This window comes from Pyrgilauda ruficollis, unplaced genomic scaffold (assembly GCF_017590135.1).
Source record: "Pyrgilauda ruficollis isolate IOZ18807 unplaced genomic scaffold, ASM1759013v1 scaffold79, whole genome shotgun sequence".
In the NCBI taxonomy this organism is placed as follows: domain Eukaryota; kingdom Metazoa; phylum Chordata; class Aves; order Passeriformes; family Passeridae; genus Pyrgilauda; species Pyrgilauda ruficollis.
In genome coordinates, this window is record NW_024529821.1 from 4,144,555 (window position 1) to 4,211,042 (window position 66,488).

At 53.8% G+C, this 66,488-nt stretch overlaps 5 protein-coding genes across 9 annotated transcripts in view; 3 read left to right on the forward strand and 2 right to left on the reverse strand.

Annotated features, from left to right (window-relative positions):
* The window catches only part of LOC121364103 (PTTG1 interacting protein), a 9,241-nt gene extending 5,162 nt beyond the window's left edge, over positions 1-4,079 (forward strand). The window contains exons 4-7 of the mRNA XM_041487093.1: positions 1,137-1,242; positions 1,346-1,411; positions 1,793-1,839; positions 3,310-4,079. Of these exons, the coding sequence (XP_041343027.1) occupies positions 1,137-1,242; positions 1,346-1,411; positions 1,793-1,839; positions 3,310-3,353 (263 nt within the window). The 3' untranslated portion in view covers positions 3,354-4,079. The remainder of the gene's footprint in view (positions 1-1,136; positions 1,243-1,345; positions 1,412-1,792; positions 1,840-3,309) is intronic.
* Positions 4,080-15,606: 11,527 nt separating this feature from the next.
* Positions 15,607-34,348, forward strand: UBE2G2 (ubiquitin conjugating enzyme E2 G2). Of its 3 annotated transcripts, none has more exons than XM_041486909.1 (6): positions 15,607-15,723; positions 21,350-21,385; positions 21,472-21,517; positions 26,769-26,887; positions 30,452-30,592; positions 32,416-34,348. In XM_041486909.1, the coding sequence occupies exons 1-6, from the start codon at positions 15,681-15,683 to the stop codon at positions 32,526-32,528; spliced, it is 498 nt and encodes a 165-aa protein (XP_041342843.1). In that variant the 5' UTR covers positions 15,607-15,680; the 3' UTR covers positions 32,529-34,348. The 3 variants fall into 3 exon arrangements, with proteins under 3 accessions (XP_041342843.1, XP_041342845.1, XP_041342844.1); XM_041486910.1 differs by lacking the exon at positions 15,607-15,723 and adding an exon at positions 16,151-16,166; XM_041486911.1 differs by lacking the exons at positions 21,350-21,385; positions 21,472-21,517 and having other exon boundaries at positions 15,619-15,723.
* Positions 34,349-44,541: 10,193 nt separating this feature from the next.
* On the forward strand, positions 44,542-56,067 carry TSPEAR (thrombospondin type laminin G domain and EAR repeats). The gene is made up of 12 exons (XM_041486978.1): positions 44,542-44,810; positions 47,106-47,326; positions 47,806-48,044; positions 48,178-48,268; positions 48,667-48,823; positions 49,199-49,330; positions 50,604-50,836; positions 52,094-52,280; positions 53,784-54,013; positions 54,101-54,288; positions 54,808-54,909; positions 55,152-56,067. Exons 1-12 carry the CDS (start codon positions 44,717-44,719, stop codon positions 55,303-55,305), a joined length of 2,028 nt encoding a protein of 675 aa, XP_041342912.1. The 5' UTR covers positions 44,542-44,716; the 3' UTR covers positions 55,306-56,067.
* An 855-nt stretch (positions 56,068-56,922) lies between these two features.
* On the reverse strand, positions 56,923-59,652 carry LRRC3 (leucine rich repeat containing 3). Of its 2 annotated transcripts, none has more exons than XM_041486994.1 (2): positions 59,568-59,652; positions 56,923-58,253 (listed from the first exon to the last, which is right to left on the reverse strand). In XM_041486994.1, exon 2 carries the CDS (start codon positions 58,238-58,240, stop codon positions 57,368-57,370), a length of 873 nt encoding a protein of 290 aa, XP_041342928.1. In that variant the 5' UTR covers positions 58,241-58,253; positions 59,568-59,652; the 3' UTR covers positions 56,923-57,367. The 2 variants fall into 2 exon arrangements, with proteins under 2 accessions (XP_041342928.1, XP_041342929.1); XM_041486995.1 differs by lacking the exon at positions 59,568-59,652 and adding an exon at positions 59,226-59,308.
* A 1,721-nt stretch (positions 59,653-61,373) lies between these two features.
* The window catches only part of TRPM2 (transient receptor potential cation channel subfamily M member 2), a 15,202-nt gene continuing 10,087 nt past the window's right edge, over positions 61,374-66,488 (reverse strand). For both annotated transcript variants that reach the window (XM_041486946.1, XM_041486945.1), the window contains exons 20-32: positions 66,354-66,488; positions 65,996-66,174; positions 65,716-65,848; positions 65,510-65,597; positions 64,850-64,937; positions 64,354-64,505; positions 63,778-63,854; positions 63,587-63,688; positions 63,262-63,348; positions 63,004-63,109; positions 62,361-62,462; positions 61,770-61,886; positions 61,374-61,532 (exon numbers count right to left, since the gene is read on the reverse strand). The exon at positions 66,354-66,488 is cut by the window's right edge and continues 49 nt beyond it. In XM_041486946.1, coding sequence (XP_041342880.1) covers positions 61,407-61,532; positions 61,770-61,886; positions 62,361-62,462; positions 63,004-63,109; positions 63,262-63,348; positions 63,587-63,688; positions 63,778-63,854; positions 64,354-64,505; positions 64,850-64,937; positions 65,510-65,597; positions 65,716-65,848; positions 65,996-66,174; positions 66,354-66,488 — 1,492 coding nt within the window. In that variant the 3' untranslated portion in view covers positions 61,374-61,406. The remainder of the gene's footprint in view (positions 61,533-61,769; positions 61,887-62,360; positions 62,463-63,003; positions 63,110-63,261; positions 63,349-63,586; positions 63,689-63,777; positions 63,855-64,353; positions 64,506-64,849; positions 64,938-65,509; positions 65,598-65,715; positions 65,849-65,995; positions 66,175-66,353) is intronic.

Consider the following 66,488-nt stretch of genomic DNA (forward strand, 5'->3'; position numbering starts at 1 on the left):
GTGTGCAAAGTGGCTCCTAAACAAATATTTCCACAGGCACAATTCTCTGAACAGCCTGAACCACACTTGGAAGAAACTCCTCTTTGTTGTTGCCTGAAATCCTTGGCATGTAGATGTGTCAGTTTTGGCTGGTGTCTCTGCTGCCATTACTGCAGGAGCTGAGTAGGATGAGCAGGGACCAGGGCTCACGGCTGCTGCCTCACCATGTTCCAGCAGGCTTTGTTCTGTGTGTGGGCAAGCAGAGCCCCCCAGCCCTGGGGAGACATGGCAGTCAGGTGCAGGAAGCAGGACCTGGCCCTCACCTGCCTGAGCAGCACTGCTGGCCCCAACCTGGCAGATTTTTTTTTCAGTTTATCTCTTGCCCAAGGACTTCAGATGCTGCTAAGTGCTCATCTCATCAGAGATGACTTCTGAGGCTGGCTCCCATGGACAGTAATTCCTCCCTGTCGAGGAGAAGAGATCGTTCCTTAGCCCTGAAGCCTTCGGTTGCTGGGTTTTTTTCCCTTGATGGTTACTTTTTACCTGGATTAGTGATTAAGATATCGTTGCTCCTGTTTCTGCCAGAGGAGTTTGACCTGAGTGTGTTTCTCCTTGCCAGTAACTGAGCATTCCTGTTAGCAGGGACATGTGCTCAGCTGTATTTATTTGTGGGTACCAACACTTGCTATGTCTGCATAGGTATATCTACATTGTTATCCACAGCTAACAATGTCCATTTGCTTTCCCAGGTGGTTTCACATCTCCAGCCAGTGACTGAAGCTGCTGGTGACAGTAGCTGTATGTTCATAAACAAGATAAGAGAAAGTGGCTGTAGGATAAGAGGAAATGGCCTCAAATTGCACCAGAGGAGGTTTAGGTTGGATAGTAAGAAAAAGATTCTTCACTCAGAGGGTGGTCAGACAGTGGAACAGGCTGCCCAGGGCAGTGGTAGACTCACCATCCCTGGAAGCATTCAAAAAACACAGAGCTGTTGCATCTGGGGACATGGTTTACTGGAAGACCTGGCAGTGCTGGGGTAACAGTTGGACTTGATGGTCCTTGAGTGCTTTCCCAACATTAATGATCCTGTGATCCTATATTGTAATTCCAGGCAGCTGTGTCTGTATTGCTAAACACGTTTTTGTCAAATCCTTCAGTGAACTTTGAAGCCCTGATCATTGCAATGTCTGTGGTGGGAGGAACACTTCTGATCATGTTGGGGGTCTGCTGCTGCTGCTGCTGTTGTAAGAAAAAGAGCAAAAAGTAAGTATGGGGGGGTGCCCTGATTGTGGAGCAGCTCAGATGCAGCCATGTGCTGCTGCAGAACTGAGCGCTGAGTGCACTAAGGGGTTTTTCTGTCTACCAGGCCAGACAAGGATGACGAGAGAGCAGCCAGGGAGCGGGAGAAGCGGCGGGTGCGGCAGGAGGAGAGGTGAGTTTGGATCACAGGCCCTGAGGCTGCAAAATGATTTGGCTGCTGTCTGTGCCATCAAATGTGATGCCAGGAGGCACATGGGGCTCAACACATGCAGTCAGCGGCTGCTTCAGCCCTAGCTCACACACAAGCCTCATTAGGAGTGTCATGCCGGGGTGACTCGTGGATGTAGCATCACAAGTATTGTGTATGCAGCTCCCCGAGGGCTGCTGATGTGTGGGCTCTGGTGGTCCCCAGAGCCTCCCTGAAGTGGCAGGCTGAGCAAACCTGCCAGCCTGGAGCTCCCTTGTTTGGGAATAAGCAAGGAGCTCTGGCTCTTCTTGTTCCCTTTTGTATCCCCAGTTACTGACTCATGGCTTTTTTGTTTGCCTCTTGCAGGAGAGCAGAGATGAAATCACGGCATGATGAAATCCGAAGAAAATACGGTACAGTGCTGACATGAGTGATTCAAACTAAGCCTTAGATGAAGCAGTTTCTGTAAGTGTGCTCCTTGCCATGGTTACAGCTGTAGATGAGACCTGGCCAGCAGGGAAAACATGGTCCCTGCTTCTCTTGGCTCAGAGTAAGTGTAGAGATGCTGGGGTCATGGTATGTGAGCCCATGCAAGGGCTATTTTTCCTGGGCAGGGAAAAGGAAGTGTATGATGTTCCCCAGAATGTGTCCTCCAAGCTTACCATGTGGGAGAAGCTGATGGCGCTTGACTAGAAGGTAGAAGCAGAAGCTGGCAGGCACAGCACCATTATAATCCTGTACCCTTCAGACACAGCCCTCCAGTAGTCCTGTGGTGGGCCAGCAGACTGGGGTGTGGGGCCAGGTAGGGATCAGAATGCCCACAGCTGCAGGAGCACAGAGCAGGCACCAATCCCACCCCAATCCCTCTGGTCCTCTGTGCCAGCAGTGGTGTCTCAGTCCCCTGAGGATGGGAGTGCACAGCCTCCCTCCTGGGGCTGAACTGTCCCTCAGGTGAGTCCCACGGACCTGGCCAGATCTGGACCTACCTGAGGGGAACATCAACTTGGGAGTTGCTCTGTGCAGGGGAGGGTCCCTCCAGCCTGCCCACTGGAGCTGCTCGGGGCTCTGCCAGTGGAGCTGGCTGTGGAGCACTTGGGCTCATGCATGCTGCACTTGGTGGTCTCTGGCTTTGGGGGGGCTGTAGGGAAAACTAGAGACCTTTCCTCTGCCTGCAGCTGCTGCCCACTGCAGGTCCAGGTTAGGCAGGAGATTCCCGGGCCTCTGGATGGGCTGGCTCCTTTAGGAAAGAAAGAGCAGGCAGAGCTGTGTCTGAGGAGCTCTTGGTATGGGAAGCATCTGCCTGTATAAGAGCTGTGCTCTGGGCCTGTCTTGCCATGTCAGGGCTGTCTTGCTGCAGCCTGACCCCAGAGTTTGCAATCTTGTCCTTTGTGGCTCTTCTTCAAAAGTGTTGAGCTGGGAAGGCATCAAACAGCATGGCACATGGCTTGTTGCTAGCCCAAAAGTCAGCCCCATACCCTGCCTTTGCTGTTTCCCAGTCTTGATGCAGGAGGAGGGAAGCAAGTCTAAGAACAGTTTTAATTGAATTTGGGTCTGGGCTCTTTGCTTGTAATCCAGTCTGACAGAAAGATTGTGTAGAGGGAGAGCTCTGGAAGATTAGTCAGGCTGCTTTACCTGGACTGTACATGGACTGCCTGGGAGAGGAGTTTGCCATCAGGTCAAGCTTCTCAGTGGATGTCTCCTCTTGTGCAGAAGGGGAGAGTGAAACAGTGCTGAGTGTGGGCACTGCTCAAGTAAGAGCCGGGAGAACTGCAGCTGGAGGCTTGAGGATGCTTAAATGACAGAGTTGTTTCCCAGGACTGGTTTTCTTGCTGGCTGTGACCACTGTGGGAGCTGCTGTCTGAACAAATCTCTTCTCTCTCTAGGTCTGTTCAAGGAAGAGAACCCTTATGCAAAATTTGAGAATTAGCATCTCCAGACACACCCACCCATCCTGGTGAACAGTGCCTTCTGCAGAGCCAAAAGTCTCCAGGCTTCCCCCCACCACCATGGTGCCACTTCAACTGCCACAGAAGATGACCCAAATCCTTGGTGACACCATTGTCCCCACTCCAGGTGCTTGGTCTGGCCAGACTTTGCTCTTGCCCTGCTGGTGCAAGAAACTGTGGTGACAATACTGGAGGATGGAGCATTTCTTCTCACTCACCCCTGGGTGGTTGTGGTGTCCAAAGCAATGCACATAACAGTCCTTGTCCCAGCCAAGGGCAAAAGCAGTGTCACACATCTCCCTCACTCCTGCCTCACCAAGAACACTTCATGCACACAGAGCTAGCCTCTTCTGCTCTTCTCCCCCCTTTTTTTTTTTCCTTTTAGTATATGCAAAAGCCAGCAAGAGTTTCCTGACATAAGGGTTAGCAGGAGGCTTTGGCTGTCACTCCAGGTGCATGCACTTATCCCAGCACATTAGCAGTCCTCTCAAAGAGCACAAGTTTCTGGTGATCTGGTGCTTCCAGGAGGAAGGTCTTCTGTGCACCTTCTCACTTGCAACTAATCTGGGGAAATGCCCCAACTCTCCTACCTCTCTGTGCCTTTCTAGAAAGGTGGTCTTGGGCTCAATGGCCACATCTGTTAGCAATACTGTAAGTTTCAAGTGCATTTACAATATGCTGACTGTATATTAAACTGATTCAATTACTGTTCTGGTCTGAAAGAGTTCAATTCTCCTTCCACAGCAGGCACAGGTTGGGAGTCGTGGCTGATGGAGTTGTCACTGCTATGTGGCTCTGACTCATTGGGGGTAGCTGGGGGAGGCAGAAGCAAGGGACGGAGCCCGAGAACGACCCGAACTTAGGAAGAGTCTGTTCCCAGAGATGTTCAGGTGTTAGGAAGAGCTTGGGATGGAAGTAAGGCTGCTCCCCAAGGAAGGAGCTGGCTCTTCTGGCAAGAGTTGGGCCTTTTGTCCCCTGGCATCTCTAGGAGAGAGCTCCTGTGTACGTGGGGTGGCCTGGGGGCTCAGACTGCAGCCCGAGCAGTGTAAGGGGCTGGGGTGGGAAGGGGGATGGAGCTGCCTGCTCTGGAGCCTGGCCGGGACTGGCCATGCAGCAGCTGCAGCCCCGTGTGCAGGCTGGGCAGGGCCGGGAGAGCCTGGGCTGAGGAAAGCTGCCCGTGGCCTCCTGCAGGGGGAGACTCCCATGGGCTGGGATAAAACTCTCCCTCTGCATGGCCGGGCTTGTGGAGCTCGGCACAGCTGCTCCAGCTGAGCTCGGGGAGCTGCTGCCAGGGCTCCCCAAGGGCAGGACTTGCGGGTGACTTTGAATCCACCGATTGTCACTGGCTACTGCCAGAAGAGGCTCGGGCGGGAGGAACAAAGGGACTGACTCTGCCGAGCTCTCGTGGTGGCTGCTCTCCCACCTTCTCTCCGGGCAGGGGCTGCGCGCTGGTGCTGCCAGGCAGGAGCCGAGGGCGGTGCCGAGAGCGGCGTGTCCGGGTGTGCACGGCAGGGAGGTGATGATTCAAAGAGATCCCGGTTTGGCTGGAATCCCCTTGTGCATGGAGGATGAACTGTGGAGCCCAGTAATCTCTTCCCTTTCACGACTATCCCCACCTTCATGTGCTGGCCCAAAGGGCCCGTGGCGCCTCTACCTACCAAAGGTACAGGGAAAACTGTGGGGGCTTTGTTTGAGAGCCAGCAAGGTCCAGGGACAGCTGGTGCTAAAGCCTTTAGAGCTGCCTTTCCCCTGCTGGGCTGCACCAGGCTCCAGTCCCCCTCCTGCCCTGGAACTGGGACCAGTAAATTCATATTGGGTACCCTGCATGCTCCCACTGGCCCTGCTCCTAGAGCTAAGGAGTGATGTCTCCAAACCTATCAGGGAACCGCAATCAAGTTCCTCTTCCTGAAACCCCACTTGTGACTGGCTCTGTCCTCCTCGGCTGAGCCAGGGCAGCAGAGAGACCTGCTGGGAGCCAGGATGGATGGTGGATGGGATGTGGCCATGCCCTGGGGACAAGCAGAGGCCATGCCATGCTGCCAGGGCAGCACCAAGTATCCCTGGACAGAGGCACTGTGTCCTCTGCTCTCATCCTGAGCTCGTCCTGGGCTCCAGCATCCTCATCCCAGGGGCTGCCTCCCATAGCCTGGGCTGGAGCTACTCCTGCTGTTTCTAATTCCTCCTGTGAAGGTTGCTGTGTGCAGGGATCATGTGGCTGATGCTCTGAAAAGCTGGTGAACCCTTTGGCTTGGCTGGACCATGGTGGGGAAGTGAAGCTGTGCTCTTGGGTGGCCAAGGTATCTGCTCAGGTCTAGGAAGAAGCATCTGCAGTGTAACTGAGAGTGGAGCCCGGCAGCTAAAAAGACATTTCATGAGGATTATCTGATCCTTTGCAAGGCTGCCACGATGGAAAGCTGTCCTGACTGGGATGGGGAAGCAGATAGTGATGGGGACACCACAGCTGAGGAGTGAGACAGTACCCCACCACCTGCAGTGGGTACTAGGAGGATGCACAAGGGAACTTGGAAAGAAGGGGTTAATGAGATGTAACAGGGAGCTTGGCTTTGAGCCGAAGGAGAGTTCTACAGCCCTGCACATAAAGGCCACAAAAAACTGGCACTAGGCCAATTCCAACCATATGATAGGAAAGGTGGGACAAACAGCCAACAGTCTGAGAGGTGAAATCCCAGGGACAGATTGAGCTGTGACCACAGGCTGCCCAGCTGCAGGTGGATAACTGTGCTGGGGTGGCCTGCTGTCACCACAGCCTCTTCCATTCCATTCACAGCAGGGCTATGGTGGCAGCAGCAGCTGGGCCCTGGAAGTGCCTGGTGCTGGAGACTCTCTGCCAAACAATCTCAGCCTCTTTGCAAAGGTCACAAAATGATTCCAAGGGGTGATGTCAGTGTGTAGTGCTACAATGGTATTTTCAGGAAAATACCAGGTATATTTCAGGAGAAGTGGTGGAAGAAGCAAACAATTCAACAGATCCTATGCTGTATTCCAGAGCTGCTGTATTTCAAGGGGGAAATGCTCACTGGGGCTGATAAATGATCAGGCAGACATTTCTCATGAGTTTGGAGAAAGCAGGAGGCTTGGGGGAGGCAGAACTTTGCAAATAAGCTCTGCCCTATGAGGCGGTGATTTTAACTGTTGATACTGGTTTTTAAGTAGAGGGTGTTGTTCAGCAGCATGAAGCTGAGATAGAGGCTGATCATCAGCAGTGTAGCCCAGCATCAGTACTGGGACCGGTCCTCTTCCTTCTTGATAGTGGCCTGAATAATGGGGCCCAGAGCACCCTCAGCAAGTTTGCTGAATTTCCTCCAGTGGGAAGAGCTGCTGAGACACCAGCGGGTGACTCTGCACCCACAAGGACCTCAACAAGCTGGAGAAATGGGCTGATGGAACCTCCTGAAGTTCAACCAAGGGCCGAGCAGAGTGCTCCTGCTGAGGAGGTGCAGCCCCAGCACACGCCATGGAAAGCAGCTCTGCAGAGCAGGTTCTCTGCAGGTCCTGGTGGGTATGACTGGCAGGGAGTGCCTGGAAGGGATCTGGGCAAACACTGAGGTGTGCAGCCCACTGCCAGGTGGGTTTTGTGCCACAGGATCTGTGGATGGGGGAGCTCCTGGGTGTGTCCCTCAGAGCCCTGTGATGTCACCACTCATGATCATTATGACACCACTTGCGTAACTATAACCACCAGCGTTGGGTAGTGCCAGAGCACTCAGGTTGTGACCCATAGCAGCTGAGGAGCTTCCGAGTGCTGCCAGCGTCTGAGGAGCCTCTGTGCTACCAGCGTCTGAGGACCTTCCGAGTGCTGTCAGTGACCGAGGAACCTGAGTGCTGCCAGTGACTGAGGAGCCTCCAAGTCCTGCCAGTGAGTGTGGAACCTCCAAGTCCTGCCAGTGACTGAGGAGGAACCTCCAAGTGCTGCCAGGGACCAAGGAGCCTCCGAGTCCTGCCAGTGACCGAGGAACCTCCGAGTTACTCCAGTGAGTGAGGAGCTTCCGAGTCCTTCCAGTGACCAAGGAACCTCCGAGGTACTCCAGTGAGTGAGAAACCTCTGAGTCCTGCAAGTGACTGAGGAACCTCTGAGTTACTCCAGTGAGTGAGGAGCCTCCGAGTCCTTCCAGTGACCGAGGAACCTCTGAGTTACTCCAGTGAGTGAGGACCCTCTGAGTCTTTGCAGTGACCGAGGAACCTCTGAGTTACTCCAGTGAGTGAGGAGCCTCTGAGTCCTGCCAGTGACCGAGGAACCTCTGAGTGACTCCAGTGAGTGAAGACAACCCTCTGAGTTCTGCCAGTGAGTGAAGAGGAACCTCCGAGTCCTTCCAGTGACTGAGGAACCTCTGAGTGCTGTCAGTGACCAAGGACCCTGAGTGCTGCCAGTGACTGAGGAGTCTACAAGTACTGCCAGTGACTGAGGAGCCTCTGAGTCCCACGAGAGGTTGAGGAACCACTGAGTTGCACAAGTGGAAGCCAAGCCTTCGAGTCCTGCCAGCGGCTGAGAGCAGTCAAGTCCGGGAGCAGCAATGGCCGAGGTCAGGCAGGAGGCACCAGCGCCACGAGTCGTGCGGGTCTGCCGCATCTGCGTGGATTTCCTGCAAAGCCCCGCTGCTGCCGTGGAGCCCTGCGGACACGTGTTCTGCCACGCCTGCATCCAGCCCCAGGCTGCCCCCGACGCCGCTGCCACCTGCCCGACCTGCCAAGGGCCCATCGGGAGCATCCGCCTGCTGCAGGGCCAGGACAACCGTGCCCCGGTGGCCCCGCGTCGCCCCCGCCGCCGCCTCCATCCCTTCGTGGCGCGGTGGCGCCAGCGGCAGCAGCAGGAGGCACAGGAGGATGCAGCTCCTGGAGGTGGCCGGCGCCGAAGACTTGCTGATGGGGACAGGGCACCGAGCCCTGTGCCCCGCCAGCGTCCCCGGAGAGAGCTGGATGACCTGCGAAGAAATGGGCTGGGACAGCGGCCACCAAGGGGAATTGAAGCATTGGCTGCAGGGGACAACCAGCACCGCCCCCCTGTGATCTGATTTGATGTGGATCCTCCACGGCCCGTCTGAACTGAAAACCAGGATGCAGAGAAGGGCCTCGTCTAGTTTCTTCTGCCCGTTTGCACATTACTTCAAGACTGGGGGAGTGGGAGCTGTTGAAGGGAAAGCATATAGTTGTAGAAACTTGGGGAGAGGGTAGGATATTGTTATTAGGATATTAGGACATTAGGACATTAGGACATTAGGACATTAGGACATAAGGATATTAGGATATTAGCTGTGAAATAAAGTTTTTTTTATTCCGTTTGAAGCATTGGAAAGCAGGCATTCTTTATCCGCGTTGGACACATGGAAGAGTATCTCCTTTAATGTGATGTATGTGGTGAGAGTTCACAACAGGGCATTTATTCCATGCTGATCATACATATTCATTACAATGTACCTCCTAGCTAATACACAAACACCACTTTCCTAGAACTAATTTGCATGCATTTGCCTTTTACTGGAATTCCTTTTTTGGTCCTGGAGGGCATCTAAAGGGGTGCCTGGTGGTCATATTCACTGAAGGCTTCAATATTACTGGTGACCTTACTTTGAACTTTTTCTTTGGGTATGCACTGTTGGTTTTTGTTACGTAACTTGCAAAAAACCCTCTGTAGTCCTCTATCTGTTTCTCCACTGGTTCCAGCTACATTTATCCTCCTTTGTGCATAACTTTACATCCTTTTATCATTTTTCTAGTTAGTCCTAAAGCTTTATTCAACAGCTTCAGGAGAACTGAAAATTTCTAGACTCTGTGTTATTTTTCAAGTCTCCCCTTTTCTTGAGACTTTTAGACAATCTCAATACTTCATTTTCCAGCACAAAGTGCTGCAACAACTGTAACAGCTACTACAAGCAAGTACACACAATGATTAGGGTGACTGCCACGAATGCATAACAAGGCAAACAAACACCAATAAGTACGGCAGCAGCAACGAACAGAACCACAAAGCCAGGGTCAGCCTTCTCTGGGCTGCAGTTCCGGGCACAGCCGGCAGGGGCGCTGCTGGCTCCCGGCGGGCAGGGCAGGTGCGGTGATTCCCCCGCGGCTGCAGGGGGCGCTCCGGGGCGAACTCGGGGACTACGCGGTAATGGTGTCTTTACCGGGACGGGCAGGCATGGAAGAAAGGCTTGCTTTACAATCCCGGTTGGTAAACGAGATGTATCAAACTGCACAGCTGTAGCAGGAACCACGGGAGGTCTCGCAGGCAGGGAACGAAGAGTTATAGTGCAGGGAATGCTCGGAGCAGTGCCGCAGAAGCAGCGGGGGTGGGGCAGCGGCAGGGCAGGGCAGGGAAAGGCGGGCTCGGGATCCCAGGGTTTCCCCCTGAGGCAGCCGAGCAGATGGTAAAAAGTCACTCTTTTAGTGAGGTGGGGTGTTAATAAGGTCCCGGTGCAACACCCGCTCTTACGAGCAGAGCTCCACTCACGGTAAAAGAAAGGCAGCAGAAGGCAGAGCCCCGCAGTGGTGACGAATTCTCCACACAGCGACTGCAGCCTCTCTCCCCTGCGAATGTCCAGAGCACTAAAGACAGAGGCTGGAGCCAGTGCTGCTTTCCCAGTCCAAATCTCGGAAAGGCGGGCTCAGGATCCCAGGGTTTCCCCCTGAGGCAGCCGAGCAGATGGTAAAAAGTCACTCTTTTAGTGAGGTAGGGTGTTAACAAGGTCCCAGTGCAACACCTGCTCTTACAAGCAGAGCTCCACTCACGGTAAAAGAAAGGCAGCAGAAGGCAGAGCCCCGCAGTGGTGACGAATTCTCCACACAGCGACTGCAGCCTCTCTCCCCTGCGAATGTCCAGAGCACTAAAGACAGAGGCTGGAGCCAGTGCTGCTTTCCCAGTCCAAATCTCGAGGTATCTCTGCCCTCCAGGGGAAACATCAGGTAAAGAGAGAGTAGCCAGCTGTAACCCTCCCCTGAGCTGACAACTTCTTTCTTCTCTCTAAAGTATCCAGTCATTACTGTATCCTAGCAACACATATTGGGGAAAATTCCTTTAGAGAAAAACAAAAATCCAGCTCCTAAGACCCCAACAGGGGCCATTCCTGCTTGTTTCTGTATCACTTTCCTCATCTCTGAGGGAGCACAGCCGGGAGAGTGAATGGAAAAGGGAAAATCCTTTCAGACTCTGAGAATATTCCGAAGGGACCAGTATCTGCTTTCCTCACGGCCAGGGTGGGGACAGAGGCTGAGATGGAGGTTTGGGACAGAACCTCCTCCTCTCTCCTGGCCTCACAACACCCCTAGGGCTGGAGGAGGTAGCCTTGGCCACTGGCTCAAGGGCACTGCCTGTGGGAGAAGTGGACTCAGCAGGATGGGTCTCATATTTAGGGGGTTTCCTCTGAAGAAGCACGGAGCCCTTTCTGCCCCTCTGTGCAGGGGCAGCTCTGTCAGCACCAACTTCCCACCCTGCTCTCACCTGGCCCTGTATAGTGAACGAGTAAAATGAAGAAAAATGTTTTTCTTTTTGATACATCAGGCAAACCTCGGCTGAATTCCAACGACCAGCCAATGAACTTTAAGGGAGCAAACATGAATCTGACCACGGGCGTGCTGTTGCCTTGAGGTGGACATGACATTGCCACTTTCAAAACCCTCTATAAGCAAGTGCCACAGAAGCTGCAGCTTCTAAATCTACAAAGTGTGGGAGCCTTTGCTGCCTGCTCGTGCCCTCCCACAGTGCTGGTCCAGCTGCCTGGCTCTGCTCCTCCACTGGCAGCTGTTGGATGGAATTCGGCTGTGAAAGGCCCATCGCGCTCTGTGAGGCAGCGCTGGACCCATGGTGGTGGTAACACCTTCCCTGTGCTTCAAGTAATTATTCTTGGCTACCCCCACTTTTCTACCTTCTTTCTTTTATGAAAAAATAAAGGTTGAAATATCTGTTTGGATCTCAACATTTAACCTCGTTTGTGTTTTAATCTCACTTTCGGGTATGTTTAGAATCTAATTCTTTCCTCAGTTGTGGATCGAGGCAAACTCGCTTCTCCTCGGCTTAAGGGGGATCCAAACACCCCAGCACTGGGCTGGACTGGGCTGGAGACACTGGATTCTTGATGGAAGGCTTCTCGTCCCCTATTTTCCCGCACTCAGGAGCTGCCGTGCGACCGGCAACGTGCGGTCCCGAGGGTGTCCAGGGGCTGTTTCGGGGCGTCCCGGGGGTGTCCAGGGGCTGTTTCGGGGCATTCCGGGGTGTCCCGGGGGTGTCCCGGGCGCTCCCCTCACGCCGGTCCCCGCGCCGGAGCACAGCGCCCCCGCGCGGCTCAGAGGAGACGCGCCTGCACGCGGTCCCGCCACGCCCCTTGGCCGTTGGCCACGCCCCCCACGCGAACCCCCTGCTACCCCCCCGCCATGTCGAAGGAGAAGCTCCGGGTGAGGCGGGGAGAGGAGCGGGAGGGGCCGGCGGGAGCGGAGAGGCTGGAAGGCGGGAGGGGAGGAGCCGGCGGGAGGGGAGGAGCGGGCAGCTGGGCGGGAGCGAAGAGCGGCCGCCACTCCTCCTCCCGGGGTACGGCTTCGGTGCGGCTCCGCCTCCCCTGTGGCGCGAGGCCGCCGAGGTGTCCCGGCCGCGGGGAGCAGGAGCGGGGCCGGCCGAGGTGTCCCGGCCGGGGGGAGCAGGAGCGGGGCCGGCCGAGGTGTCCCGGCCGCGGGGAGCAGGAGCGGGGCCGGCCGAGGTGCCGCAGGATGTGGCTGGTGGTGTCCGGCCCGAGCGGGGCTCACCCGGCAAAGCTCTGAGCCCGCCGCATCCTGCAGTTTTCCGTCCAGGAATGCGTGAAAACGGAGATCGAGCACATCGACCTGAAAGTTGTCGGGCAGGACGGCTCCTTGGTGCAGTTCAGAATAAAGCGGCACACTCCGCTGAGCAAGCTCATGAAGGCGTACTGCTGCCGACAGGTAGGCGCGGGCACGGCCCGGGGGCTCCGGGGGGACCCGCACGGACCCAAGGGGCTCTGCCACTCCGGCCGAGCATCCCCTGCTGGTGCAACCCTCGCTGCTTCTCTGCCCGGATCGTGGCACATGCTTGTGGGCAGAGTGAGGGTGTCCAGGTGTGTGGGAGAATGAGGAGCTGGGATGCTGGCAGCTTCTCGGTGCGGGGCTCTTATGGGTGAATGGAAGCTGCCTCTTCCTCTTCAGGTGCTCCCTAATGTCCCATGACGGAGTTACAAAAATTCCTCCAGTTCCGATCCTGACTTTGAGACAATTCACTAACCCTCAGTCCTGTCATCTTGAAAAACTTCGTCAGCTTTGAGTGCATTTTCTATTTGGAAAACGGCACAAAATAAATTCTTCTATACCACGGCTTCCTCATGGGTTGTTTCCTTCTCCCTTCCCGTGTCTCCTGCTGCCTATTGCACAGTTGTGACCTGTGTTCCACAGGTGTCACAGGCTGTTCTTCAGTGCATCCTGAACTGAAGGATTCATCCCCACAGCTCAGTTCCTGAGCCTGGAGCTCCCAGTTTTACGCAGAGCAGAGGGTGGGCATGTGAATGGCTTTGGAAACAGATTTTGTTTGCCCTTGTCTGTTACTTGTAGGATCCTTTCTTTGCTTATTCAAACTTCACACTCTGCCCTGCTCTGTGCCTGCTGCACCCTGACACCTCTCTGGGTTTTTGGAGAGGTACAGGAGTTCTAGCATTCCTGTGTGTGACAGAAGTGTGAATCACATGGATTTTAGAGGGCAGAGCAAGGTCCTCAATCCGTAATGCAGGGAATAAAGACTTCCTCATGTGATTAAACGCTGTCAGAACAGTAGTGTGGTAACTCAGGTTTTAAGGGCCATGTAAAGTTACCAGCATTTGACCTTCCTCAGTGTAGACAGCAAGACAAATATGCTCAGTGTCCTGGTGGTTAAATCTGAGAATCACAGAATGGTTTGGGGTTAGAAGGGAATTTAAAGCCCATCCAGTCCCATGCCCTGCCATGAGGACACCTTCCACTAGCCCAGGTTGCTCCAAGCCCCATCCAACCTGGCCTTGGACACTTCCAGGGATCCAGGGGCAGCCACAGCTTCTCTGGGCACCCTGTGCCAGGGCCTCACCACCCTCACAGGGAAGAATTCCCTCCTAATACCTGATCTAAATCTATCTTGTGTCATCCCCCTTGTCTTTTGAGTGTTAATTTTGTTACCATGTGTTCTGACAGTAAATCTGTGAATACTTAGTTTGGATTCAGAAATCAGGTGTGGTTTCTCATATATAACTTTGAACTTGCAGGGCTTGTCAATGAGGCACATTATGTTCCTGTTTGATGGACAGCCAATTAAAGAAGCAGACACACCTGCACAGGTATGAAAAACACTCTTACTGCAAATTGCTACACTGATATTCGGGTGTCTGAGAGGTGATCAAAGGGGCTGGAAATCAAAATGATCCTGAAATAGTTGCTGTGAGTTTAGCATGTTCCAACAAATTTGTGCAGGGTGACTGATGGAAAGTGTTTCATGTCTTAGTTAATTGAAGTTATTCCTGAAGTGCTGAGTAGGAGCAGAGAGCCACGTGCTTTTGTGACCACATATTTCTCAAGTTTTCTCTATTACTTACAATTTCTATGTTTTTAAAATGTTAAAATAATTCCTGTGTTACTCCCTCAGCTGGAGATGGAACACAACGACACGATCGAAGTGTACCAGCAGCAGACAGGTGGAGGGTGCTCAGACACAGCCTCTTTGGGAGAACAGTTTGAGGATCCTCATCACACCTCACTCTCTCATCTGTCCTTGGATTTGTTGTTTTATTAAGGAACAAATGAACATGCCAGTCACACAGGGTTCTCTGAAACTTCACAGGATATTTACCAAAGTTGCTTGTTGTCTTTGACATTCTGAGTGCACAAGTCAAAGTAGTACCTGCAGGGATTGAGCTGTGTCTGAATTTCACCATTTTAAAGTCAGATTAAGTAATGTGTGTTGTCTCTATGTTGTTAGCCTTTTGTAAAAATGTATTGTTTGTATTCTCTTTTTTCTTTCTCTAAACTTGTGGCCTAAGCATTCATCTATGTTTTGGGACACTAAGTGTTCTTTCCTGGCTCTGGTTGGTCTTGTCCCTCTGTTTTAACTCAGATTATATAAATAGTTCAATGTATTTTCATGTCAAATGTGAGTGTAAAAGCTTCCTTTTAAGATGTGCCTGAAAGAAGGACCACAGATACAGGTTTTAAGTTTTTAGCTGGTGTTACAAATTCAGTCAGTCCCTGGGGCAGCATCATGCCCTTGACTGGGGCTAGAACACAATACTATGCTTAGGAAAGGGTTTAAGTACTTCAGGTTTACAGGTGTTTTTTCATATTATGATAAAGTAGGCCAAAATGTACTTTTTTAGTGCAGAAATGGGATTTTTATTTTTTTTTTTGTCCTGCACTATTGCAGAACTGGAGGTAGCAGGGCAGCTGGTCCAAAAAACTAATGCTTGTGATAGAGTAGGCTGTGGGGGTTTTCTTGGTTGTGAAATCTTATAAAACTCCCATCACTGAAATTCTAGCTGTTTGCTGAGGGCTGGACAGCATCTGTCTCTTTGCCCTGCTCCCTTAACTTTGACTCTTTCTCTGTGGGCACTGGAAGTCTGAGGCCTCAGGTTTCTTTTTAATACCTCTTTTTGGTAGATAAACTTGGTAAATTGGGGGGGAAGAAATGCCTTTTAATGTCACCTAATTGTGCAGAAGAGCTAGTGAGGAGAGACATTGAGGTGTCTTCAAAATAATAATAATAATAATAAACTGCTGTCCTGCCCCTCCAACCTTGCTGAGGTTTAATTATTTGTGTGGTGGTTTGGACTCCATGAAGCCCGTTCCAGAGGAATTTTAACTCAGGCTGTCCTGCTGCTCCATGGAATCACACCCGGCCTTTTCTCTTTCCATTTGTTCGCCCTAGCTATGCTCCTGCTTGCTGAAATCTCGCCGGACAAGCCCTCATTCCCTTCTCCACGGCGGTGGGGAGCTGGGGTGGGGTATCCCGCGGATCCACGGCGGGGCTCGGGCCGCTGCCCCCGCTCTCTGTGGCCATCCCGGCAGGAAGGGCCGCGGGGGGGCTGCTCCGGGCAATCCGAAGGCTGTGCGCAGCTACAACCCCGCGCTACCCCCGCTCCGTGGGGCATTTTGCGGATTCTCCTGTGTCCTCCCTCCCTGTCGTTTCCCACAGGGAACTCCCGGGGCGTTCCCGCTCCGCCTGGTGCCGGTGGGAGGACTGGGCGCTACCATAGAGGCGAAGCTGGAGGATAGAGCGCCGCCCGCACCCCGCCCGGCCGCGGCCGCTCTGGCCGCGCACCCGGAAGCGGCGGCGGGGCCGCGCCATGGCGGGGACGGCGCTGAAGCGGCTCATGGCCGAGTACAAGCGTGAGTGGCGCTCCCCGGGCCCCTCGCGCTGCCCTCCTGCCGGGATCGCTCCCAAAGCCCGGGAGAGCCGGCGGGCCGGGCGGGGCCGTGACGGCCGCCGGGCAGGCCAGGCCGTGGGCCTCCCTCTCGGCGCCCCGTGCCCCGCCGGCCGCTCTTTCACCCCCGCCGGCTGCAGGCTCCTCTCTGCCTCCCTGCAGAGCTCCCGGGGCGGGGTGAGGGTCACCGGCTGGGTACGGGGCACTGCCGGCTTTGAGGCGGCTGTGGGAAGGGGGTCCTGCCCCTGTCCCGCTGGGACACCGAGGGGACAGCTCGGTGTGCGGGTGACACCTCTGGAATCCCGTGGTTCCAGGACCTTAGTCACGGGGAGGCTGGGAACCCTGGGCAAGTGGCCAGTTATTTTGATGTTTTTCCCTGTTAAATTTTCCAGATGGAACAGAATACAGGTATGGAAATCTCTGTTGCAGAGCTCTGTTATTATGTCAAAAGTAATTAGAGATGTTTGTCAGGGCAGATGGCCTCTGGTTGTGGCTGCCCCATCCTTGGAAGTGTCCAGGGCCAGGTGGGACAGGGCTTGGAGTGAGCTGGGCTAGTGGAACGTGTCCCTGCCCATGTGGAATGAGCTGGCTTTAAGTTCTCTTCCAACCTGAACAATTCTGTAATTCTGTGAAGTCCTCAGTGGAAGCAGAATGGCCAGTAAAAGGATTTAAACTCAAATTTAGTAATGAAAGGCATAGACTTGTTTGTTTAAAAACCACTGTGGGATGTGGCTGCAGTGATGCTCACCACAGGGACCAGAGACCTGCAGCAGAGGGCTGGGAATCCCTCTGGGAATCCCGGAGCTTCTGGGATGGCTCATCTGCTCCCTGATGGGTTTGAGACGTGTCCAAAGGTGCCTTTTGTTGGCAAGAAATACTTGTTTGTGTGCATAGGTGCTTTGGGGCTTTAATGCTCTGGCTTTTATTTACAGCGAGGAAGTAGAATGGAGAAGAGAAACGTTTGGTGGGGCTGGAGGGAGCTGGGCAGAAAGAACAGACTCTGTGCTCCAGGGAAGGTCACTGACTGTGCTCCCCAGGCTGTCCAGGCATGGATGACATTGTTTCTGTCATCATTCAGCGGAATACTCCAGCCTGTGTGAGAGACAGTATTTATAGCCCACATTTCCTGCCAGCCCTGTGCCTGTTCTCAGGCTGCTCTGCAGAGCACAGCTCTCCAAGCTGAGCTGTCACACAGGGCTCTGGGCAGCCAGGGCTCCCCTGTGCCTGTTCTCAGGCTGCTCTGCAGAGCACAGCTCTCCAAGCTGAGCTGTCACACAGGGCTCTGGGCAGCCAGGGCTCCCCTGTGCCTGTTCTCAGGCTGCTCTGCAGAGCACAGCTCTCCAAGCTGAGCTGTCACACAGGGCTCTGGGCAGCCAGGGCTCCCCACCCAGCTTGGGCTGCTGAGTGGTGAAGTTTGTGCTGACAACGTGTGTCCTAGAAATCTGCATTTTCCTGTTGTAATCCAGAGGCAGCGACCTGAAAAATAACCACAGAAAGTCTTGGCACTGCTTCTGTCCTCTCCTATCAATCCCCTAAGTCTCAAAAAAGCATTTATGATCCTTTGTTGTTGAGGAGCGCAGAGGTCTTACTGGAGTGTCTTCTATGAACAAAATCTTTAGGAAAAATGATATTAAATGACCTCAGAAAGATTTTGACTTAGTGCCACATGCAGACATGAGGTGAATCTTTGTGCCTAGTTTCCCAGGGTAGCACTGGTCATGAACAGAGATAATGTTTTGTCTGTGATCTGCCTTTACGAGCACTTTCCCACGCCCAATAAAACACAGTGTTGTAAAAAATGAATGTAACTGACAGTGGCTGAGTGCACGGTGCTTTCTGGAAACCTGAGCTGCAGCAGTGCAGTAAAACAGACATTTTGGTGTCTCTGGATTCCCCTCTGCTGCATGTTTGTTATTTCCCTTTAGCACAAACCCCAGAATCAAGCCTGATTTACAACCTTTCCCTAGTGTTTCTCTAAAGAGTGCCAGTTACTTGTAGCTCTGCAGAATCTCTGAGGCCTGTAGAGATTTTCAGCTAAAGTTATTATGAAAAATAAAAACAGCTCCTGGTAGTTCTGCTGCCTCTTTTTGCAGAGAAGGAGCAAGTCCTGCCTTGGGACAGGGCTGGAATCTGAGCTTCAGCTCAGTGTGAAGTTTCTCACTCCTGATGATGTGTGTTGCTGGCAGGGATGTGGTTGCCCTGGGTGAGTGTGGGCATGGGAATGGTTTTCAGTGACCCTAACCCTAACCCTCTCCTGACTGCTCACCTTGGGTGAAATCTTGTGTGTGTTATGTACAAAGTTGTGGACACATCTTTTGTCTTTACTTTCCCTCTTCTCCTCTGTCTCTTCCCTTTAGTTACTTCTAGTAGTGACAGTGGTGTTGGCAGTCAGTGCCTTGCTGGTGGGTGTATTCTCCTTACCAGAATTCTAATTCTTCCCATTTTTTCCTTTTTCAATTTTTGTCTTTCATCTTTTCCTGTGCATGTGCACACACATGTTTAAGTCTTAATTTAAAGATTTATAATTTCCTTCTGTGAAAAATTCTTGACATTGTGAGGGGTTTCTACCTGTTGGAGCTCAGATATATTACTGCATTTTGGGAGAGGCTGTGAAATTGCACTGGTTTTCTTTTCTTTTGAAGAAGGAAGGGAAGCTGTGGACATCCAGATGATATGGATTTGGTTTCTTGTCCTCATTTGGATCTTTGCATGTTTGACTTTTTGCTTTCTCAGATTTACTATCTAGTCTGCCAGAACTAGTTTGGCTGAAGCTTAAAAAAAATAAAATCAGATACAAAAAAAGGGCATCATTTTTATTAGAGCATGTACCTTTGTTAATTCTAGATGTATAATAGTATTAAGGCTTGACCTAAGTCTCTCAGTAGCTTTTATTTGTGAGAGTTAAAAGATGGAAACATTATTTTTCTGTGTTTACTGGTTCTTGATGCCAGATCTTGAAGATGTCTTATGCTGTCTGAAATTTCAAGTCTAAAATGAGTCACTCTGGAAGAATTAAATCTCTAGAGACCCAGTGCCTGATTGTATGCACTGGATTTCCTTCCTGGTACAAACAGGCTACAGGGCAGTGGACTGTAATGCCAGCAGGTTTCTTTGGAAGTGCTGTCAGGTTGAAAATAATAGATTTATGTTAATTGTGAGATTTGGGAAGTCACAGAAATAATAAACCTTCTGAAACTGGCAGGGCTTCAGTGGGTGCCTCCCATCCTTAGTGCCTGGGGAGAGTTGTGTGGAGTCACAAGAAAACTGGCTGTTTTCAAGCATCTCAGTCCAGATGCTGTCAGATACTGCAGTGAGCAGGTACCCATAATATTTCCTGAGTCCTGAGCTTTTAATCCCCTTACAGGTTTGCTAAATGGCTGCCGTTTTTAGGAAACATACTGTTGAACTTCTCTTTTAAGGATGATCTCAGTCTCTTCAGGGCTTTAACAAGATGTGTTTTCAGTTCTCCTGAGAGCCATCTCCAAGGTGGAATTGGCTGATAATGACTCCACAAAGAGCAGTGAAATGAGAAGGAAGGCACTGTGTGCTGTGCCCCGAATTCCTGATAGAAGCATCGCACTTATCTGGTGTCAGCTCTGTTTTAAGCTCACAAGGTCTGGCTCTGCTCCCAGGGAACAAATAAAAAGTTGCACCTGGGGAGGTTTAGCTTGGCTATTATGGAAAATTTTTATACTGAGTGGGACTGTTTGGCCTAGCTGGTCTGTCAGAGTCACTCTGCATGTGATCAGAACATTGGTTTTAGCCTTTCACTGCTTTCTGCTGCTCACTTACAAATAATTGGACACCCCCCCAACATTCTGTTGAAGTGACCCTGTTTTGGAGGCTCTGGTGAGCTGTAGCAGCTGATGCTGTGTCAGCTCCTGGTGGTTCATGTTCAGCTGGGCTCTCAGTTTCCTTTTGATCAACTCTGGGGCAGTCACAGGCTAGGATGTCACTGTCCCCATGCAGACCTTTCTCAATGACCAGGTGCAGTCGCTCAAAATCAAAGCTCCCGTGCCCCTGAGTGCCCAGATTCTACTTTACCTGATCCTTAAGGAGGGAGACCTTTCTCTGAAGGGGAGCTGAGCAAGGAAGTGGAGAATTGTACCTCTGTCCTCATGAAGACCCTTTGCTCTGTGGGCTTTGGCTGTTTATTCCCATTGCCCCGTTCTCCTTGGAGTGGAGTGCTGTATGGCACAATTCCATGTGGCTGCCCACCACAGGGAAAGCTGCTGCCAGCTTTTCCAGGGAAACATCAGGGGATTTTCTTCTTAGAGAAAACCACAAGATGGAGCAAAATGATTCCAGGAGCTCCTGTGTTTGACATCTCCCTCTTTCTGTCTAAAAACATCAACAAGAAAAGCTATTGGAGACCCACTGTGAAGCTGGAAAAACCTGCCATGGAATGCAAGGACGTGTGGAAAACAGCAGGGCTGAGTTTCCATCTGCTGCTAGGCTTTGGAACTTCAGAGAGGGCTGTTCCAAGGTTAAGGGCATTCTGAGCAAACTGAAGATCTCTCCTGGCAATCCATCTCAGCATCTTGTTTGAATCCTGCAGCAAAGGAGCTGTTGTAAGACAGAATCTGTTCTGTGCAGCACTACCCATACAGCTTTCACCTACAGCCTGAACAGAAATTAGGTCAAGTGTCTCTGGCTGTGTTCTGTGTGTTACTGGCCACTGGTGCTCCAGAGGCCATTGATTAGGAAACACTGTGCTGGATAAGCAGCTGGGAGTGTCACCTCCTGCCACCAGCTCCAGCAGCTGCCCCGTGGCTCACTCAGAGCCTTGGGGTTGGCATTGAGCCCCCAGCACTGCTGGCACAGTTGGTTGCCTGTTTGTGGCTGAATTGTGCCTGAGCTGCTGCTGCTGCCTCCCTGCAGAACATCAGAACCTAGAAACTGATGGTCAGTCCACTAGATAGAGAAAATCTGGTTGTTATTTTATCAGCACGTGGTGTACTGGCCTTCACCAGCTTGAGGTGAGGGGCTGATGCTGAAGATTGTTTCATGAATTTGGAGTTGCATCAGTTTCCTAGAGAAAGTGAGGATTGATGGATCCAAGTTTGCCTGTGCAGCCATAGCTGTTTTATTGATGCTTCTTTTTTTTTTAACTCACACTTTCCAGGCCATTTAGGAGGTTGGATTGAATTCTCACGTGTCTGCTTCTCCTGTTTTTGTGTTGTTCTGGGTTTTGCACTGCGGTGCATCAAACCTGAATGGTGCAAAGAGGTTACAGGAATACAAACTTCAGGCTGTTATGGTGTCCAGCAGATACCACAGGGGTGCAAGAGAAGAGTGTTTCCCAGGCTTTGTGAAATGCTTTTGTCTTCCTTCTCAGGTTTCAATTACTGCCTCTGTGAAGACAGAGGACTCAATGATCCTAGAGGTCTTTTCCAACCTAAACAATTCTGTGATTCCAAGGCTAGTTCTAGGAGCCTGAAAAACCCCAAAGTGCCAAATTTGTCTAGAATATTGTGCTGCATTAAGCAATGGTGGTGGGGCCCCTGTGCTAAGCCATGGCCACTCACACACCCCTGAAATGTTTGGGCTTGCAAGTCACCTCAATCTTCCTTGTGTTTCTGTTTTTGCAGAGCTGACCCTGAACCCACCAGAAGGGATTGTGGCAGGTGAGAAGCTGAGCAGGGTTTGTGCACTCTGGAGCTGTGGCCTTGTGTTCAGGTGGCTCTGAGCAGTGTTCTGTTCTGTTTCGCAGGTCCCATGAATGAAGAGAACTTCTTTGAATGGGAAGCCCTGATCATGTGAGTTAAATACTGTTTGGTGTCTGAAATCAGCAGTTGCTGTGATGAACTTCTAGGAGAGCAAGAATGTAAAAAAGTACTATCAGTTCTGTATGGCATCAGCATTGGTCTGCCTTGGGCTGGAAATCTGGACTTTGAACAGAGTGACACAGTGGTGATGTGTACAACTTGTTATCATAACTTCTTGTGCAGGTGTCACAATAATAAGCTCACAAATTTGTCAGGAATCCTCATTTGGGCTCCCTTGGATATATGTTACATTTACAAACACTGTAGGAAACAAACAGTTGCTTGTAGGTCACACATACTTGTTGGAACATTGCCTTACTGCAAGTGCAGGGCAAGTTTTGAGTGGAGCAAAATACTCAAATTATTAGTGACAGGAGAAAAAAATCAATGTGTAAAATTAGTTTACTTACTATTCAAATTTTTTCTTGAAGTATTGAAAGGTTCTTATCAGAAAAAGTATTGAAATTTAAGTAAAAATTCTTTTGAAGTTCTTTACACTTCATGAATCGGTTGGTGTTGTCAAGAGTTGGATGCAGTGGTTTTATGTAGAAAGAGATTCACTCTTCTGTTGGTGAATAGCTCTGATCCTGACCTGCTGTGTTTTGGAGGTGATGAAATTGAACTCCTTTACAAATCTGTGTTCTCTCTCTTCCACTCCCCAGCTGATGGGTGTGGTTGTTGGTAGCAAAATTTGCCATGAAAAGACAAAATCTTTTTGCCCAGCATCTTTCAGGTTGTCTTCTCTCTTTCTCGTACTCCTACTCACGCTGTACCTTCTTTGGGAACTTTGAGTACATGGAATAACTGGTGATTTTTACAAAATAAAGTTCTAAAATGCTAGAGGAGAGGAAAAAAGACATTTGTCGCTCACATCTGACAATTTATGCAAATACTGCACAATTAAAAGATGAAGAAGCTCCAGACCACTGAGTCCATCTTGAAGCTGGTGGTGTGTTGTTAGGGTAGATCCTGGCTCTGTATTTCAGGATTCTTTTGGTAAGAATTGGTGATTTCCTTCCCTTCAGCCGGGGCTGGTTGTCTGGAGGACTCTGGGGGCAGCAGGCAGTGGCTGTGGCCCTGCTCACTCCGTGCCCGCTGTGATCTGGGCAGGTTTTCCTGCAACCACCAGTGCTGACTGGGGAGATTCTCAGCTGGCGTGGGTGGCAGAGTTTTCCTAGCTGGGTTTGCTTGGAATGTGTTGTCTAGGGATGAAAAACAAGATTTCTGTCTCTTGGGCTCAGGCATGCAACCAATACAAAAGCTGCAGCGAGTTCCCTGTTCCACACAAAGTGGCTGTGTGGGTGATCCTCCTGCATGGCAAACCAGAGCCTCTGAGTTATTTTAGACCTTGGTGAGTGAGTGGAGGTTTGGATTACCACTGCTTGTTTGCTCATTGATGGCAAGAGTTGGCAAATGCCTCTGCTTATGTGCAGTGATTTCTCCTGGGATAACAGGTTGTGTGTGCTTCCTGGTAGCTCAGTCCTCTGAAAATAAACACTTTGCATGGAAATAGGTTGTTCTGTTGCCTGACATCAGAGATTTTGGCTGCAGGGTCTTATGCTTTCTGTGAGAGGCATAGTCAGCACATCTGCTTTGTAATGGGCCAGATTTCAGGTCAGACAGCTGTGATTACTGGGAGTGTGGAAATCCCAGAGGGTTTAATGCACTTCTTGGAACATGGAAGGAAATTCCTGCTTATTGGTACTTCCTCCTAGCAGAGGTGCTGTGGTTGAGTAGAGGTTTCCTGAGGGATGCTCAGAAGTACTTCTGAATTGCCTAGAAAATACCTTTTCTGATGTTTCCTGTCACATCCTTAAAGAACAGAGGAGCTGCTCTGCAGACTTGAAAGGCCTTTAAAGTGCTGAGTGTTGAGCTTCAGGTCTTTGTCAGCGTAAAATGAGAGGCGGAGGTGCTTTAATTTTGGTTTCTGTATTATGTGTGTGTCATAATAAAGTTATATTTTAAGATCTGCTCAATTTTTGAAGGTGTGATACAATAGAAACATGTTTACCCCAAACACATTTGGTTACTTTCATCTCTTTACAAACCTTGTTAGTAGCAGTGTTTGCAATGCCTTTGGAAAGTAAATTACATGACTTGTTTGTATTTGTCTGTGGTGGTCTCCTCCAGTGTTTTGTAATCTCAAATGTGCTGTGTGAGGTTCAGGGAATGAGGTGTGCAGATGAGAAACTGGGAGTAAAGCTGCCTTCAAATTTTTAGACAGATTAAGTGCTAATGGTAAGAAACATAATTGTGAAAAGAACAGAATACTTTGTTTCCTTCACCCAATTTATATAAAACTGGAGCACATATAATGGCACATAACTTTAAAAAAAGAGACCTAAGAGAGAAAAGACATCTCTCATTTATCAATTCAAAGGTAGGCTGGGTAATGTTACATAGATTAATGTAAGAGCTTGACTTGGAGATAAAATAATACATTTTTAAATAATGGAAATAATAATTATTTGTATCTCCAGTGTTCTTGTCTGCAGCAGCAATGCTGGAGGAATGTGAAACGCATAAATGTTAAGACCATAATAAAATAAAAGAGAGAACAAATCTTACACTCCTAAAATGAGTGGGATGGGCACAGAACTGAAAATACCCATGTGAAAACCTTCCTGAAGACCAGAGGTGGGGAGCATTGTTGAAAGCCAGATCTTTGCAACATCGTTTCAGGAGAGTTTGCCTTATGTTGCTCAATTCCCTAGTGCTGCGTGAGATCCTTCAGGCTGTGTTGTCTTCATGGATTTAACATTTCAAGGCCAAGTTTTGCCCTCTTTGGCTGGCATGTACAAGTGTGTTGCTATTAAAGTTTATCCCCAAAAGACACAAAAGCACGCAATGGTTAAGAACTTTATTAGCCTTAAGATTGCTTGAAAACAAAACAGTAGAAATTGAAGTCAACGTATCACAAAGCTGTTGAGAAAGGTAATTAGATCTATAATTAGGCTTATGACTTTTGTTTCCATTCCCCTTTTGGGCATCTGATGATTGTGGGGTTTGGTGTTTTTCCATCATCTTTTTACAAATAAGCCATTTGCAAATGTATGTGAAGCTGTGATTATAGAATTAGAATCACAGAATGGTTGAGGCATCAAATCCAACCATTCCCCAAGCACTGACAAATCCACCACTAAACCGTGTCCCCACGTGCCACATTCACATGTTTTTTGAGTGCTTTCAGGGATGGTGACTCCACCACTGCCCTGGGCAGCCTGTGCCAAGGCTGAACAACCCTTTCAGGGAAGAAATTTTTCCCAATATCCAACCTAAACCTCCCCTGTTGCAACTTGAGGCTGTTTCTTCTTGGTTTGTCTCTTGTCCTCTGGGAGCAGAGCCCGACGCCCACCTGGCTGCACCCTCCTGTCAGGCAGTTGTAGGAGAAGGTCCCCTTGAGGAGCCTTTTCTCCAAACTAAACAACTCCCAATAGCTGTCCTTCTCAAACTACTTCTCTCTCCTGTTTGGAAGATACTCACCACTCTTCTCTGCCCCTTGCATGAGTTACAGCCAGCTCCTGGCGTTCAGAGCTTCTCATTTTCATGTTTTGTCTTCTTGTCAGCTTTGGAATCACTGCAGAGCAGCAGCTGCCATGCTCTTTACCTCCCTGGCCCTGCCAATGTCCTTTGTGAGCTAAAAGTGATGCTGTCAAGTTCAAATGCTGAGTGTTTTGTAGTTGCAAATGCTGTCTTGGATTAACTTTAATAATTTCTTTGAAGTTGATCCTGGCAGCGCTGAGTGGCTAAAACAAAAGCATTTTGCTCACATAATACAGGGCCTAAAATGGAGTATGTTGGGTTGAGTGTATTTGACAGAAGAGCCCTTAAGGCTGTGGGTTTGCTCTCAAAACAGAACATAGACACCCACCAGCTTTTCAATGCCTGTATGTACGTACTCTCAGAAGTTCAACAATAAGCCTTTAAAATGCAGCTGGAATTAAAATGGTCAGGAAAAAATGCATTCAGTTTACTCTCAGATGTGAATTGAATCCTGACTAAATTTAGGGAAAAGGCTAGAAAGGGAACAAAGTGAGAGACAGTTGAGCTTTCATTCTTGCAGAATGTTGGTGCATTTCTTTTACCTTACCTACCAGTGTCAATATTCATGTTTAAATCACATCATTCTTGTGTTTATCTACCAGCCAAGTCTTTTGAATCCCCGAGTTTGAGACAATAAGTCTTCCAGCGCTTTAGGATTTGCTGCTCTCCAACTTTAATGTTCTTTCTGGCATGGAGAATGTGGATTGGGAGGAGGAAGCATGAATATATTCCTAACCCTTATTTTGCAGACAGTGGAACCTTTGTTTGAATGGCCTTTTACTAAATACATGAGGTTTCCTTGGCAACAGTTTTTGATGCTGAAGCTTTTTTCATCATCTTTCCAATCAAGGGAAATCATGTTTGTGTTACAACTTCCAGATGGTTCATCAAGTTTGAATAAATCATGACTAATGATTTATTACTTGTTTTTTTGCTCACAAATAACTTGTTTTTTGCTCACTTTCCACAAGTGTTTTATGTAGGCAGGGTAAAATAGTTGTCTTTATGTTCTCAACTCAACTGCACTTTGAACTAGATTCTGAACACAATAAGGAAATGTTTCTACAAGAGCCCTGATGAAGCCATTTGTTCTCCACCTGCACTCGAGGGAGGGCAAACTCAATAGCTGAAGTCTGCAAAGACACATTGTTGTCCTGCATCTCCTCTGACAATTACGGTCTCTGAGCTGTGTTTTTATTTTGACAAACCTTTGCTGTGCTTTCTGCATCAGACAGTGATAAGTGTTTGTGTGGTTGTGCTAGATACTGGCAGTTGGGATCTCTGTGGCATTTATAAATTAATTTTGAGCTGCAGTGTTTGACATCTCTGTCTTGCAGAGCATAACAGTATCTTCAAAGGCACAGGAGTCCCACACCTGCCTCTGCTTTCGCTTGACGTGCAGACACTCAAATCCTGGAACATGCCTTGGAGCCAGATACTCCAATTATATCCAGACACACCCTGCTAATTAAACAGTGTTGTGACCTTCCTAGTAATTTAGCGTGCAAGCTTTGATTTCCCCCTTGCCTCCCAAGCCTCATATTTGGATTTAAGTTTATGAGGTGTGGGATGAGAGCACCTTAACTCTTTGTTTCCTGGAGAAGATGATGTAACCCACGCCTCACACGTGTCATTAGACACGAATTTGGGTGAAAGAGCTGTTTAAAACATTGGTGAATAACATTTTTTCTGTTTCTAGGGGTCCTGAAGACACCTGTTTTGAGTATGGGGTTTTCCCTGCCATCCTGAGTTTCCCGCTCGATTACCCGCTGAGCCCTCCGAAGATGAGGTTCACGTGTGAGATGTTCCATCCCAACAGTGAGTCTGGTGCAGCAGGATGCACAGGGGGGTGGGTGGCTTGTGCAGCTTAAAAAGAAACTTTTGCAGCAGGAGATCTGGCATCCTTCCCAAGGGTGGTTCTCTCCCTTTCCAGCCTTGAGCAGGCAGCAAGAGCAATCAGCTGCCCAGCAGTTTTGCTCTGTCTTAGCGTCCTTTTATCTTTATCCCATTATTCCTCATAAAACTTTTGCTCATCCAAAAAGGATTCCAGCAAATTCCATGCCTTTAAATCTTCTGTACAGGATATGAGACTTAGTGGATTAATGCAAGCTCTTTCCAGACATAAAAACCATAGAATATGCTGAGTTTGGAGGGACCCATCAGGATCATGGTGTTCAAGCCCTGGCCCTGTGCAGGACACCCCAAGAATCCCACCAAGTGCCTGAGAGCATTGTCCCACCACACCATGAACTCAGTCTTGCTCTGTGGCTTGTATTTAGGTATTTTGGTGTTGTTTTAATGAATGAAAAGTTGTTCATAGGTGCAGCTTTATTAGGCAGCATGGCTTTTGCTCCATGAAATCACAGGTTTAACATTTCTGAGGGGATCTCTGAAACACAGTGCTCTGTCCAAGCAGACAACACATTTACAGGTGTTTAATCTTGAGACTTTGCTGGTCTTTGCTCTGTGATACTGATTGAGTTAGAGACCTTTTCCAACCTTAGTGAATGTGTGGTGGTGACAGTATTATCTGAAGACTCTTCAGTGGGGGTAATTGCAGTGACAAGAAATAAAGCTAACAAGTTTGAGCCCTGGACATGAAAAAATCTTAAGTTTTTTTTTTTCAAAAAACTTTAAGGTTCCTTAAGGAAAAGGCAAAAGCTGTGCTCCTGCCTAGTGCTTCCTCTTCAGCTGACATTCTTGCACCTGGAAAACACAGGTCATAATCTCAGCTGGGAATCAATTTATTTCACCCTATATACAAGGAATTTTGCAATTTCTTGAAGTTTCTCTGTTTTTCCCTTCTGGAAGCATCACCTGTGCAGGTTCTTGCCCATTTAATCCACACCTTTGTTCTCCTGTGGAGGACACACCTGCCTGTCACAGCATAGAACTGTGTGGACATGCCCAAGGCAGTGTGGCATCACCTCTGGAGCTCTGGTGTCACAACAGGGCACTTTAGCACTTGCAAGCAGTGTAGCCATGTCAGCACCTTGCTCCATCTGGACTAATTTACCCAAATTTCTTGCCAGGATTGGTCTCCCTGAGCAAATCCTTGTCCCTGCAGCTCCAGCTGTGGCCTTGGCTTGAGGTTCACTGCTTGCAGCTGTGTTGTGTGCAGCACTGCCAGGAGGAGTGGGGTGTGGAGAAGCACAAATTGCCTGACTCCTGTATTAAAGAGTGGCTTTACACATGGGTGTTTCTTCCATGGGATAATTGGAACACACTGGATGGTCAGCTCAGCTCTTTAAAGCCCTGTGTCTTGGAGTCTTCTTAATCTGAAGCTGAGATCACCTGAAGCAGACACTTGAATCTTCTCAGATGGGGTTGTGGTGGGCTGCTTCTACCCAGAAAGGCTGAAAAAAGGTGTGGCTGGGCTGTGCTTTTTCTGTTTATTTCTCCCCCTGTGAGGAATCACAAGTAAAATGTTTAAAAAGTCTGGTGTGTCTCCTCATCTTTGCAGTTTATCTTATGTGCAGGGGGAACTGAGATACCACAGAACTGTCTTCTCTTACATTACAATGACCTTGGCAAAAGTAACTGAGTAGTGATGAATGGCATTGCTTGCATTGGCACTGAGCATCAGTGTGGGGAGATCACAGGATCATAGGTGGTTTGGGAAGGATTGTTGGAAGGGACATTAAAACCCATCTTGTTCTACCCCCTGCCGTGGACACGGACACCTTCCACTGTCCCAGGTTGCTCCAAGCCTTGTCCACCCTGGTACCCCCTGCCATGGACAGGGACACCTTCCACTGTCCCAGGTTGCTCCAAGCCTTGTCCACCCTGGCCTTGGACATTTCCAGGGGTGGGGCAGCCACAGCTGCTCTGGACAACCTGTGCCAGGTTCCCACCACCCTCCCAGGGAACAATTCCTTCCCAATATCCCATCTAACCCTGCCCTCTGGCAGTGTGCAGCCATTGCCCTGTGTACCAAGTCCCTCTCCAGCTCTCCTGGAGCCCCTTTAGGCACTGGAAGGGGTTCTGAAGTCTCCCTGGAGCTTTCTCTTTTCCAGGCTGAGCACTTGCAGCCTGTTTCTGGAGCATCTCTCTGTGGCCTCCTTTGGACTCATTCCAACAGCTCCACATCCTTAGGTTGGGGCCCCACAGCTGGACAGGGGTGGATCTCACCTGAGCAGAGGGAGAGAAGATCCATACATCTTCCTGCAGTCAGCCTTTGATGTCTTGACTGTGCTGCTGTGTTCCAGCTGTTTTAAATGAGGCACTGCACAGGAACAGGAGACTCCCTCAGCAGTGAAATCCCTTCTGCCAGTGGGTTCCTGACTTGTAAGAAGTGCTGATTCAGCACCTGCTGTTTTCACCTCTTCCAGCTATGGTTAGACCAGCTCCAGTCCCCAGCCTGGGGCTGCAGGAAGGACTGTAAATAAAAGTCCTCCACAGTGCTTACGTGCTTGGGCAGACATAGCTGGGTGAATGGAAGGAGCTGGAAATGAGCACAGCAGCTTCCAGCAGTCATTCCCACTTGTTTTGTCTTACTTTCCTGGCAATGGCACCAGCTTGGTCACCTGAGGAATGGAAGCCCTGAAATTATTGTGCTAAAGTTGTCATTCCTCAGGACCCTGCCATTTAAGAGAATGAGGCCACTGGTAGAGCAGTGTTTTCTTTTGAGGTGCCTCTTCAAACCTTTGTTTGATTTCATTACCAAGTCAGGGGAGTCCAGTCTGTGAAGACAACTTGTACTGTTGCAGACACTGTTGCTTATGCTAAAGGTGGGAGGGGAAGCACCTGGATCCTTAATTCGTAGGTTTCCCTGTTTCCAGGTGCTTTAATGCAGCTGAGCTTTAAGCAGAAAAAAATAAAAAAATAAAAAATTAAGTAGTGGGAATTCTTCTGATTGCACCTCAGTAATGTTCAAAAAAAGATCAGTTCTACTATTCATAATGTATTTAACGTAACACTTTTTTTCTCATGTTTATAATATATATAACATTTTTCCCTCCTTTGTGTAATCCTTTTCATGGTCACAGTCCAGTGGAGGACTCCAATGTGCATTCAGTGCATTCATTTCCATTTCAGTGGCACTGGTTACCTGCTTGGAGCTGTGTCTGTGCATAAATTCTTGCCTTATTCCACCAGGCTGCATCATTAATTTTTTCCATAGAGCCTTTCACTGGTTATTAAATGCCACAAGTGCTCCCAGCAGGCACTTGGGGAAGGAGTTTGTTAGCTTTGCTTAAAGAAGATTTGTCCTGGGGTTTTGTCTTTCATATGCTGTGTCCTTTTCTTAAAGAGGAAATTTAAACCTGGATTTAGTTTTAATCATAGAAGAGCTAAGTCTTAAGGCTGATCTATGCCCAAGAGATAGAGAGCATCTGAGCATTTCCACTAAGTAACAACCAATCCTGTGTACTTTTTGTGCAGTTTACCCAGATGGGAGAGTGTGCATCTCCATCCTTCATGCTCCTGGGGATGATCCCATGGGGTACGAGAGCAGCGCGGAGCGGTGGAGTCCCGTGCAGAGCGTGGAGAAGATCCTCCTGTCGGTTGTGAGCATGCTGGCAGGTGAGCCCTGCTGTCCTGGCAGCCCTTCCTGAGTCACCTGCAGCTGCCTCTTGCTTTTTGCTTTGTTCACTGAGCAAAGCACCTGGAAAGCTGCTCAGCAGCAACCACAGGTCTTAAAGCCCTGGGATTTGTTTATTTATTAGTGAACCAGTGCTCTGAGAAGGGTGGAAAAAATTGGAAAAAGTGAACTGAATTAGTAGCAGGTGTTCCTGTTTGGGGGTTACTGCAAAGCTTCCCTTGCAGGTCGGCAGCAGCTGAGACATAGTGATGGGTCTGGTGGTCCCAGAGGCTCAGCTGGACAAAGCCCTCTCTGTATTTGCTATGCTGTTCTTCATGTTTTAAAGCTGTGGATTACAGCCTGTGTTGGATTTGGCTTTGGCAGCTGAAGGGCTATCAGACCTAACCAGTACAGTAAACTGGAGTCCGTGGCCTCTGGTTCAGAAGCCAGCACACTCTGTTTCTCTTTGTTGTTCCTAGCCTGGGAATGTGCCCCAGTCTGCCATCTCTGGTTCAGAAGAAGGCTTCTTGAGAAGAGACCTGGGGTGAAAAACTCTTTGTGGAGCCTTTCAAATGGTTTTTCCTAAATCTAACAAGGGCTGTGGATCACTTCTGTCATGTACAGCTCTCTGAAAAATTTTCCACACAATGGACAGGGCCACTGAACTGCCTGAGCCATGTCCTTTAGAACTGGTTTTGAAGGATACATGGGTTTAGAAGCTGCAAAGTTGACCAAAGAGCAAGCAACAGATTCCTGCATGGGACTGTTTTAGCTTTGGAATAGTAACCTGCAGTTGGGAAGCCGTGCAGACAAATAGTACCCATGGGATTCCCATGGCTTCCAAGAGCTTGGTTTGTGGTGCAGCCTCACCTGGACTGGGAAGTGTGGGAGCCACCTGGTCTCCTTCCCTGCCTGTGCATCCTGTTTTCCCATGGCTTTTGGAGAAATTAGCCTAAAACACCAGTGGTCAGCTTCTTTCAGGGTACTGGAAGACTCTGAGCCCTGGCTCTGCAGTGTAAGCCCAGGTTTAGCAGGCTGGGTGACCTGCACACCTGCTGGTTTTTCAGGTGGACCATCAGGATCATGTGGAGAAGGATGGAACCTAGATACTGCCAGGAAGAGGGCTGGGGTGGGTGTGACTGGTGTGTCAAGGGAAGTGAGCAGAGTATGGTAGTGCCTTGTGGAACCCCAGGACAGTGTCCTGCTGTATGCTGCCCACAGGCCTTGTAAATCTTGGGTTTCAGCTCACCTCCATAAAAAATGGGGAGCCCCTGGAACTTCAGCACTCCATGTGCTTCGTAAAGCATTCTGAAATCATCTGATGAAAGATGTTGCAGAAGTGAAAGCATATTCCATGGGTTTCCTTGGATTGTTTTGTTGGTTTTTAATAGAACAAGCCATCCCAACAAGTGGCAGCTTGTTTGGGTGGCCTGTTTGGAGGGGCTTTGTGTCTGGGAAGCTGGAGAACAAGAAAAAAAATGTTCTGCAGGGAGAAACACATGGTTTTAAAAGCCCTTGACAGTATTGGGGTGCCACATTGTGTTGGCCACGTGCATGGTGGGGCTCCACTGCTGAAAGCACAAACAAAAAAAGTCCTACTCCTGTGCCACTTGTTTCTTGCCTAACTCAAATTTGTTGTGATACCCTTTCTTTTGTGGTCGGTTAAATCAGAGCCTTTTGGGAATGCAGGAGCTGTCACTGGATTTGCTGTAGTGGTGTTTCTGCAGTCTCAAGGAGGGGAAGTGTTTCAAAGCCCTGGGGAAGTGGCATTCCTGAAGAAGCAAGAAGCTCCATTGCCCACCTACTTTTGTCTTTCTTGTTTCAGAGCCAAATGATGAAAGTGGAGCCAATGTAGATGCCTCCAAGATGTGGCGGGAAGACAGAGAACAATTTAACAAAATTGCCAAGCAGATTGTGCAGAAGTCACTTGGACTTTAAGCTCACAGAGAGACTGAAGTGTTTTGTATTTCTCTCCATCTGGAAACGAGCAGTGCTCAGTGCTAGTACCAAAAAGGAAAACTTTGTAAAACTATTGGCCTAGTTCTTATAATTCGTTATTTATTTACCATCTCTTTTCTTCCACTGCTCCAGAGAAGCCTCTAGTTCACTCACTAAATTGTGTGGAAAAGGGATTTAATGGTAGAGAAAAATACAGAGACAATGCTGTTTCAAAGGCTGCTTGCTGCTGCCTTACTTTGTGGTGTGGAAAGCCTGGAGACTTGGCAATCTGCAGCCCTCCCTCACCCTTCTGCTGTTGGAGAGCAGTGCTGGTTTGGATTGTCTGCTGGCAGAATTAGTTGTGTTTTTATAGGTAGCATTGCATCTGGAGCAGCAGTAGACAGGAGTTACTCTATCCATTCTGTACTTGTTAGGTTAAGGGCAGCAGTTGCAGTCAGATCTGATTTAAAGAGTATAGTTAGAAGGAGAGGCTGTAAAGCAGGGCTGTAGTCAAGGTGTGTTAGCAAAGAAAGGAACTTTAAGGGAGTGAGCTGTGAGGACTGGCTGGGGGTCTGGAATGGCCTGGTGTTCCCATGTACCACTATGAGTTTGTACTGAGCTTTTGAGTCAGTGTTGGCTTGGCAGAAATCCCAAGAGCTGCTTTATTAGTCCTTGAAGACACCCAGTTGTAAACTTCACACTCAGAGGCATGAGGTGTAAAGGCTGGATTGTGCAAGGTCACCTGGGTGAGGTAGGTCATTGGCAGTTGGAAAATCCAGTGAGGATGTGTTTGCTGTGCTGGGCATGTTCACAGCTCTGCAAGAATATCTGCTCACTCTGGTGGCATGTGAGTGTTGAGAGGATTTGGCACTGCTTTGCCATTCCAGCCCTGTCACCCATTTTCAGGTGAACGAGCCAGGTCCATCATGAGCATGAAGGACTTACAAAAGTGACCTGTGACACTCTACACTGAGTGCTCTTGTGCATTAAATAGGAGCCAGAGAGGATGGGCTGTTTGCTGAGGATGGTGGTGTGTGTGCTTTGGACATTTGCAGTGTTGTAACCAGTGTGAAGGGTGCAGGAGATACCAGCTGGTCAGTTCCTAAATCTGCTGAGGGGCCTCTGCTGACCTTTCTGCTTTGCAAGCCAATCTCATGTGTAGGTCCAAATTTCTCCAATTTACTACAAGCAATAACATGCCCATTGATAGCACATGGAATCCAATTTTGTTGGCAGCTTTAAATGGGCTAAATTTGACAAGGGCTGGTTTGTTGTTTTTTAAATGTGAAAAATTGTGATGTGGAAGAAGTCACACCATGAAGAAAGCTTTACAGAGGTGATGGTGTGCATGTGTGTGGTACAACTGTTCAGCATTTGTCTTGCTGTCTGTGCTGCAGATCACACTTTGCCATCGTTGTGCACCTCTGAAGAGTTGTATTGCTACAACCTGCTGATTTTACCTCCTTGTAGAAGTAATTGTGGCTTTGATGTCAGGGTGGAAGTGGGACTGGACATAGCTTGGGAGCAGAGATGATGAAATAGTGTTGTACCTAACTAGTATTTCAAGGCATACAGGAAAATGTAGCACTTTATGCAAACTGGGAGTGTTTTCTGGAGTAGAGGGAGAATTGTTCCTGGGAGTAGGGAAGCCACCTTTGGGAACAACACTGGAGAGCTGCAGGAGCCACTGCAGAAACACAGATGTGGCAAAAGTGGGGTTTGCTTAAGTGCTGAGTGTTTTATTCATGTGTGCTTGCTCATTATCTTCATTTTATGGTGGGGTTTAGTCTGCATACTGAAAATAAAGTGCTTATATTTTCTCCTTTTGTAGTTGTACACGAATGTATTGCAGTGGGTGTTGTATTTGAGTAACCACACGGCCAAGAGACTGCTCCAAAGGAGTGCAAGGGTTCATTCTAACCCAGTTAAAACATGTCATACTTTAGGAGTGAAAGAGCTGACAAGTTTGCATGGACTTTCCAGGCAACTAATGCTGGCAGTGGCTGGGTGATTCAAAGAAAACTAAAAATCTGATGGTGGGCAGATGGGGTGTAGTTTGCTCCTTACAGATGTTGTTATATCCATGTGTCTGGCCTAGGAGGTTCTGGTGAACGTGCAACAGGTGAATTCATTCAGAATGTGCTGGTATCAGCACTTGGGTCTGAGGAGGACATGTAGCTCATAGAATCACTGAATGGTTTGGGTGGGAACGGACCTTAAAGACCACCTAGTTCCACCCCCCTGCCATGGACAGGGACAACTTCCACTTGAGCAGGTTTCTCAGATGCCCAGTTCCCACTCAGAATTCCCTCAGTCCTCAAATTTCTGTTCAAAAGTAAAAAACCTTTCTTTTTTAAGTAGCTGACATGCAGTGGGCTTGCCGATAGGCATTTGAAGCCACCCAGTGACTATATCTACCTCTCAGTCTTAAAGGTGACAAAATGTGGGCAGAAGTTCACCTCAGAGGACTGAAACCTGGTGTTGAGGTGAGAGCTGTCCTAGCTGGTGGCTGTTTACTCAGCTGAAGCCAGTGGGTGAGTATTTGTGTTTGTCAAAAGAAATTCATTGCCCATTGTGTTCATTCAGGAAGGAATTCCTCCCTGTGAGGGAGGAGGCCGTGGCACAGGCTGCCCACAGAAGCTGTGGCTGCCCCTGGATCCCTGGAAATGTCCAAGGCCAGGGCTTGGAGCAACCTGGGCTAGTGGAAGGTGTCCCTGCCCATGGCAGGGGCTGGAATGGGATAAGCTTTAAGGTCCCTTCCAACCCACACCAGTCTGGGATTCTATGGAAGGTTTGAAAGTGGCAGTGTGGTTGGCATGTTAGATTCCCTGTTTCTATTTGCCAAAAAGAGCTAAAACTTCATTATTCTGCAACAAAATGAATCCTTGCATAAAGCAGGAGGGTTCAGCTCACACAGTGAAGGTGTGTGGGCTCCTGCTGTGACCAGCTGAGAGGGTTCCATGGCACAGACACCTTACTGCAGGTGGGGAACACCTGAAGGTTAAAACTTGTGAAGCTGGTGTGTAGCTCCTGGGATAGACTTCCCTGAAAGACTTAATTGTGTCCCTGAATGAACACTCATGTTGGCAGGATGTGCAGTAGTGGCCAGTAGCAATGTTTTCCTGAGCAGTTTTCAGTCTTCTTTCAGCCTGAAACACTTACTATAAAATATGTTCCTTGGTGAGTGTCAGAGCTCTACAGGTGTTATGCATGTAGGTAAAGTATTAAAGATTTTTTTAAAAAATCCTTTTCTCTGGATTGTATTTGCTTTAGGCTTTTACATTAAAAAAAGAACCCCAACCAAACCCTTCAACAAAGCTGTAAAAATGCAAGCAACATCCTCTGTCAAGCCTTTGTATATACACACATCCACACACGCTCACTGTTGTTTTTCCTTGGCAGAGGGGCTGTGTCAGAACACACACAGTGGGCTGTGAGACATCCATTAACTGGGTTGGTGTGCCTTTGAAAGTGTGAGAGGCGTTGGAGCCACATGAAACGGCTGCAGCTCGGGGGCAGAGCCAGCCCCGGGCTCCCTGCCAGCTTTTTTTTTGCCTTTCTGGGGTGATATCTTGAATGGAAGGTGGTGCTCTGCATTGGGATGGATGCAACAGGGAAGCTCTGTGCCAGGTGTCTTCCTGGTGAGGATGCTCTGTGTGTTTTACCCCTGTGAGAATGGAAAGGAGAAGCAGCACAGATCTGAAGTGTCCCTTCCCAGTGCCAGCCGTGCTGCTGATACTGGGATTGTCTTGGATGTGGCATTGCAAGGGCTCCTTATGTCCCCTCTCCTGCTGCCAGGTGCCACCTGATGTCTTGGGCACCAAAAATGCTGTGCCAGGCTCCCTGGTGCTGCCGGGATGAAACCATCACTGAGGAGGGAAGTGTTCCAGCCCTGTAACATTTGGTGGTCCTGCTTGGTGCTCTCATGGCCCCACGGGAGCGTGGGGTGGCTGGGAGGTCTGTGCCTTCCAGTCCTGGTGATCTTCCTGCCTCTCCCAGCCTGCTCCCATGGGTCTTCTCCCTGGGCAGGTGGTGTTAGAGCCCCAGGAGAAGCAGCCAGGTGGCTTTTGAAGGTGGCTCACACCCCCCGAGAGGGGACTGGGCAGCGGTGAGATGATGGGGTGTGTTAATAGATGATGAATGGCAGTGCCACGGCCCCGGGGTTATTACAGGGGAGCTGCTGGTGTGACAGTGTGTGTGGGAGCTCTCAGGAGGGATTTGGGAGTGGGTCTGTCTGGTCATGTCCCTGAAGGGTGTGGGGGAGATGAGCCAAGTCCTGGCCTGAGTGTCCTTCCTCCGTGCTGCATCCTGAGTGGGGGATGAGGCTGGGGCTCTGTCCCTGGCTGGAGGGACTGCCAGGAAGGGGGTGGCCAGGAAGGGCTGTCCTGGGCCAGAGCTCACTGAGGAGTGGAGGCAAACGCCCCTGCTGCAGCCAGGGCTGCGGGGTGACACGGGAGGTGGGTTCAAAGCAGCACAAATGCAGGATGCAACATGCAGGGGGTGGGGGGCACCCACGCTCTTGGGTGCAGGGCCCAGCTTAGGGAGGCTCTCCACCCACAGCTGGGATGGAAGTTTGGGCCCCAAACAGTTTTACCCCATGCCAAAATAATTTGGCAGATTGAACCAAATTGGGCTGGCATGGGGATGTTGAATGAATTGGGGGTTTTTTTGCTGAGTCTGCCTGGGGTGGGCTCACACAGACTCCTCTCCTGGTGTGCTGCTTCACCAGGATCCCTGTCTTCTTCTGCCAGTCAGAGGAGGACCTCTCAGAGAGAGCCAATCCCAGCTGGATCTCTCCAGGCTTGGTCAGCAGGTCAGGTGCTGGGGGATCTCCCTCTGTGAGACAGATGTGTTAGAGACATGCCCAGGTCTCCAAGCTGAAAATGAACAGCAGAGCTCATCCCCAGGGATGCCTTGTTTCCCCTTGCCATCCATCCTTCTGGGAGCTAGGAAATGGTGAAATATGGAGTGGGTTGGATCAGGTGAACTTGTTCTGAAGCAAAAACCCCTGGGGCTGGAGATCCTTCCTTGGTATCTAATAGGCTTGCTGTGAGTGTGGCTCTAGAGAGGCTTTGCTCAGCCAGAGCTCAGCTTTTCTCAGCAGTTCTTGCAATGGAGGAGGATGGCAGACAGGCAGCCTGGAGTCCAGGTGTTTTCAAGCTCACTTTGTCTGGAGAGGCAGTTAGAAGTTGAGCTTTGTCCTTGCCAGATCTTGGTTTGATATGGGATCTTCTTGGAACCTAGGCATGGCCTTGGTGGGAGGCCTGGGCTTTGTGGGCTGTAGGAAGCTCCTAAGGCTCTGTATGAAGTGTGGCTTTACAAAAACATCAGTATTCCTGGAGAAGCCACTTGTCCAAAGTGTCCCCATCCAGCCTCACTTAGCATTTGAAACTTTCAGCATCTGTCCCTGGAACACCCACTCAGTGACTGATTTGTCACTGACTGGTCACTGGTTTGATTTATTTTATCCATTCATCACCATCCTACAAGGCTTGTGGGTTGAATTCTCTCTCACACAGGAGATGCCTTCTTTGCTCAGAGAAGAAACTGTGTCTGCCCTGTCCCTGGAAGTGTCCAAGGCCAGGTTGGACGGGGGGCTTGGAGCAACCTGGGATAGTGGAAGATGTCCCTGCCCATGGCAGGGGGTGGAACTGGATGAGTTTTAAGGTCCCTTCCACCCAAACCTTTCTATGATTCTTCTGTAGATGCTTCTGTTCCCCCTTGGAGACCCACAGAAGTGATTGGGGTGATCTTCACTTCGAACTTGTGCTGAGCTCGCCCCTTCCCCACCACAGCGCTGTGCCTTGGCTGGTTACAGGAATCTGGGTGTCATCGTAGAATTGTTCAGTTGGAAAAGACCTCTGAGATCGTGGAGACAAACCATTAACCCAGCAGTGCCATATTCCCATGCCTGAGCCTCTCAGGAATGCTGCTGTGGAGCAGGAGAGGAGCTGTGGGGAGTGGATAACCCTGCTGAGAGTGCTGTCTCTGTGCTGTCTGTCTGTGCTAGCAGAGACAACCTCGGAGGGTTGGTGGCAGACACCTCGGCACGGGACCCGTGTCCCCCGCACACAGGGAGCCGCGGTGCTGCAGCCGGAGTGACTGCTGTGAAAAACACCAATCACTCGTTCTAAAAATGTTAAAAGTTTCATAGTAATAAAATGGTTATAAAAATAGTAATATAATAAGAGTAATAAAATTTGGACAATTGAGATTAGGTCAATACGAGACAATAAGAACAAAGAGTTAGGGACAGTCCAGGTACCTCTTTCTGGGCGAAATAAACCCGAAAAAGGACACACGTTGACAGAGGATTAACCCTTAAAAACAACAGCCTGTTGTATATTCATGCACCTCACACATGATGAATAAATTCTATTCAAACAAAGGATTCTGTCTGGTCAACGTCAACTTCTTCCTCTTAATCCTAACAGCGTCTTCAGGGCTGAGAGAAGCAGGAAGAAGTTCGTTTCTTCTGATAATGGGGCAATAAATTCTCTTTCTCTGAAAGATTTAGGTGTCCTGTGGCTGCTATCTCTGTGTGAGTCCTTTCTTTAAAAAAAAAATATCCTACATAGCATAGTTTCTATTTTAACACTATGTTATAACCTAAAACTATATTTAACACACTACTTAAGAAAATGAATGCAGCATAACTTTCTAACATAACGCATATAATATTCATCTTAATATTTGCGAAAAGCCAATCATAAAATAGGCATTTTTCACAACTGGGCAGCAGCATTGCGCTGGAAGAGCTGCCCTGAAGAAAGTCATGGAAAACAATAGGAATTGTTCTGTGCCTTTGTTCCCTTTCCTTGCCGGATGTCGGAGGAGATGGAGCCGCGCTCGCTGCCGGCGGGCGGGCAGAGCGAGCGTGGCTGCCGCCTTGGCACCGGGCAGCCCGCCGGCTCCTCCCGAGCCGGGATCATCGCTCCTGGGATAATTACAGTGTGACACTGTCATACGAGGGAGCGATAAAACTGGCCAGTGATTCTCTGGGTCTGGGGGCAGGAGGCGTTCTTATGGCTGCAGATGCTAAAGCTGCTGTTTGCTGCGGGAGCTCGGCCCGTGGTCTCAGCCCAGGCTGCTGCCAGCACTGGGGAGGGGATTGTGGTGCCAGCACTGGGGAGGGGATTGTGGTGCCAGCACTGGGGAGGGGATTGTGGTGCCCGCACTCTCCCGGGGCAGGGCTCTGAGGTGGACTTGTGGCAGAGAAGTTGCTGACTGGTCCCTAACCTGGCAGCCATGGGGTCGTTTCGGCCCAAGCAGCACCGTGCTTCCCATTTTCTGTCCCTGGCAGTCCTCAGTGGGCCTGAGCACTGAGGGAAAATCCCCGGGTTTCCTTGCTGTGGCTCCTGGTGCTGCTTTCTGCCATCTGCCTGTTGAGAGCTGCTGCGTGTGGTCACTGCCCAGATCAAAGGCTACAAGCACAGGTGGAGGAGGGTTTCCCCCTGCACTGCCAAGGGAGATTCCTCTTGCCATGCCAGAGCCAGCCCTGGGGCTCAGGTGTTACTCCAAGGCAGCCTACGGAGAGAGATCACAGAATCAGAATCCCCAAGTGGTTTGTGTTGGAAGCGATATTAAAGCTCATCTGCCTCCAACCCACCTTCCACTAGCCCAGGTTGCTCCAATCCCCATCCAGCCTGGCCTTGAACATTTTCAGGGATGGAGAGTCCACAACATCTCTGGGCAACAGTCAGCACAGAGCCCTTGGCATGGGGTTTGCTTGGCCAAGCTGACAGCTCCCCACACAGAGCCCCTGGGTGTGCTTGTTCAGCCTGGTGAGCTGCTGATCCTGGTGCAGGAAAGCTCAGAGGTGTTTCCAAAACCCCAGCTGCTCTGCACAACCCCGGGGTTGGGACGAGAGTCGTTGCTGAAGGAGATTAAAGCACAGGCAGTGAGCATGGAACATGAATGTTGCCTGCTTCCCCTTGGCCTCTGGATTGCTGTTTATTCCCTTTGCAGAGAGATCTCAGCGGAGCTCCAAGCCAAGCAGAATTTTCCCATTGCAGGTGGAGCAGGGGGTCCAGGCAGAGCTCCTGCATCTCCTGCACCACCACCCAGTGACCTGTAGGCCCCTGTCCTGCTCTTTTGCCTCTGTGCAGACCTGAGATCTACAGAAAATACCCAGAGCACTGTTCCCACAGTCGGTGTGCTCACGGCTGCCTCGGTTGGATGCTGTCCATCCAAAGTGGTGAGCCTGGGGATCCTGCAGCTGTGGGGAGGTGGCTCAGCCTCTTCAACAGGTTTGGGCACACTGGGGGAAGGTGACAAAAAATAAAACAACTACATCAACAAGGGACAGGCAGTAGTGAAGAGCTATTGGTCACATGCAGGGCGAAACGAGGGGAGATGCAGCTGTGGGGGCTGCACACCCCCATCCGAGAGAGCTGCGGTGTGGAAGCATGGTCTCAAAGCCTGTCTTCCCTTGTGCTGGTGAAAGTTAAGTGTCTGCTTTCTGGAGCCCTTTCAGAGCCTGCCAGCTCAGCTGCCATGTGTCCTCCAAATGCAGGGCAGGATGCTCAGCTTCCTCCTGGCTGCCTGGACAGGCACATGGGCTGCAACCCACTGCCTGCTGCCATGCCCAAAGCAGGCTGGGGGCTCCCAGCTCCTTCCTTCCCTGGGGCTGGCAGTGGCTGTGGAGCCAGGGAGGGCTCTGGGACATGAGCTATGCTGGTGGCTGGCCACCGCCTGGCAGGGATTGCTCCCGAGGGCAGCTCCGTGCTGGGAAGCTGGCAGCAGGACTTGCTGCGTTGGGGCGGCTTTGTGCTGGTTTTTTTTTTTTTTTGGTGGTTTTCCTAAAAACGGTGCCTTTTGCAATCCTCCCAGTCTTTCACAAAACTTTTCCTGGCAGAGCCTCTCAAAAACTTCTGAGAATTCAGCTTTTGAAAGGCGTTGGGGTTAAAGACATTTGCGCTTCTGTGCCATGCTGACAGGTTTCCTGGGGTGGAGATCCCTTGCCGGAACTGCTTTATGATGCTGGGTTGGACTCAGGGAGCTGCAGTTGCTCCAGGAAACACAGGGAAGTTTTCAGCCTGGGAGAAAGGGCAGTGGTGACAAGGGAGGAGCCTTGGAAGCGGCTGAGGATGGAGACCTCATCCCACCATCCTGGGGAAGGTGTTGCAGTTGTTGAACCCAAACTGTGGTTTGGGGAACTGCGATCTGGGATGTCACGCTGAGAACAATTCCCCCCATCCCCTTCATAACTGATCCCAAAGGGCTGATGTCCACCCTGCTGCTCACACAGATGAGACCAACTCCACGTGCTCATCACTGACCTCCGGCTCTATCCCTGTGGGTGCGAGTGTGGCAGGCTCTGCTGGCCCTGCTGCTGCAGACAGCAGAGTGGACAAAAGTTGGGGACACCATGGGATGGGCATTTGTCCATCAGTTACTTATGGGGTCCCTCAAAGCTTTGCCCTTGCTGATGCCTGCGCTGCGTTTCAGGGAAAAATACTTGACGGACTTAGAGGTCTTTTCCAACCTAAAGGATTCTCTGATTATGTACAGATGTCAGGAATAAAGACTGAAATGAATAAGGCATGAAGCCCTGAAACACGGCTTTGTGTCTGCAAATAATAAGGAAAGAGTTACAGCCTTGGAAGAGCAGGAACGTTCCCCCGTGTGCAGGGTCCAGCCGGTCCCTGGCGTCGACGAGGTGCCCTCCTGGCACTGTCCCCTGTGTGAAAGCTCTGCTTGCAGTGGATTGCCTACAGATGGGTTTCTCAACCTTTCCTAACCCAGGGATGGCCAAACCTTTCTGGTGAAAATCCAAGGATCATTTTGTTCGGAGCCACCACATGGTTTTATTTACGCCCCATGCGAATTAGGCAAACGTCTCGCTGTTTGTCTCTTTTATTTCATCCCCTCGTGCTTGTTTCTGCACACAGGAATGCACGCCTGTGTGCTTAGGAGCTATTTTGCAGACCACTTCCTACTGTCCTGGGGACAAGGAGCAGGTCCTGGGCCCAGTGTGACAGCGGGGAGCGACGTGTCCCTGTCCTTACTTCACATCACAGCTCGGCTCCCCAGGCAGGGAGCAAAGCCACTCCACCATCTCCTGCCACGCCAGCATCCCAGCCCAGTGAGGGGGGAACCCTTGAGGACCTTCAGTGTCCCTGTCCTCACCTGGAGACTGTTCATTAACGTGGCTGAACGGCAGCCTGAGCCCACCAGGTCCTCTGTGCTCATCACTGGGGGTTTCAGTCCCTCCACCTCTTGCCTGGAAGTCCACAGGTCTCCCTGTGTCTCGAGGGGGCACCCACACCTTGTCCTTGGCTCTGAGGATGTCCCCACTGACTGTTTTTTTGGCCAAGAAAGCACTGAAAGGTAGCTGCATCCCCTTTGGAAAACCAATGGACTCGGAATCTCTGCCAGGACTTTCCCTCCCTCCCTGGACCCTTGCAGAGCCTCAGCAGGAGCCTTCCCCAAATCCATCCCTTGCTCAGGGCAATTCTGCCAGCTCCCAAAGCCACGCTTAACTTGACACATGTGTGCAGCCCTGGGAAATGTGGTGGCTCTGATTCTTGTTTGTGATGCCTTCCCCAGTTCCAACCTGACAGGAGCCTTCCCTCCAGTGCACACCTCTCTGCCAGACATGCTTGGAACACCGGTCTCCATCTTCCCATGGCCTGGGGTTCAGTGAGGCAACTGCTCCCAGTCCCAGCCCTGGTGGGTGCCCTCAAGGCTGCAAGGAGTGTCAGGAGGGACTGTGCCTGTCAGGGGACATGGGATGGTTTGTCCTCCTGCATCCCTTGTGCTCATCTCCAGCAGCTGACATTCAGGGCCTTTTGGGACCCCCAGGTTTGGTTATGGCTGTGCCACTGGCCACCATCCCTAGCATGAGGATGAGGATGAGGATGAGGAGACAGCAGTGCCTCACCTCTTGCAGAGAGGTTAAACTCTGTTTAAGCACGATCCTGGTAGAACCCTAATTTGGGGGATGCCCAAAGGGAGGCTCTTTGGAGGGGGGAGCTCCATGCAGCCCTGCTGGGGCTGTTGGACAGACACACAGCCACTCTGCAGCCTCTGAGACAGAGGCACCAAGCTTCTGGTGTCCTGGGCTGCGTGGGGCTCAGAACAGCTCCTCCTGGGGTGTGGGACAAGGTGTGGCCATGGCGCTGCACTCCACCGTGGCTTGCACTCCTTGGGCTGCACTCTCAGTCCCAGCACTCCGGGGTGAGGACGGACTGACAGCAAGCACGGCTGTGGGTCCGTCTCTGGCTCTTCCTCGCTGACAAAACCCCCAGTTTGCGACACAATTTCTGGCGTTTGGTCCTCGCCATCCGCTTTCCATTCTAGCGCTCGCCTTGCAGGAAGGCTGTGGGGACGAGGGGGGTGGGAGCCTGTTTCAATTGTTCGGGGAATGGAAGAGCCTGGTTCTGTGGCTGGTGGAGCCCAGCGGAGCTCACTGTGTGCAGGGAGCTTTCCCACTGCTGGTGCTTCCCTTGGAGCAGCAGAAGCTGGAGGGTTTCTGAATCGGTGGCATTTTAGTGGCAGGGCTGGGTCTGGTGGCTGGCCCTTGGGATGGAGCCTTGCTTGGGGCATGGGGTGTGCATCACCTGCCTGGGGCAATGTGGGGGAGAAATGTGCAGTTTTTGGGATCTGCCCACGGTGGAGTGGTCCAGAGGGGTCAGAGGGTCTCTCATCCAATACAAGCTGAAAACCAATGCATTTAGGGGCCGGAGGGCTCCCACCCAGTTCTCTCCGGGCAGAAGTGAATCTCTCACCTACTCCCATGCGAGCCCAGAAAAATGAATCACCAAAAATGAAAGGAAGCAAAGAAAGCAAGCAAAAAATAATTATTAAAAAATCCCTCCCCAAAGCCGCCTTCCAGAGGGTTGGGCAAAAGATAAAAGCCCTCGGAGGAGCCGGGACTCCTCCTCTCCCACCACCGACCTCTCATTTAAATGTCTGTGTGCAGGCTGGAGCCGGCACTGCCTCTTCGGCCGGCCCGGGAGCCCCCCAGGAGCCCCCTGGCCGTGCCCCCGGGGGCGATGCCCACGCAGAGCATGGGCACAGCGCCGGGCTTCAGCAGCCGGGGGTGACGCGGCCCCGGGAGCGGTGCCGGGGTCCCGGGGCAGAGCATGCCGGAGCCCCCGGGGCGCTGAGCCGAGCAGCGCCGGGAGGGCCGAGCGGACAGCGGGGGGGTCCCGGTGGATGGACGCCCCCAGGGCAGACCCCCGATGTCGGCGGCACTGCTGCTCTGGGTGGTTCTGCTCCGCTGGGCCAGCGGCGGGGGCTTCACCCGGGCAGGCAGGACGTGGCAGCACTGCACAGGTAGGAGCCGAGGGAGGGGGCCAGGGGTGTTCACCTGTGGCACGGGGCTGCTCCAAAGGCTGGGATGCTGGCAAACCCCAGAGGGAGTGCTCTGTTTCGGGGGGCACGCCCGCTGTGGGTCAGCTCTCGCTGGCAGCCCAGCCCGCTGTTCTGTGCTCAGTGCCCCGAGTGACAGGGGTGCCTGGGGGCTGCATGCCAGCACCAGCACCCATGGATGGTGGCAGGGTGCGGGGTCATTCCTGTGCCTGCCGCCCCACAAGGCCAACGGGGGAGCAACCAGCCCTCTGGGAGCTGTGGGGAGAGCTGTGCCTGTCCCTGTGGCACCAGCGTGGTCCCAGGCTCTGCTGGGGGCAGGGGATGGACTGGAAAAAGGACAAGAGAGCCATGAAGTCCCCCTGGAAAGTCCCTCCTGCCCGGGCTCTTCTGTGCTCTGGCAGGCACAACCCGCACCCCCCCGGCAGCAGAAGTTTCCGTCCCACGTTCCCGGCCGGAGCCGGCAGCTCCGGTGTCATTTCCCGAGCCAAGGAGGGTCCCGTGCCCTGGCTCTGCCATCCCATCCCCATGCCTGTGCTGTGTGGGCAGCCAAGCCTGAGCTCAGCTTTTGGGGCCGCTCGGGCCCAGGCTCTGCGTGCTTAGGGCTTGTCCCAGTTTGATGGCAATTGTATTTGCTTTTTGTACAGCCCAGGTGATGTGAGAAGAAAAACAGGGAGAGATTAGGGGGTTTCTGCCCACTGCCTCCTCCCCGAGGTGCTCCAATCTCTCTGGGAATGTCCCTGCTGTCCCCAGGCAGCCTTGGCTGGAGGGATCCAGGGGGTGCTGAGGCCCCAGCATCATCCTGGGGACCCCAGCATCATCCTGGGGACCCCAGCACGAGGCCCCCTGATGCCACCTGTGCTGCCCAGGCTGGGCTGGAGCACCCCAGCTGCTCTGCCAGCCTCAGCAGTGATGGCTGTGGGAGGCAGACCTTTGGATTTAGGGATCTGGGTTTGGTTTTAGGACTTGGCCCCTTCCTGGCCCACAACGTCCAGCACCAGCTGAGTTCTCCCTCAGCTCATCCTCAGCATCTCAGGGGCAACTGGGGGCTCCTAAACCCCTCTGCAAATCCAAGCCTGAGTTCAGCTTGTACTTTTTGCTGGGAAAAACAGGAACTGGCCGTTGCCCGAGTGATGCATTTCTGAAATAAGCTGTTCCAGTTAAAACTCCCCCACCAAGACTTTGCTTTAGGAATAGCTTAAACCAGCAGTGGGGCGGGCAGGGGGCACACAGAGCTGCCAGGGTGGGAAGGACCTCACCATCTCCCTGCTCTGGTCTGGATGGAGCCACATGAGCAGATTCCTCCTTGCTCTGCCCACCTGGAGCTGGGCTGGCCAGGCGCGTCTGGAGGAAGCGCTTCCCTTCCGCAGCTGGTTTGGATTCAGACACACAGCCCAGCCTTGCTCGCAGCTCCCTCCTTCCCAGCCCTCCCGCTGTGCCCCAGCAGCCCGGATTTATTAGTACAAATTGGAGCTAAAAGCCAGGTCTCAGCGGGGTGGGATGGAATCAGGGATGTTTAGTGCAGCCAAGTGCTGCTTCATCTCTTGGGCAGCATCTCCCTTCTCTGCCACAAAAGCATTCAAAAATAAAGCCAGCAGGGTCCAAGGCCAGGAGAAGTCCCCACAGCTGCTCCAGCCCTTACTGTGGCACAATGTTGGACCTGGCATTGCTCCGTGGGGTGGCACTTTCTGGTGCTGTTGTGCTGGGTGCTCTCACCGGGGAGATGCCCTGGGGCTGGGCACGGCGTTCTCTTCTCTGGGGAGAGGGTAATTATTTATAATGAGTGGTTTTGGTGCCTGCTGGGAGAGTGCGTGTGCGTGTGCGCAATTAGGGCTGGGCTGGGAGAGCCTGAACGGGACCGGAGGGGTGGAGCTGTCCCCACTGCCCTGTGGACAGGTTTGGGGACGGGTGGCTGTCCTGAGAGCAAGTCTGTGGCACCGCAGCCCTGCCTGCTCTCCTGGCTGCGGCCGCTGGTGCAGGTGCATCCCGAGGAAGCTGCTGGCAGCCCGAGGGTGCCTGGGTGGCATCTCCCAGCTCCAGTGTCAGCACTCAGAGCTGCATCAGCGAGGTGGCTCTGCACACTCGGTGTTCCTGCTGTGGCGGTGGAGATGCCAGCCTTGTGTCTGAGCGGCAAATCTGGCCCTGAAGCAGGGCACGGGGTGATGTTCTTGCACCAGGCACGGGCCCGTCCTGCTGCTCAGCCAGCGCCGGGACACCGCCATCCCACAGGGTGATAAAACACGGCGCTGTCTCCCGGCACAGAGCTGCGCCCGCTGGACATGCTGTCGGAGGCGGTGCCGCCCGGGGCCCCGGCCCGCGGCGTGCGGGTCTCGCAGGCGCAGGGGGTGCGCGGCCTGCAGCTCTCCGCATCCCGGCCCCGCGCCCTGGCCTTCCCCGCCTCGCGGCTCTTCATCCACTGCGACCGCTTCCCCGAGGAGTTCTCCATCATCGTCACGCTGCGAGCGCTCCGCCGCCCCGCCAAGGTGAGCGCGGCCGGCCGGGCACCGTAATGGCACGGTACGGGCACGGTGCGGGCACGGAGCAGGCACGGTACAGGCACGGAGTGGGCACGGTGTGGGTATGGAGAGGGCACGGTGCGGGCACGGTGCGGGCACGATACAGGCATGGTAATGGCACGGTACAGACACGGTGCAGGCACGGAGCAGGCACGGTACAGGCACGGAGTGGGCACGGTGTGGGTATGGAGAGGGCACGGTGCGGGCACGGTGCGGGCACGATACAGGCATGGTAATGGCACCCCTCTTACACGGTGCAGGCACGGAGCAGGCACGGTATAGGCACGGAGCGGGCACGATGCGGGTACGGAGAGGGCACGGTAATGGCACGGTACGGGCACGGTGTGGGCACGGTACAGGCACGGTGTGGGCACGCTACAGGCACGGTACAGACACGGTGCGGGCACAGCACGGCCCCGCAGGTGCCAGCCCGTGCCCTCCCGCAGAGGAACGAGTACATCTTCACGCTGATGGTGGAGGAGAGCCCCAGCGTCCTGGTGGGGCTGCGCTACGCCCCCGACAAGCTCCACTTCCTCTTCTGGAGCCAGGAGCGCGCCGGCGGCTGGCAGACCCGCGTCACCTTCCCCAACGTGTCCCTCTCCGACAACCAGTGGCACACGCTCATCCTGGCTGTCTCCGGCCAGTCCTTCTCCTTGACGGTGGACTGCAGCGTCCCCAAGGATGTGTAGGTTGGGGCAGCGCCGCGGGGCTCGGCAGAGTGGGCAGGGTGATGTTCCTCCACCAGCGTCTCCTCTGGCCAGCAGAAGATGCTGTGAAATTGTGCTCTTGTGTGAAATCTCCTGTCTGGCCATCCCCAGGGTGGTGGAGACACCATTTCCAGCCTCGCTGTCGGTGAGGAGAGCCAGCTTCTACCTGGGCAACAGGCGGAGGAGGAAAGGCGTGTTCACGGTAGGTGCCCGTGGTGTGGCTGTCCCGGGGTGCCCAGGCGGGCTCGGGGTGCTCGTGGCTGGCTGAGGAACGACCCACAGCCCTCTTCTCTCAGCCCCTTATGCTGGCAGGGCCTGGGCCACGGCACAGGAGGGAGAGGAGGCTGTGGGTCCTTCCCATGTGGAGGCACTGCAAGGCAGCTGCTCCAAGTCCCGTGCCCCTTACGTCAGCTGTGAGATTGCCCCAGCCGGGCATCTGGGGTCTGACAGATGTGCATGAATCCCGTGGGCACTTCTGCATCCCGGGAGGGAGGGCAACAAGCAGAAGTCAGGCGGGAAATCCAAGGCACGGATTGCCTGTAATTCCCATTCTGTGATCTGCGGGACTTGGTCTCCATACCTCTGCTCCCACTTTCCCAGGGCTTGCTGAGACAGCTTGTCCTGCTGCCGGGAGCCGACGCCACCCCCCGGATATGCCACGCCGTGAACTTCAAAGTAGCAACACTCTCTGTCCCCAGTGTCCTCCAGGATGTCCCTGCGAAGCCAGTGAGCAACGAGGTGCTCAAATACCCCTACGGTCAGTGCCCACGGCAGGGCTCTGCTGGCCCCTCCACCTCTGTGAGGAAGGGTCTGGGCAGGGGGCTGGGAATGAAGCAGGAGCAGAGAGGAGGAGGGTGTTCCTGTTGCCAGCACTCTCTGTTTCTCAATGTGTGTGTTGGGATCCCTGTCCAAAATCTCCCTGAATACACAGGGTGGCCCTGCCTGGGTCCCTGGGCTCGTGTCAGTAGCCCCACACACAGAGTTGTCCCAGTCTGTGGCTCCCCAGATTTGTGCTGGGATTCCATTTTCCCCACTGCCTGATGCCCACCATCAGGATGAGGGCAGGACGTTTGCCCCTTCCCTGCTCCTCCCTGTGTGCACTGAGAGGCTCCTCGCTCCTCCCCATGCCCAGAGACTGACATGAAGGTGACCCTGGGGGCCCGGCCACGCTGCTCCAAGCAGGAGAAGGCTCAGTTCTGGTTCAACGCCTCCCGCCGAGGGCTGTACCTCTGCAACGGCAGCACCTGGCTCTCCATGCTGGAAGGTACCCCGGGGAGGTGCTGGCACTCTGGGGGAGGGAAGGAGACCCTTGCAGCAGAGCAGGAGCTGGGATTTGCCCTTGAGGCCGCTTTGGGATGGGAATCAGCAGCAGTGAGGGACTGGGGTGTCCCCCTCTCTCTGCTCTGCTTGGCCAGGCCTTGCTTTGCTCTCAATGCCCATGGCACTTCCAGAGCACCTCTGGATTTAAATGCCTCTGTGGTCCCTCCACCTTCTCCACATTATCTGTCCCTCCTGGGAATTTTGTGGGCAGGATGAGCTCCTGACCTGTCTGAGCAGGACAGCTCACCCCACGAGAGCCATGCTCGGGGTGTTGGGGTGCTGCCCCAGTGCTGAAGCATTTGTGGGATGGATAAGGGGAAACAAGGAGACCCAACAGCAGCCAGAAATACTGGGTGTGATTGGGACGGTGGCAGACACAGGTCTCAGTGTCATCTGGGCTCTGGTGGAACACTTTGTAGGGAAAACAGTGGGAGCACCAAGGTGGGAAAGGCAATCAGAGCCTGGGATGGATGGGTGTTCTTCAACAATGACGTGGATTTCATCCACTGGCGCTCTCACTCACTCCAGGCTGTCTACCCAGGATCCCTGGAGAGGACATGGAGGATGGGATATGTTCCTAACTGAGCTGTCCTTCCCTTCCCTCCTCTCCCAGCATATTTCTTCTGCCAATACCCACAGGGTGGGTTTGGATGAGCCATTTGTCCCCCACAGCAGCTAGCAGTGACCCCCTATCCTTCCCTATCTCTGGAAGCCATCAGGATTGCACGGTGTCCCTATTTCCTCAAGGAGAGCTCATCCAGGGTCTTACTGACCTGTGCCCCTTGGTGCCACCAACACTGCCCCTTCTGCCGTTTGTCCCTTCCAGTGCCCATCCATCTGCTATCAGGGCCACTCTGGAGCTTTCTGCTCCAATTTCTGGCATGAATTCTGTCTTAGTCTTCCCTAACCTCTCCTGCTGTCATCTTCTCCCTGTTCTCTTGAGGATAAATATATCAAAGTGACCAAAATCCATGCCATGGGGTGCTTTCCAGCTCCCAAAGGACACAGCTGTGCTCTCTGCTGGAGAACAGGCAGGGCTGGGTGGGGCTGGATGTGCTGCAGTCAGCCTCTTACCACCCCTTGGCCTGGCCCTTCACCCCCAGTGGCACCAGGACCTTCAAAGCTGTGCACAGCAGCAGAGCCCTCGTGGGGCCCCTCTCCAGCTAAAACCACCTGGTTTTAACCTCACCCCTCTTTTTTTTTTGGTGGGCTGCCAGTCCAACACAGGCTGGACTACGTGGAGGAGTACCAGAACCTGGTGACCAACTCGGAGACGATGGGCATTGAGGTGTTCAGCATCCCCAGGCTGGGGCTCTTTGCAGCCATGGCCAACCGGCTCACGCCCCCGGGCTCGGCCATCTACAGGTGGACTGAGGGCAAGTTTGTGCACTACCAGAACATCCCCACCCACCAAGCTCAGTCCTGCAAGTATTTCACCATTGGGAAGAAGGTGAGGCTGCCAGGAAGGTGCCCCCGTGTTTCAGTACATTAAATTGCAGGGGCTCAACACGGGATTCTCTGAAGCCTGGAGGCTTGGGTGTGGTTTAGAGAATGCAGGTAACTGCATCTCAGAGATCTGCCTGTGGTCTTCAAGAGCCATCAGGGCCTGCAGTTCCCTCTTGAGACCCACTGAGTCCAACCTGCTGCATTTTAAAACTCTCCTGCTTTTTAATTATTCCAGGAATTCAGAGCTACCTCTTCTCCCCTGGGCAATGTGCCTTGGGGCTTGAGCAGAGGATTTGCCTGGATCCTCTCCCTGGGAAGCTAATTATCCCTTTGGATGAACCCAGGAAAGCCATCTGCTGAGAGCCAGCTCTGTGCAGGATTCCTAGGGAAGCTGGGATTGCTCCCCCTCTGTCGTGACCCATTCTGGCTTTGTCCCCAGGGTTTTCTCTTCCCACTGAAGCTGTTTCTGGAAATGCCACAAAGGGGCTCCTTGGACTGGTGCTTGCAGAGAGAGCAGAGCTGGGGTTCACCTTTTGTGGAGGGACAGGGGGACAGCCCGGCACAGCCCTGTCCTTGGGGGTGGCTGCTCCTTGGCAGCACAAAGCCCTGGTGCTGTACAGGCCAGGAGGCAGGAGACACCCCCACTGACTCTTTCCTCTTTGTGGGCTGTGGCTCTGTGCCTCTTTGTGGCCCAAACTGGAGCGTGATCTCTGCTGCTCCATCTGAAGGACACTGGGGTGGCACAGCATGACAGAGCTTGGGTGTGCTCCCTGCCGTGCACTTGGCCACCTCTGCTGCACCACTCTTGTCTCTTACACTCTCACAGGGGTTTCTTGGTCTGGAAAACCAGAGTTTTGTCTCAGGGAATTGTTATCATTATTGCCATTGTTATCATTATCATACCTGCCTTTTTTTTGTTCTGACACCTTTACTCACAGGGGGGTTTGTCAGCTGAACCTCCCTCCTTCCCCTGTGCATTTCATGTCCATGCTCCCCATTCCTGGGGCTGGAGGGCGAGTGCAGACAGCTCAGCTCTCCCCCACCTTGTCTAAGAGCTGCTGGCTGCCAGTTGTGCCCCTGCCATCCACTAGGACCCCCACAGGCCACTGGGTCCCTGTCCCCACTTTGTGTTGCTTGGGGACAGCTCAAGGACCCCAGCCAGGGCCACACCAGCCACCTCCATCCCACCTCCCCCTGTGTTTTCTTGTCCGTGCTGCTTTGAGAGGAGAAACCCAAGCCATCCTGGCTTTTCCTTTCCCAGATCTTCCTGGCAGTGGCGAATTTTGAGCAGGATGAGAGGGGTCAGGAGTTCTCAGTGATATTCAAGTGGAGCCGCAGGAAAGCCAAGTTCATCGCGTACCAGCGGATCAGCACGCACAGCGCCAGGGACTGGGAGGCCTTTGTCATCGAGGGAGAGGCTTTTCTTGCTGTGGTCAACCACAGAGAAGGTACCCAGCCCTCAGTGCTCCCTGCAGGGCGGTGTCTGGGGCCCTGGCAGTGCCCTGCTCACAGCAGGCTCCCCATGCTTTCTCAGGGGAGCTGAGCACGCCCGGGGTTCCCCAGGCCACCCAATGCCTTGAGAGGAGAGAAAAGCTTTTGAGCATGGCAGGCTCCCCGTGCTTGCTCAGGGGAGCTGAGCACACCTGGGTTCCCCAGGCCACCCAATGCCTTGAGAGGAGAGAAAAGCTTTTGAGCAAGGGGGTGACACAGTCACAGGCTGCAGGGGACAAGGACAGGAGTGGGGATGGTGTCTGTGCTGTGTCTTTCTGCTTATTTTCAATTTTATCCCCAATACTGTGTAACCTGCTAGTGCCACGGGTGGAGCCTTTTGTGAAGCCAGATCCTCAGCTTTGTGGGCACACAGGAAACTGAGTGAGAGCCAGCTGAGCTCCCTCCCTGGATACCCTGCAGACACGATCCAGCCTCCTTCCCCTCCCCAGGGAGTTGTTCTGGGCTGGGATGTGCAGCCCTGGTTGACAGCACAGCCCTGGCTCTGCGGGATGCTCCCAGCTGGGCTCAGATGAGCCAGTGGCTCCTTCCCTGCCATCAGAGCTGGCTCAGGGGGCATCAGTGCCTCTGGCACCAGGCTCAGAGCTGGCACCAGGCTGCGTGGGCACCTGTGGGCTGGGCTGGACAGTCCCTGTGTCACCTGTTGGACTCCGTCAGGGCCAGCTGGGTGAGACCTTCCCTTGTGGCAGTTTGCCAGCCATGCACATCACACGGGGGTTGAGACCATCATGGCCAAGCCAGACTGGGGATGGTTCCCTTCATGGGGACTGGAGGTTCAGTCTCTGAGGAGCTGCCACTTATCCATGTGGCCATTCCCACTTTTCCTGCAGCCTTTCTTTACCCAAGTCCCTGTTGCAATGCAGATTTAAAGCCTGCTGGGTCCCACACAGGTATGAGGTGGAGATGCTCGAGCTGAGCCCAGGAGCTGATGGAGCACGTGCTTTAGGGCAGGGGGAAGCCCAGGGATGTAGGCACACAGTTTGTGGTGAGTATGGGCTGAAGCTTTCTGAAATTGTGTGGTGACGGTCTGTGTATGGTGGCTGTCTCAACTGTGACATGTGCTGTGGCATAGGGACACAGCTGGGACTGTGAGACAGCCAGCAGAGCTTGTCCACCCTGTGATGCTGGCAGGGAGTGCAGCTTGTGTGGGGATAAAGTCCCTGCCTGTCCCTCCTCTGCCAGGGCTGCCACAAAGCTGCTGCTGTGCACTTGGGACAAGCTGTTGGTGTGTTCCATGGGATGGAGGCTCTAGGAATGGAGACACTAGGTAGGGATGGAGGCTGTAGAATCTCTTTGGCTACTTCTTGGGGAGCAACAGGTCATTTGCAAACAGCCTCGTGACCTGCTGGCAAACATTAACGCAGCTGAGCCTGTTTTGGGGTCTTGTCCCCTACACAAAGCAGGAATTCCTTCCCCTCATGGTGCACATCTGTCTCTCCCAGGGAACAACCACAATATAGACAGTGTGATATACAGGTGGAACCCCAGGACAGGGCTGTTTGAAACTAACCAGACCATTCCTACCTCTGGAGCCTACGACTGGGAATTCTTCACCATCGGACCATATTCCTTCCTGGCTGTAGCTAACACATTCAATGGCACGTCCACTAAGATCTACTCACACATCTACATCTGGCTCAGTGGCTCTTTCCAGCTCTTCCAGTCTATCCTGGTAAGGCTTGGCCACTGCTCCTCAGTCCCCCCTCTGTGTTTAGACAGGGCAGCCACATCCAGCTTCTCACGGCCTCCTTCCCCACAGACATTTGGTGCAGCTGACTGGGAGGTTTTCCACATTGGGGACAGAGTCTTCCTGGCTGTTGCCAACAGCCACAGCTATGACAGTGGGATGCCAGCACCCTCCAACTTCTATGCCATCAACTCCTCCATCTATGAGCTGAACATCACGGCCCAGATGTTTGTTAAATTCCAGGACCTTCTCACCTACAGGTACCTGTGCAAGGATTCAGGGTGCTCCTTGGTCTGTGTCCTTCCCCTGAGCAACGCAAAGGTCTCCAGAATCCCAGAATGGTTTGGGTGGGAAGGGACCTTAAAGCCCATCTCATTCCACCCCTGCCATGGGCAGGGACACCTTCCACTAGCCCAGGTTGCTCCAAGCCCTGTCCAGCCTGGCTTTGGACTCTTCCAGGGATGGGATGGCTGCAGCTGTGCCAGGGCCTCTCCTCTTTCGGTTTAAAACTACACTTGCTTGTCTCCTGGAGGGCTCCTGCAGGCTTCACACTCCCAGGGACTGAGACTGGTGGGGAGGGTGATGGCTGATGGCTCCTTGGCACCAAGTCCCAGTGGGAGCTGGGAGAAGGCTAGATTTGGGAATGAGGGTGGATTTCTTTCAGGAACAGCCTGGGAAGAGCAGGGTTTTCTGTGAGTGCTCAGGGTGTCAGAGACTGGGGGGGTGGGGTGGCCACACAGGGTTAATCTCATCTGTCCCTCTGCTCATTCCATCCCCAGTGCCCTGGACTGGGAGTTCTTCTCAGTGGGAGACGACTCTTTCCTGGTGGTGGCCAACTCCTTCGATGGCTTCACCTTCTCTGTGAACAGCATCATCTACAGGTACTGCAGAGGCCAGGCTGGGGGCTGCTCCGGCAGGAACCACCCTGCACGGCCACAGCCTGCTGCACCTGCCCAGGGAGCAGGGGTAGGACTGCTCCCTGCTTTCAGGCAGGCATGGGAAGCCCCGCTGAGGGACATCCCACCCTGAGCCACAGCAGGGAGCTGGAGATGGCAGCCCCAGGGCTCAGCTCCCTGCCTTTCCCAGGTGCCCACCCCAGGAGCTAACTGCCTTCCCTGTGCAGGTGGCAAGGCTACGAGGGCTTCGTGGCAGCCCACCACCTCCCCACGGTGGGCTGCAGGGACTGGGAGGCGTTTCACACCGCTGAGGGCTCCTACCTGCTCTACTCCAGCGCCAGGGAGCCGCTCTCCAAGGTGCTCAAGCTGAAAACCACCTGAGGCGGCTGAGACACGCTCAGCCCATCGCCAGGACCGGCTGGGCTGCCGGCTGGAGATGGAGCACAGAGCCCGGGAATGGCTGCAGCATCAGCTGGGCAGTGGCTAGCTGAAGGGAGGAGGAGGAGGAGGAGGAGGAGGAGGAGGGAGCTCCAGGGCTCCCTGCAGCCTTGTCCAGAGGCTGTTTCTCCTGGGAAAGCTCTGCCACCATGCTCCAGAGCCATGTCCTACCCAAGGTTCCTGGAGCCTGGGTGCACCCCGTGGCTTACCAGGCCATGGTGCTTGGCAGTTTCCAGTCCCCAGGAGGGACCTAGAGCTGCCAGTAGCTGTGGCCAAAGCTTGCACAAAGCCAGGGCAGGAAGAGACAGAGCAGAGCATGAGCTGCTGGGATGGGTGCATGGCAGAGGGGAGTGAACTGTGAGAAATTGTGGGGAAAAGCGTGTCCAGGCTTGGCTCTGCCTGCCTGGGGCTGTGATGTTCCTGAGGACCACCTGGTTTGACACTGCAGCCATTCTTCATGTCACCTTCGTGCCACTGCCACTGGTGCCTGCCCACCCTCCCACTCTGCCACGGCTGCGTTGGGTCTCCCTCAACAAGTGTTGTGTGTGTTGTACAGACCTGTTGGTGTGCTCGAGGGCCAGTGCTGGTCCTTGCTGGTCCGTGCACCTTTGCATGGGGTTAGAGACCCCTGAGAAAACCTGCTTTGCATTTGGACCCATCCAGCTACCACGGGAGTGGGAAAAACCCAAACCTGCTTCAGGTGAAACTGTGGCCTTTTTTCTTTTCCTCGCCTTTGCTGGGGGACTCTTTTGCTTAACCAGAGCTCTAATAAACTGTGTGCACCCAGCCTTTCTCCCCCATGGGTAACCCAGCTGCTCTGCCCATGGCAGAGGCATCCCTTCACCCAACAAGTCACCCCTGAATGTCTGTGGCTGTGGGTAGCCCAGTGAGGACGAGGTGCCCCTGAGCACAGGAGTGTGCTGGGGTGAGGGTGCCCCTCTGTTCTCCCCACCCAGGACCCCCTGCCTCACCTGAGTGTCCCAGAGCACCTCTCAGCCTTCCCCAGAGCCAGGATTCCTGCTGGGCTGAGCCATCCATTCCTGGCACTGGGGAGGACTCATGAGGTGCCAGCCCCATCAAGAAGGGCTGGAGGTCACAGCCTGAGCCTTTCCAGGGTCCAGACCTGCAGGGTGAGCCTCTGCATCCCTCCCTCCTTTCCCTCTTCAGTGCAGCTGGCTCTGCCAGGAAGGGCCATTTCCCCCTTGTGAGAAAAGGGAGAATTTGATTTGCTTCCATCAATGAGCTGTGAGCAACAGCCTAACAACAACCCTAATTCAGCCCCCAGGAAGGGCAAGATAAGGCAAGACCAGATGTATTTGGCCACTGGTCCCTGCTTGAGATTCAGCTGAGGGTGGGAGGGGATGGCACCTAATGGGAGTTGTGCTGGTACATTGAATTCAGGCTGGTCTGCTTTGGGAGAGATTGAATTAGGATAAGCCCCCCAAGCACCACGAGCACCACCACCCTCCCTGGATACTCATCTCCCTGGCCACTCATCTCCCAGCACACCACAAACCCGGAGGGCTTTTCCTAAGTGCAGGGTTTTATTGAGGAAATCAGAGGTTTTGGAGCTCCCCTGGTAGTGAGGGCCGTGGGGAGGCTGTCCTGCCCTTGGCAAGGCTGATGCCTCAATGGAGCCAGGATGGGGTGACCCCTCTGCAGTGACCTCTGCACCCCAGGGACCGCCTGGCCCCACAGCCCATCTCTCCCTGCCTTGTTGTCTCCCAACCACAAGCGTGTGACTGCGGCTGCATTCCCTGCAAGCCCAGCTCCGGCTGGGGCTGTTTGTCCCCAGAACGTGGTCACTGTGAACAGGCCCACACGGGGTGTCCCTGGATCCCTCCCCGGCGTCGTTTGCTCACGCTCAGTCCAGTGTCACTGGGGAGGGGGGTTGGTGGCACTCAGCCGAAGAAAGCACTGCAGAATCCCGCCGAGAAGCTTTGATGCCCACCAGGTGCCCACGGGCTCCCTGTGAAGAAGCCTGAAGCTGGCACCCAGCCCTGCTCTACAGGGCAGTGCTGGTGCTCTCTGCACGGGCCTGGGCGCCCGGCCGTGTCCCCAGCTGGTCCCGGTGCCCGCAGGAGCCCTCCCGGTTGTGGCGCACGTAGCACACGACGTAGCCGATGACCATGGCGAACCAGCCGAACATGGTGACGAACACGGCCACGTCCGTGGTCCTCTGGCGCACGCTGCAGAAGTTGGCACCGGCGTCCAGGACCTGGAGCAGCGGCTTGCCCACGTACTCCTGCCGCGGGGCCGTGTGGCAGGTGATGTCCCGCACGGAGTCCGGGTCCAGCCGCGCCTCCCACAGCAGCTCCTGCAGGGCACACTCGCAGTGCCAGGGGTTGTTGGCCAGCCGGAGCTTGGCCTTGAGAGCCAGCAGGGCCTCCTTGGGAATGCTGCGGATGCGGTTGCCGGACAGGTCGAGGCTCCTCAGCCCCGCTGCCACCCCTCTGAAAGCTGCCCTGTCGATCTTCTCGATGGCGTTCCTGGAGAGGTCGATCTCCTCCAGGTGGGAGAGGTGCCTGAAGGCATTGCTGGGGATCCTGGTTATGCTGTTGGCATCCAGCTTGAGGAACACCACGTCTCTGGGGATGTCCTTGGGGATCTCCTCCAGGTGCTGGGAGCTGCAGAGGACGGCCTTGGCCCCTGCCCGCTCCGTGCACCGGCAGCTGGGGGGGCAGGAGCTGCCCCAGGGGATGCAGAGCAGGAGGCAGAAGAAAGCCTGGGCCACGCTGGGGGCCGGTGTGCTGGTGCTGGTGGTGAGGGTCATCTTGCAGGCAGCCAGCTCAGCATGGCTGCTGGCAGCTCCCCGGGGGCGGCAGCAGCTCCTGGGCAGCAGGACGGCCCCCGGGTGCTCCTGCAAGGCCTCTCCCATGGCTGAAGGGAAGCTGTGGGTGGAGGGGATGTGACACGGCGTTATTTCCTGGAACACCGGGCATGGCTCATGTGTGATGTGCCCTGGCAAAGGGGTGAGAGGCTGGGCTCATGAGAGTGCAGAACGAGGGTGGAGTGACACTGGCTGTCTTTCCCAGGACAGCTTAATTTGGTTTCATTAAAAATAGAAACCCCAGCTTCCCTAGCCCTGTCTCTGCAGAGACCACACAGGTGGATAAAGGGAGCTGCAAGATGGGGTGTGGAGATGAGCCCGGGAGCCTCTGCCCCATCCTGCTGCCAGTCTCCAGGGGGGATGCAGTAGTTTGCTGCTGGAGAGCAGCAGCAGTAAATCCCTATCTCACCAGCCCTGAGTGTTTAAAAAAAGTGATGAGTCAGACTCTAAGGATCATCAGACTGATTTAATCACCACCAGGGTTTTAAACAACAAGATGTGGAGCTCTTTTGCTTTCCCTTCCCTTCCCTTCTGGTCTGTGAGCTGATACAAGCCAGGTTTCCACAAGTTTCACCAAAGAAGTGTTTGGAGGTGAGTTTGTTTTTAAGTAAACAAAGAGTGTGGTTTGACAGCCTGACTCTGGGGGTGGGAGGGAAAGGGAGGAGCCACTGCCTAGCACAGTAAAAGGGGTGGTGTAGGAACCCCAAAGGACGCCCCAGTGCTCCCAGGGGCAAGGCAGGAGGTGAAGCAGGTGGGACACCTTTCCTCTGCCTTTGGTGCTGCTCATGTCCCTGCTGCTGCCTTGGCCATCCTGGGAGAAGAGATCCTCATGGAGGGGAGGACTGGGAGGCCAAGGGAACATTTCTCATGGGAATTAAATGTCCCATGTGATGTCATTATGGGCACCAAGTTGCTGTCCCTCTGGTAGCAGAATCCTTCTGCTAATGGCATTCCCCTGGTAGCAGCAGCATCCCTCAGGTGTGCCCGTGCTCAGGGTACCACAGAGGGACGCTCATACCCGAGGTGTGCTCACCTGAAGGATGCTGTCTGCAGCTTTGCCCGCAGCCCTGCCCACAGCAGTGGATTCTGCCCGGGCGTCTGAAGTTGGGCTTCCCGGGAATCCCTCTGGCTCTGCAAAATGCCCCGGGCTCTGACGGGGGGAACAAGGACGTCTCTCCGGGGGAACAAGGATGCGTTTTGCGATGCCGGTTCCCACCGCGTGGAAGGGCTCGGGGGGCCCTCAGGAGCCGCAGCCTCCCGGTGCCCGGGGTGTGCGGGGCAGATGCTCCGGCCCCCCGGCTGCCCTGCCCGGCCCCGGCACTGCTCCGCGCAGCCCCCCAGCGCCCCGCCGCCCCGGAGCCCGGCCGTCACTTACCGGCGCTGCTTCGCTCGGGCTCTGGGCGCGGTGCCGGTGCCGGTTCGGTGGCGGATCCCGCCCGGCCCCACCTGTTGCTGCGGGCGCTGCCGGGCCCGGGCCGGGCGGTGCGGGGGCGGTGCGGGGCCGGGGGCGGTGCGGGAGCGGGGCGGGGGCAGCAGCGCGGCGGGACAGCGGGCAGAACCCCAGGGGCTGCGGAGCCCGGAGCGCAGAAATGAGTGCTGCTAATGAGATTTCCGCAGTTTTGGGAGGCTGAGAGTCTAGAAGCTTCATCAGCTGCTGTGAGGCAGGATCGTCCCTCCCCGGCCGTGCCCCGGCCTGGAGGGGACGGGAGCAGGAGCAGACATCAGTCCAGGGGCAGTGGGAGGAGGTGCCGTGCCAGCACTTCGGAGCACAGCTCCCACATCAGCTCTAAACGCTCTCGAGCAGCCTGCAAGGTGCTCCTGCCCATGGCAGGGGGCTTGAAAGGAAACCATCACTGAAGTCCCGTCCAAACCAAACCCTTCTGTGAGCCAGCCATCACTGGGGGTGAGTCTGCGGGCAAAGTGAGTTTGTACAGCAAGATTGGGGTAGGAATTGGGCTTGTCCTGGAGGTGTGCTCCAAGCATGGCCCCCAGGAACGGCCCCTGGTTAAACGGCTGTGAGACACCAGCAGCCTGCCTTGTTTAATAATGGTTTATTGAGCTGGGTTGAATGCATTGCCAGGCTGAGCCCCCTCCCCTTGCCAAACCCCCGTGCATCACTGGTGAAACTGCAGTTGTGCCATGGTGGCCACCAGCATGGGATGAGCAGCCTTGGCTGGCCAGTTGTTGATCCACTGGGAGGAGGTGGAGAGCCACAATCCCTTCCTGAGCAGTCCCAAGCACAACATGCCACCGTGGGGCTCTTCTGGATGATCAAAAAATGTGTCCACTGTGCCTTGTTCTCCCCATGGCAGGCAACAGAAAATGTGAGTGAAAAACCCCTTAAATGCAGGGATGTCTGGGACTGGCACACAGATGTCCCCTCTCCTGTCCCTACCTGCCCAAGGAACACCAGAGCACGGATCACCTGTGTCCCAGCAAGCTGCCACTTCCCATCCCTGTGCACAAGGGGTGGGGACAGGCAGGTGACGTTTAGCTGGGGCTTTGGCTCAGAGAGGGGAGGGAAGTTTAGCTACAAGCCAGTGCTCAGCATACACAAGCAGGATCACGTACACTTTGGGGCATGGCAGGTGGGCCTGTGCAGGGCTGTGAAACCATAGGTATATAAGCCAAGAGCTGCTCACACCTTCAGAAGTGCTGGATCACAGCTCAGGACCATGTTGTTGGGTCTGAGGCAACCAGAGGTATGGGTACAACCACCACAGGAGCAACTCCAGGCCTTCTCCAGAGCAATCCTTTGGGAGCTGTGGCAGTGGGGCTGCCAGGGCTCAGAGCAGGAGCAGGGAGCAGTGATGGATATTCTGGTGGAGGGATGGCTGGGACTGGCGAGCCCCCAGTGCGCACCCCGAAGCCAAGAGCAGGTTGGAGTGGACAGAAGGACCATCTCACAGGAAAAGCCCTGTGGCTCTGTGTGGCCCAAACTCTGGGCTAGTGCTGTGGGCTGACGTGGAAGCACCAAGACACAAGCTGGGGCTGAACTTGGTGGCTCAGGCGACTGGGATGCACTGCCCAGGCAGCCCCTGCCCTCAGGGAGGGGACTCTTTTCCTCCCAGAGACCTGCAACATACATTCACAGAGGCACCCGGAGTGCCTCAACCCCAGCAGCTCCCGTGTTCTCCCAGGGCAGCTGGGGTGGAGCTGCAGGTCCCAGCCAGAACCTGGTGTGGGGCAGCAGGAGCTGAGCACGAGGCGTCCCTCAGTAGTAGGCACCGAGGAGGGTTGAGACCTTGCGCAGGAGCTCCTTGTGGTTGGCATGCAGGGGGATCCTCTTGTCCAGCACCTGCCAGCGGATGCACAGCTCCGGGTCGCAGCCCTGGAGGAACTGCAAAGGGACAGATGTCACACGTGTGCTGCCAGCCACGCTCAGGAGCACCTCCATCCCCAACCTCCTGCCTTTCCTTTTGGGGCACGCATTGAGGTGCCACCCCGTGTTCATCCCCTGTTCTTCCCCCGCTGCCTGCAGCCAGAGTCCTGTGGAGATGTGGCTCTGGAGATGTGGCTGCTGTGCCCAGGGAGCTGTGAGCTGGGCCAGGGAGCCCCGGGGGTGACAGCCCCTCACCGAATTCAGCCGCTTCATCTCCACGTCGTTCTGGGTGTCGAAGTGCACGCTGATGGCCACCGTCTCCACCCAGGCGTTGTCCGTGTTGCGGGGGTCGTCCAGGTACCCCTTGTGCACCTGTGCATGCAGATGCCACGTGAGCAGAGCCCTCATCACCTCTCTGAGGGCACCCTGGGGGTGGGTGGGGCATTGCCCTGCAGCTCTTCTGCCCCACTGGAGGCCAGAGCCCGCTCCTGCTGCAGCTGGAGCCATGGGGAGCCACTGCTGCAGGCACAGACTCTGCTGTGGGCAGCCCTCCCTCGGGTCTCTGGGCTGCTCCCTGACTCCCAGACATGGATTATGGCACATCCTCACCTCCCCTGCCCCTTGCTCTCCAGTGGGAGCAGTGGCCAAGAGGTGATGCACCCTGCCTCTGTGCCCTGGGCCACCCACGTGCCCCTGTGACACCATGATGCCCACATGACCCCATGCTGCGGTGATGTCCCCACGTGCCTGTAGCCTGATGACACCTGTGTGTCATCCAGGGTGATGCCCACATGCCCCTGAGCCCTCCTGTGACCCGACACCCCAGGGACAGCCATGTGCCCCCACCTCAGTGCCTTGCTTCAGCAGGTTCTGGAACTGGGGCCAGAACTCCCGGCGCAGGATCCACTTGAGCTTCAGGGGCAGCGTCTCTCCTGGCTCCAGTGAGCCCTGTGCCAAGGCAGATGTCAGCTCTGGGGCCTGCCACAGCACACTCCAGCCTCCCTCCCTGCCACCAGCTTGGCCATCGGGCAGTTGCCTGCCACCACTGCAGGAGATACCACAAGGTCTGCTGGTGCCTCCCATCCTCCCTCTCCTGCCCCAAGTCCTCAGCTCTGCCCAAGCAGAGTTGGCCTGATCCAACATCTGCCAAAGGATGCTTTACCAATGGCTTAACAGGATCACATGAAAGACGTGAGGATTGAAGCCATGGAGGGAAGAGGGAGAGGCTGGAGACAGCGGGTCAGGGTGAGTGGGTGAATGTAAGGAGACCACGGCTCCCCAGCAGCCTGGCATGCAGCTGCTCTGCAGGAGGGGCAGAGGCACCTCCTCAGCCAGGCTGCAGCACACACCTGTGATTCCCCCTTTTCTGTGGGATGCCTTCCCTTCCCTTCCCTTCCCTTCCCTTCCCTTCCCTTCCCCTTCCCTTCCCCTTCCCCTTCCCTTCCTCTCCCCTTCCCCTTCCCCAGCTCTGGTTCCTGCCAGCCCTTACCCCAGGCAGAGCCCAGACATCTGACAGGGGGTATTGGGCCACCAGGACTTCCAGCATCTTCTTCAGGCTCTTCCTTATAATGGACCCATCCAAGTTCCTCCTCCAGCTGTGGGAGAGGCCCCTGTCATGCTGCAGCTGGCCGTGGCTCCCCCCTGCCCAGCAGCGGTCACGTTGGCAGTGTGGGGTTTGGCAGCTCTCTGAGGTGACCCCATGGCCCCTTTTGCAGCCCTCAGCCCGTGCTGGAGCAGGAACACTCACCGGGTCACCACGGGGTGCAGGGCGTGGTTGGGCCCGAAGCAGTGCAGCCTCCCACGGCCTCGCAGCCCCGTCCTGCCCATGGGGTTCCTGCCAGGGTGAGAGTGAGGACTCCCTCTGTGCACCCCCAGAACCCTTCCCTACCACTGCATCCCACATCTTTTGGATTTTTTGGGGGGGATGAGCCCTAAGGACAGTGCATGCAGTTATCCCTGCCCCACCATTAGCCGCAGGAAAGTGGGAATGGGATGGATGTGCCCAGGCAGCCCTGGTCTCTCCGTGTCCCCGTGCTGTTCCTGGCAGGCAGCTGCTGGGCAGTGGCACTCACAGTGGCAGCCCATCCTGCACGGCGTAGAGCCCGTGGAAGCTCTGCCGGTCGATCAGCCCGTCCATGGTGTTGTAGTTGATCTTCAGGAGAGACTCCAAGGAGCTGCAGGGTGGGAGGCAGCCCGGCAGGGAGGGCTGGCTGTGCCACCCAGGGAAGGGGGAGAGGGCTGGGAGCCGTGGGGGGACACTCACAGGCTGAAGGGATCCTGCACAGCCATGTCCTTGTGGTCAGCCGAGTAGGCAGGGGGGTCGTAGAGTGGGAAATCCACCTGCACAACACATGGCTGTGTCAGCCCCGCTTGTGCCCCTGCTCTCACAGCAGGCAGGGGCTGGGACCCCAGAGACACCTTATGGCCCAGTCTCTCCTCTGCCCAGCTCATGGCATCACTCTGCAGATGATGCTCCAGGCTCTGCTGGGGGCTGAGCTCAGTCTTGGCTGGAGGGCTCCCACCCCCATGGAGGCCAGTGCTGGATCCTGTCCCTGCCCCTGAGCCAGCCGTGTTTCAGGAAATGCAGAGGGGGGTGGTTGTACCCTCTGTGTCCAACCAAGCATCTCTAGGCCTTCCTAGCCTTACAGGTCCTAGCAGGAATGGATCCTAGCCCTGTTCTTTGGGGTCACTCAAGCAGTAACTCTGGGAAGCCAAGGGTCCCAGGGCTGGGAAGAACAACAGCTCTCAAATGGGATGATGGGCTCCTCTTCCCACCACTGCCAGGATATGCCTCAAGCCTTCTCCTCCCAGCCCCACCGCCCGGTGTCGCAGCTCCTACCTCCCAGGGCACCTTCTCATCGGGCACAGGGAAGCGCAGAGTGTGAGACCCTGGGTACAGGAGGTGTCGGGCAAGCACGTGGTACGGGGGCCGGCTCTCCTCGGCTCTCCCCTCCAGGTCAATCTCCTTGGTGTCCAAGGCTTTGGAGGAGCCTGTGAGGCAGACACAGACAGCAGGGTCCCACAAAGCAGGGCACCAAGTCCAGCACTGTGCACTGGGGCCCTGCTGAGGGGGCTGGCTGGGTCTCTCCATGGGGATGTTGATGTCCCCTGGGGCCGTGGACCCCGGCTTCCCTTCTGGCAGGTCCTGGATTAAACCCCGGGGCGGGTGGGAATGGACTCAGGAGGGGCTGGATGACATCATGGAGACACCAAACCTCCCAGGACCAAAGGAACCTCTGCCTTGCTGCTTGACAGAGGGGTGTGAGGGGCGGCTCAGCCCCGGTCCAGCTCCTGGGCTGCCCCGCTGCTGCTGGGGAGGAGCCAGCTCTGCTTACCCACGGGCGGCACATCCTCGCCGGAGCTGAAGCCATTGCCCCGCAGCGCCTGCATCATCCACCTCAGGGCCTGGGCGCTCTGGTGCACCTGCAGGGCACAGCACAGGGTCACCCCGGCCCCGCTGCTCCCCGAGTGCCGCGGGATCCAGCCCTGGCAGGAGGCACCGCTGCCCTTGGCACCGACCGCCGCGCCCTGTGGGCAGCAGGGATCCTGGCTGTGTCCTGGTGTCTGCCTTGGAAACCTTTCTCCAGGGGAATATTTTTACAAAGCAGGTGGAAAGGGAGATGGGAACAGGATATGCCAAGGCTGGGCTGGCTCCCTGGACACCCCAGTGCTCCAGAGGGAGGGGACAGAGAGTCTCTGTCTCCAGGAGGTCTGGAGAGCCCTCTCAGGCCAAGGAGAAGAGCTGGGTCAGCTCTAACTATTTGGGTGACCAGTGGAGGCAGTGGCCCACCCCACCGCTTCCCACCTGCATCCTGTTTACTTTGGAGTCAAACAGAACTTTTCCTATAAACCTTTAACCCTCAGATGTTAATGGCAAGGAAACTCAAACTGCCTCAAAGGGTATTGATTCAGAGGGATTCTATGTTCTGGTTCAATTGACTCAGACCCTGGAAAAATTTCACCTTTCTTGGGTACTTGTCCTTGTTTTGCCTCACCTGGTCCTCCAGAGAGCCCAGTCTTTGCTCCACTACCCCCGTCCTCTTCACCCGGTCCAAGTCCAGCAGCTCTGCCAGCGCATCAACCCTGGAGACACAGTGCAGGTTGGAACGCCCTCAGCAGCCACCCCTGCACTGATCCCAACTCTTCCATGCCCAGGACACCGAAGGACAGAAGGAACTTCCTTTCCAGGGAGCAGCCGTACCTCTGTGCAATGTCCCGGATCATCTGCTCCGTGTTCTGCTTCTCCTGGCACTGCTGGTGCTGCAGGTAGCTCTCCTTCAGGTACGTCTCCCATGAGAGAAGGGCGGCTTCTTCGTTCTTCTCCAGCTTCTCCTCTGCCGAAGGAAGAGCACGGCGGCGCTGTCACATCCCTGCCCACCCCAAACCCCAGGAGCACATCCCCTGTGCCCAGCCATGTGCCTCAGCACGTGGTACCGTGCCCTGAGGAGGGGCAATGGGCAGGGGGGGACGCTGGTCCTCACTGAGCTGGTGGCGCGTGGCCGGCCGGCGGAGCAAGCCCCGCCGGAGCAGGAGCTGCAGGTGGTTGAGCAGGATGAGGGGCGGGGGCGCGGGCGGGCGGCCGTGGTACTCCTGGATCAGGTCGTGCCGCTGGAACTTCCAGATCTGGTCCGTGTGCTCCTGGACCTGCTGGAAGGTGTAGCTGGGGCAGAGCCCAGGTGTCAGCCGTGCCGGGGGGATGAGGGGGCACTTCGTGTCTGAATGGTGTCCCAGCTCTACCCGGCTCCCTCATCAGCCCTGAGCTGCAGCTACTTCTACCACATCTACATTCCCCGAGTGGGATCCCACTATTCCACCACATCTAGAGCCCCCCAGACTCACTTGAACATGGCAATGAGGAGGTTGAGGAGGAGGATGTTGGTGAAGAGCAGGTACAGGCACAGCAAGATGACCGTCAGCCACTCTGGGAAGATGGGTGTCTTGTTGTCCGCGTTTGTCTCCGGGCACTTGGGCTTG

What these genes read in the sequence shown, in the direction of transcription:
- UBE2G2 (XM_041486909.1), top strand. Translation starts at nt 15,681, where the DNA reads ATGGCGGGGACGGCGCTGAAGCGGCTCATGGCCGAGTACAAGC. An exon ending in ACCAGAAGGGATTGTGGCAG is followed by an intron (nt 21,386 to 21,471) that starts GTGAGAAGCTGA and finishes TCTGTTTCGCAG; the next exon opens with GTCCCATGAATGAAGAGAAC. An exon ending in GAATGGGAAGCCCTGATCAT is followed by an intron (nt 21,518 to 26,768) that starts GTGAGTTAAATA and finishes TTCTGTTTCTAG; the next exon opens with GGGTCCTGAAGACACCTGTT.
- TSPEAR (XM_041486978.1), top strand. Translation starts at nt 44,717, where the DNA reads ATGTCGGCGGCACTGCTGCTCTGGGTGGTTCTGCTCCGCTGGGCCAGC. An exon ending in TGCAGCGTCCCCAAGGATGT is followed by an intron (nt 48,045 to 48,177) that starts GTAGGTTGGGGC and finishes GGCCATCCCCAG; the next exon opens with GGTGGTGGAGACACCATTTC. An exon ending in AGCTCTTCCAGTCTATCCTG is followed by an intron (nt 54,014 to 54,100) that starts GTAAGGCTTGGC and finishes CCTTCCCCACAG; the next exon opens with ACATTTGGTGCAGCTGACTG.
- LRRC3 (XM_041486994.1), bottom strand. Translation starts at nt 58,240, where the DNA reads ATGGGAGAGGCCTTGCAGGAGCACCCGGGGGCCGTCCTGCTGCCCAGG.